Below are 71,436 nucleotides of genomic sequence, written 5' to 3' on the forward strand. Positions count from 1 at the left end.
GCTAGTGAACCACCGACATGAGAGGAGGAGGAGGGAGGGGGGGTCTGATCAGTGTCATAAAAGCAGGTCCAGAAATACAAAGGGCAGTAAAAAGAGTCCATTAGTCCAAAAATTCTAATATTGTCTTGAACAGTAAAAAAAACATAATGATGAGGGAAGGGACAAGATCATATCGAAAACAATATAGAATGGGGAAGTGAAAGCCAACGGAAGAGGAAGGCTTCACATGATGACACACTCTCTGGAGGACACCTTTCCCTGTGGAGAGACCAGACACTGAAGATTATCACGAGAAACATTTTATCAGCCATATATTATATATATATATACATATATATATGTATTTTACGGTCTGGGGTACCGACTTGATTTGATGCAAACCGGCTGAACTGGCATTTGTCACTGTGACACGTAGCATTCACGAGCAGCCTGTGCTAACATCACGGTGCTCAATGTGTCGCAGGAGAGCTGGACTAATACATGGACACAAAGCATCCAGCTGAACATCAGCCAACACGCTGTCATGCTCTTCCTCTGGGCTCCGCCTCTTTTCAAAGGCATACGATTATCAGGAACGGTCACATGATTAACATAATATAGCGTTTGTTTATGAAGGGACTAACACAGAGCCCTGGTCACGGTTCAGTAGAGGTGGGAGTCAACACCAGCATATACAGCAAGAGGAACTAATTAGAGCTCACTGTGATAAAACACCTGACAGCAAGATATCAACCACTGTTGCATGACTAACTTTCGGCAAACATGGAACTGGCCTCTCTGATATAAATGGTGTGGACAAAATAATAAAAACACCGTTCGATGAAACTCACCGTTTCTGCCTCTTCCTCCTCTTCCTCTCCATTCTCGACCTCCACCTCAGTCTTGGATACGCTCCTCGTGGCCACCTCCTGCAGGACAGTCAGACTCATGACTCAAAACACACAGCCCAGTGCAGCGCTGCAGAGCCGGGAACCACGTTCAACACGCACACCAAATCAACACTGAAGTCTTTACCTCGCCATCAGCGTTGACCAAAGTGGTGACGATGTCATTTCCTGTGCCCCAGGAGGTCTGGCTCTTCCACAGCAGGTCAGATGGTGGACTGTGGGCCACGCCAGCATCAGCAGACCACACCTGTACACACACACAGTGCAGGTTAATACATCACATGTTCAAAGACTGCAGACGCCACTCAAACACGCTGACACAGAAATAACATCAGCCGATACTAAACATCAATCAGCTGCTTTATACCACGGAGGGATCTCAACCACAGCTCCTCAGCAGCAGGTCCCTGAGACAGAGGTGTGAACAGTAACATCTACAGCATTCACTGAACCGAACCTTTAAGCCTGGATACAAATTATACATTTATTATATTATACACTGTATACAAAGTAGCGCTGGGCCATAATTTGTTTTCTTTTAACTGTTACCACTCCAGTAAAGTGAGCCTAAAAGGCCTATCCAAGGCATACCCGGAGTCAACTGAAAGCTGTTCTTGAACCATTGGGAGTACATGCATGGTCTTGGGCTCTTTTGAAAGGTAACACTCTGAAGTTTTTCCCCCAACAGAATCACTCCAAGTGCTACTGGCATTGAGTAATAGCAGTTTGAACACACTGAAGGAGAATATTTCTTTGCAAACCGATGCCTGCAGATGACTATAGCTGGGACTTATTCGCTGGAAAACACAATGGGACCACAGCATCAATTTAAGCTTATTTATGTCTAAATACAGTAATCTATAAGTTGTTTCGCCATTATTTACTTTCCTAAAGTCTCCAAAACTCTCAAAAACCACACTTTGTATTTACTGCACGGTCACAGGGACCTGACTCGCGGTTACGCAGTGACTTCCGTGTTCTGGCTCTAAATCTAACCCCTGAAGCTGCATATCGTAATTTTTGAAATTTCATTGGCTATACGAAGCGTCAGTCATCAGAACGATCGGTTGCAATTTGCTCAAGCTTTACACAAAAGCAGAGGGGCAGGCACTTTCCTGCAACGCGGACTCTCAAATGAGGTGTCAATCTAAAGGTCAGAGTGCAGCTGCCATTTTGAGACACAGACCGTCTCTGTTTACAACTGAAGTTACGACAGAAAATACATAACTAATTAGGCATATCTGCCAGCTAATTTGAAATGATGCAACAGCAGTCCATGGGTATTTATGGACGTAATAATGTTTTGGACTAAATATTTTACTGGATTGGATCGTCTGGACCTTTGGCAATGTAACAAGACCGCTTTTGTTGGAATATTATCGATGGGTGGATTTCTATGAGGCTTCATCGGTGAGTTGCCTCGATTTTGTAACTGCTCGTTTGTTGGTTGGTGGTCTGACAGAGGCGTTGATTGTACCTGCAGTTGTGATTGTATCTTGAAATGGTTTGCATCAATCGAATCACAAGAATCTTAGCGTTCCAAAGAGATGTCGCATCAGTGCCTACCTATACATATCAGTTGTGTACATGACACAGATGTACAGTTAACACTCCAAAAGACCGTGGGCGGGCCGTCGGAGTGTTAACAGGTTTTAATAGAATCGCATCGTGATGAAATCATATATCGATATACCTTGATACACAATTAAGACGTCTCAATGTACAATAACAGGCACATGCTAACTCAAATCTATCAGAAAACCTGATTACGCACTTAAGTTCATTATTGAATGAGAAAATACTCTTATATTTCATTTGTCAAGTGATTAATTCATACAAGTGTTACAGAACCATGTGGTTATTTCATATAGACACAGAGACATGCTCTGTGGTTATACATATAGTTATGGAGATATGAAGTGAAGATTTGGCCCCGATAAAGAGTAGCAACTAGTCTTCTTGATATTTCTCACCGTCACAGACTGCCCAGCTTTGAGGACGAACTTTGGGGAGAACTTGTAGACGACCTCGTCCCCATCGTCCACCTGTCTCTTCAACCTCCAGTTGCCCAGCGGCTGGTCCTACGACACACAAGAAAACGTATACAAGACCTTTTGACAGAAGGCCTTAGGCTGACTTTGTACTCTTCCTGTAATGACCAGCATTTACTGCCATCGTAGTTGAATAAATCCAACCTTCATGTCTTTCTGTCACTATGAGGCCAGTCTTACTCACCTGAGTGCTATCATTGGTCAGTGTGACTGCGTTTCCGTCCATATCAGTGGGTGATATGGTGACTGCTCCGCTAGCCGTGGCTTCTTCAGACACCAGCAGCTGCCCCTCTGGCACATCCATAGCCTCGGCCTCCACCCTCTTTCTTTTGGAGCGAGAGGAGGAGGATCCTGTTAGCCTGGAAACAGTGACTCGAGCAGACGGGCTGGGGGACAGCTTCAGTCTGTAAAAGGGACAAGCAGTCACTAGAGAATTATGGTGGAGATACACCAAATCCAGACAGGACCCCAAACGGTCCGGCTTGCTCTGGCAGGTGGTTGGGTGACAAACTTTTTGATCAACACGGCCTAGTTTGATCTAGGACCTAATTTGCATAAAGTCATGATAATGCAGTGTTTCCCCTACCATTGTATTAGGGGGGCAGCGCCCCCCCCCCCCCCTGAAGGTGGAGTTCATTTTGTTTTCTCTATAGCGCCAGATCACAGCAGAAGTGATTTAAGGGTCCCTTTCCTATAGAACAGGTCTATACCGTGTTCTGTTATTAAACAAACTAAACAGCGCGCGCATTGCACATTATGTCCCACAACATTCCATCAGTCAGAGAGTTGTAATGATTGTAATCTAAATAGCAATGACCGACAACATGGGGGAAACTCACAGTCAAACTTCTCGTCTGGAGCACCCCGTCATCTCCAACAACATTTAGCTGTTTCACATAGTGTGTGTGTGTGTGTGTGTGTTGTACCTGTGCTCCTCTCCCTCCAGCAGCTTCCTGTATGCGTTGATCTCCATATCCAGAGCGAGCTTCACGTCCAACAGCTCCTGGTATTCGCTGAGCTGAGCGTTCATCCTGTCTCTCAGTTCGCTCATCTCTTGCTCCCTTCCTTCCATGGCACGGCGGTGCTTGTCTCGCTCTGCTGACAGAATCTCCTCCAGCTCTCTGATGCGATCCTCTGAGGCCACCGCCTTACAACATACAAGCGACGATCAGCATGACCATTCATTAATAAAGCCAATTAGCAATAGAAATGCTGAAGCTGAAATGGTGAGGTTTGTGTTCCACAGCAGTACCTGTTTCTGCAGGGCGCTGAGCTGATACCCAAGGCTCTCTATTCTCATACGGGACTCCTGCAGCTCCTCCCTGGCCGAGCCCATTGCCTTGTCATTGATCTCAGAGGACACCTTGGCATTATCCAGCTGGAGTGAGAACAAGACGGACTTTGTTAGTGAGTCAAAGCTTCAGAGATAAAAGGAAAAGAGAAGGATTTGTGGCTCACCTTGGACTGGAAGGTTTGCTCCAGTTCCCCCTTATACACAGAGACTTGCTCGTCATGTTGCCTTCTCAGGTCCTGATGGGATCACACAAACATTATTGTTACCAATTCTCAAACAAAGGCTCCTCCTTAATAGTCATGTTGTAAATTCAGCAAATTGCATATTTCCACCACACTGGTTCCAGTAACATAACAGAACCATGTTGTCAGTCACAACGCTGTTTCTCTACTTCACACAGATTACTGAGCTTTGACTTGGTTTCTGTCTTCATGGAGACATAAGTGCATGTCTCTGTTGTAGTGCAGTGCTAAGCATCAAGTTGCTGGCTGTTATGGTCTTTAACTGCACTCATTCGGGCAAAACATGATGAAATGGACTTGTAGCTTTGATTTTCACTACAATATCAAAGTCCTGCTCCTCTATGGAAACAGCACAACCATGACTAGAAGTAGAGAGAACTGAAATATGTCGTTAGTGCAGTATAACACAGATAGAATGCAATGAATCCTAAAAATAGAAGGAAAAAAACGCCAGTTGCATTTCTTTGATAATCTATTTTACAAAAATTGGCAAACAGTGGAATCTATTTATAAAACATGTTTCCAAGTTGTGTGTTTAGTGGCCTGCAGTTGAAGTTTCACGGAATTTTTGTCACATGACTGTTGGTCTCAGCCGAGTCAATCATGGTTTCCTAGGTGCACTGAGGAGCGCAGAGTGTTATCTTTTTTTAGAGGATGTGGTTCATTTAAATGGTTTATGTGGGTCGAGATATTAAATGAGACATGTAGAATCAAAAGTTTGTCATTAGATATCCAAATTATAAGATTTGTTTTTGATGCTTTTTCTGGCAGAAGTGTTCGTGGTATGTTCAAGGACCGTCGGAAAGCTGAAAATCTGCCACTAATGTCAGTTTGTCGTTTTTGCAATTATTTGAAGAAAACATGATTTTCAATCCCGCCGCCTGGTTTTGGGGTTCAGAGGGTTAACGACAGACACATTGAAATGTGTGGAGGGAAACCCATGGCATTCCCTGCTTTGCCTCTGCGATGTGATTGGCTCTCGCTGTTGTCAAGCGACCAACAGTATATAAAGATTTCATATATTCATATCAACCCCATATTTGCAGTCTTCATCACTGATATTACTATACATGTACCCATATATTGCTTCTATTGCCCCGCCCTCCCACAGACATGAAAGCGGTCACTATTCATCCCAACATACCTGTAAAGCCGATGCCAGTTTAAACTCATAGTCGTGTCTGACTCCAGAGTCCACCTCCACTACCCTGTGCTCCTTTCGACGCCGAGACTCACGCACCTCCTGAACACAAGGAAGACGACCGGAGAGCAGAAACATACAGTATATAGTTAATATGTTGAACCAATACATTTGACCAGTGTTTTCTAATGTTGCATGTCATTCACTTCTACGTGAATAATAGATCAGGGAAACAATGATTTTGGGGTTATCTACATGCCATTGGCCCACACACGCTTACCTCTTCAAACATGCCCTTCCTGAACTCCAGGTCTTCACTCAGTGACTGACAGCGGTTCTCCAAGTCTACACGCATCAGTGTCTCCGCCTCCAGCTGGCGCTTGGCAACAGCATGGCTGTCCTCTGCCTATAAGAAATATTAGCAGAAGGAAACTCAACATAGATTGAACTGACTGAGCCATCATGAGCTACCCGAGATAGAAAAGCTGAGAAGAACTAAACGTCGCTGTGGATTCTGGTCCTCTGAGTAGGACATTTGAATTACTTTATATACTTAATTATGTACTACTTAATAACAGATCAACATTTATATATTTTCTATTAAGAATCTGAAACGGCAAAGTAACTAGTAAAGTTACAGAAAATGGAAATACTCAATTGAAGTACAAGTACCCTCAACATTGAACTTAAATGTACTACGTACTACATTTCACCAATATTAGAGCACAAAGTTCTTCACAGACCTAGCGTTTTAATTTAGGTATCTAAATGCAACAGATTGATGCAGTTAACTTGAAAATGTACAACATTTTCTTGCGGGGAAGTGCTCCCCTTCAGTCTCACAATGTCCTGTAGGAAACAAGTTTCAGAGAACACACACAGACTATTTAACCCTTTAAAACAGATGACCTTGCAGTACTCACCTTAGCCAGCAGGCTCTTGACATCAGCCAGCTCAGAAGTCAGAGTCGCATTCTGGCTTAGAGCTGTAGAAAGAGCTGCTTCGCTCTTGTGCAGCTGGCCCTCCAGACCACTGGCCCTGGACACCGCTGCAGCAAGATCCCCATCCTTCTTCTTAGCACTGGAACACATGGACAGAGGAGGAGAACACAGTTATGGCTTCATACTGCCCGCTGACACCAAACACTGATCTGGTCTCCAGATTCATCTGATCTCAAACAAGGTGACCTGTGTATTGTATCATATCACCTGCGTGTGGCTTCTTCCAGGTCCGCCTGAGCCTTGCCCAGGTCTATCTGGAGCCTGGCTCTCTCTCTAGCAGTTTCATCCAGAACCCGTCGAGCATCAGCTAACTCTGCCTCATACAGAGCCTTCAGGCCGGTCACCTAAAGAGAGGGACACACAGTCATTACTAGATGACTTGGCTGGGTTAAATAAAAATAAAATGACAACACACTATTCACACACATTCAGTGTATGAATGGGTGAATGACGTGTAGTGTGCAGTGCTTTGAGTGGTCAGCAGACTAGAAAGGCCTACATAAGTACAAGTCCATTTACCATCTTATACCCTACAATTCTCAATTCCTTTATTTACCTTCACATAGATGAAGTGGTGAGGCCAACTAACAGTACTGTTGGCTTCAGGGGAACAGGAGGCATTGAGACCGACACACTTATATTCCACCACCAGTTCAGGTACTTTAAAGGTTCTCTATGCCACGTTCAGAGTATTAATACAGCAGAATGACTTTAAAACGTCATGTGAAGTCTGCCTGGCGCTTTCACTTAACCATGCTATAGCAGGGCATTCTTCTACATCATGTTACGTTTGATTGTGCACGTTTGCAGTGAAGTGAAGTTGCACAAAAATAAATGAAAACTCATAACTCGCTCATATTATATATTGGCGCGCAGAACCACCCGCCTTAATCTTCCCGGTTACGTTATGTTTGAACGCAGATTGGGGAACGCGATCGCGCGTGCTTTATTAACTGTGACAAAGTAAAATTATAGCAATCGTGATATTGTTATGTCACGCAAACTTACCATGAAACAATATTTGACACAACACCGGTAAACTAACATGAATTAGTAAACACAATATCGGGTGAAATTGTTAGTTAATTCAGATGTTTAATGGGAAATTGGCAGCTATAACGAACAAGGGTTAGTTCCTATCCATTTATTCACGTGAACGTATTGTTTAACGAGCTCTAGATCCGCTGAAGCTCTGGTTCACGTTACTGGTGGCCAGGTGGTCTGCGGCTGAAAGAATAGTTGGCTCGTTTTTGTTCGACTCACCTCTCTAGTAGTCACTTCCTCTTTCTCGGACACTTTGAACATCAACCGGTCGTTCTCCAGTTCCAATGACCGAACGCGGTCGATATAAACGGCCAGCCTATCGTTCAGGTGCTGCAAATCTTGTTTTTCTTGTAGGCGAGAGATCCGGGTCGGGGAGAGGGGTGTCGAGGCCGCCGTCCGGCCAGCTTCACGGCTTGGGGTAGCTGTCGCCATGACGGTTCTTTCAACAATCCTAAGTTTGCTTCTTCACTCCGTGAGCAATAAAGATAAACGTATCTACTCCGGTCGTTAAACGGGGACGCAAAACCAGTGTATTTCCTTAATCAGCGATAGGAGGTCAATCAATGAGTCGAGTGCTCATGCAATGTCTCAGAGTATAGTAAAACCCGCTGAAACACTGATGTGATTCCAAGATGGCCGACCCCTCGATCAAGACCGCGCCAAAAGCAGAGACCGCTTCCTGTCTCGCAATGGATGATGGGAGAATGGAAAAGAGAGAAAAACCCACACATGCACACATTCTTGTTTAGCAAGAATGGAGTCCAAATATTTTACATTATTTTTTGAACATGTTATGTTTTGATTCTTTACCTATGACGGGCATATACTATAAATCTATTGCTTATTATCCTTCACGTCGAAAGGAGTCAGCTGAGGTGGTTCGGGCATCTAATTAGGATGCCTCCTGAACGCCTCCCACTGGAGGTTTTCCAGGCACGTCCAACTGGGAAGAGACCCCGGGGAAGACCCAGAACACGCTGGAGAGATTACATCTCCCAGCTGGCCTGGGAACGCCTCGGGATCCCCCAGAATGAGCTGGAACATGTTGCCGGTGAGAGGGAGGTCTGGGTCGGCCTGCTTGACCTGCTGCCACCGCGACCCGACCCCGGATAAGCGGTGGAAAATGGATGGATGGATGGATGAAAGTTGATGACCTTTCACCCAGCCAGCATCTCATAAGCATGTGTGACCCTTATTATTGCCAAATTATATATACGTAGATGTAAGACAAAGACTTTGAACTGTACATAAAACTATTAAACGCCGTTCTAACAAAAAGGCCCTGAAAACTAACAACATGCATTGCTCGTGATCACAGATATTCCCTTTTTGATTAATATTATTATTATTTTCATTTTTTACGTTTTTATTTCTTTCTATATTCTTCTACAGTTGCAGCTGCCCTCCCTGGCATGTAGATGTGCAATTTGTAAAATAAATTAAAATAAAAACATCCACACACACATATTCTTGTTAAGAATCTACAACCACATATACACCCTACATGCAATTGTACACTGTAAGGAATATTCTACATCCATGAATGAGTTGAGAATGACTACAGGTAATAATCACTTTACTTATTCAATTCATTCAGTTCAGTTAAAAAATGTGTCTATGTAGTTTAGTTAGTATGTTTGGAACACATAATAAAGACAAGAAAAATAAGAAAAAGTGTTTTTCTGTGTGTTATTTTCCAGGAGACCATTCCTCCAAAGCAAGCCAAAACAATATTGTTAGTTATGAAAGCACAAATTCTTTACAATTGGACAATGCAAAAATAAATGCACAACAGTATACTCTTGGCCTCATATTCTAGTTTGTTTATTGTTTAAACAATATTTAAAAAAACGTTTCTTAATTCAAATGGAATTATTTAAAAGAAATATCATCAGACTCCCACCATAATTTATATTTGTTCTTTTTCTACATCCACAGTCCAATCCAAAGGTTTCAAACAACCTCTTTGGTACTTGCACCAGCCTGGACCACAAATCAAACAGCAGTACCGATTCCGGCCGGCAGGGGCACTGCTCTACTGGCGCACAAGCAGAAGTGTCTTCCGGGTCAAACCTTTCATTACCCCGCCTCTCTCCTCCAGCAGTCCTTCCGGTTTGCCCGCTATCGTAGACAGCAGGTAAGATTTAAATGTTGAAAAGTATCAGCTAAAAGCCACGGCTAATCTCCGCCATCCGTCCGTTTCTACCGAACAAATTGAAACTACGGTGAACTAATGACTTCACCTAACGTCTGAGCCCAGTATTATAGCGCAACAACAAGTGAAATAGCTGTAAATGTGTTGCCCCGTCAGTGACTAACCAGCATCCATGTTTCTGTTCGTTCAGCGCACTCAAGCAGCCAACTATTCCGTATTTAACGAGACTTACAGTCGCGATACGACGCAGTATGTACGGAGACAAATTATAATACGTTTACTTTTTATGTAAATAAACACTACACGTTCTCCCGCGAATGATACTATATTGCTACCGCACTCTTAATGTTACCCAGTAATTGTGAATCATAATGCCTTACTTCAGTGGACCAATGTGAATGTTGAACAGTAGTTGTGATTTGTACAGTGAAATGCTGCTGTTGGAGCCAATTCGAGGTGTCTGTCCCAAAGCATCTAGTGGAAACCACTTGTTAGGGTCTGTCCTCATGCTTGTGTGCTTTCTCCTGTAGACATGGCTATTCGCTACCCTATGGCTGTTGGCCTTAACAAAGGTCATCCAGTCACCAAGAATGTGACTACTCCCAAACACAGCCGCCGGCGTGGGGTGAGTATCTGTCTGCTGTTGACAATAGTGACTACTGGACATCTTGTTCAGTATTTCTTTCCTACTTCATGAAGCATAGTTTTCAGATGACACCATGACGTTTCACAAGTGTTTTGCAGTTTGTTCATACAGATGTGTGAAATCCTCAGCTTTAAGGTGATAAATGTGATTAGGGTCAGAGACTGAATGTTTCACAGCTGAGCTTCAGAGACCACAGTCAGTAAAAGGATGCTAACTCATTTTTTTTTTTAATTTAACCAGGTGAGTCCCATTGAGATTAAAAATCTCTTTTTCAAGGGACACCTGGCCAAGACAGGCAGCAACATAAGAAACACATAGTTACAGACAGAAAACACAGAACAAGACAAGTTAAAAGAAACTAAAAGTTAAGAGACAGTGACGTAACCGAGTTAATTTAAAAAACATTGACGTTTTTGGGAACCTGCTTAATTAGCGGTGTGCTGCCCTTGTCCTGGTTCGGACTAACTTCTAGCCTCAAACACTGGGGGCAGCTGGCTTTTCAGGGATATTAACTTAATCCAGGATCGCCAAAATTAAGTAACCAGTTTCTGTTGAAGTGCTCTCGTGTCATTAAATGGCACTGGGAACCGGCTAATGGATCAGCTCAAGTTGTCGGGCGTCAGTTTGTTGGTTCGTGTCACCGGCCTCCATCCAAAAGGATTTTCAACGTGATTGTCGCTGGTAGTGTGAACGCAGCATGAGTCAAGGGATACTCAATCCTGCAGCTGACAGTTAACTTCTTTCATGAAATTGGTACAAAGTTCCGCATTTCAAGATCAACAACTTCTGCTACATGTCCTTTTTTAAAGCTGTAGCTCACAGGGCTGATGTGAAAGTTTGATGAGGAATGTTTTCAGTGTTACTTCCATGCTGCACATACACTACTGAAGATATAATATGTTATCAATGGAGTCTGGAGAGATCCCAGTTCAGATAAAGTGGACCATGTTGAAATGCTGTCTTTCCTCTGCAGCGTCTGACCAAACACAGCAAGTTTGTTCGGGACATGATCCGCGAAGTGTGCGGTTTCGCTCCGTATGAGAGGCGAGCCATGGAGCTGCTGAAGGTGTCGAAGGACAAGAGAGCCCTTAAGTTCATCAAGAAGAGGGTGAGTTAGCGTTCTGGTTGTAGCAGCATGTTCCCATTTCTTCTCACCTACAATCACTAATGGCCTGGTGGAAAATGGACTTTCAGTGATCAAGCTTTATATATTATAGAGCAACGGGTACACAGCTTTATACATCTAATGCAGAGTTCATTAATATTTGACACTCGTTCTGGTGTCGAGCTTTTCTCTGAGTCTTGTGTTTGAGGATTGTTGAGTCAGTCTAACGTTGCTGTTCATCCTCCACAGATCGGCACTCACATTCGTGCCAAGAGAAAGAGGGAGGAGCTGAGCAACGTGCTGGCTGCCATGAGGAAGGCCGCCGCCAAGAAGGACTAATCTGTCACTTAATAAAACGTTTGCTAAACTACAAAATCCAGACTGCTGGTCTGTTTGTCTTGCCCATGTACATGATGGTAATCTCTGCTCCACAGTGAGCCTGTTCTATGTGGATGATGTGCTTTCTTTTTGGGAAAATCATCATTAAACATTCAAAATAGCAACATGGCGCACTGCAAATCACAGTGGTGCTATTTAGTAGTTTAAGATATTATTGATACACTTGAGTGTTACAATATTATGTTTTGTGATACTGTCAATTCTCAAACAGTAGATTTTTAATAGTTTGCATGCAAAGATTGGTGACAGACAGTGGCTAAGATTAAACAAAGTAGTGCTTTGATAATACACGGTGATAAAGGCAAAGACGGATCTCACTGTTCTAATTGTGTAAGAAAAGTAGTCTTTACTCAGATTTGATGCTCATGGTGGTGTGTTCATGCCATATTTTTACAAAAATTAGCTTTAAAAAGCAACATGTCCTTGCTTACAGTATCATCTATTGAACCCTGTATAATCTGTCATATCAGATTGTTGCCCACACAGCCCTGGGGTTGATGTAATTCTAAACTAAGGGAAACAAAATGTTTTAGTTTCAGGTCATTCATTGATAAACTAAAAATAAATCCTACACACTCCATTTAAGTTTAATCACCCAACATGCTGCATTCGAAACATTTCATGTTCAGCTTCACACAAATATCATTTGAGAGGTAATGTACTCTGAACTTCTAGTATTAACGGCCGTCTGAGGGAGATTGCAGCAGATTTCATTGAAGATGAACTCTTTCCAGTGTCCGCTTGATTCATTTGTTTTTACTTCATCCTCAAGATGCAGTCAAAGTCTTAAAGAGATTTTCATCGTGATTATGAATCTGGTTTGTACGGTTCTATATTGTTGCCTATGTGTCTTAAACCAGGTGTCGAGTCCCTGTTACCTGATATGTAGCTGTGCCTATGGTGTGATGGGATCTGAATTGTAAGTCTCTGGATAAAAGCACCTGCTAAATGACTAATGTAATATGTGGACTGCACTGCCCCCTTCTGGCTGCTGGTTTTACAGCATCCATGTGTGCTACATGTTAAAGTGGCGTCCTCAGTTCACCCATCCTCAGTGAAGCTTTAAACTCGAGAGCTGGCACTAATCCACGTGTACTGGTTCTGTCAGGGTGTGGCACCTCAAGGAAAGTGTTTTGTCCGAGCTATGTTTACTGGCTGGATCCACACGAGGTATTATTACCTGTGATCGAAGCCACTCCTTATCAGCTACATACTTCTTTGGCACTGACATCTGTGGGTTTACCAAAAAACAAAATCCAGTCACATTGTGTTTCTTCACACATGGCGGCCATGTACACAATTTAAAACATGTCTGGTAGTTTGTTTGAACTGACTAAAGCAAGAATATCAATCAGGATCCATAAAGCAGACGTTGGTTAAAGCTTTACTTCATGTTAAGAGGTGAGAGGTTCGGTTCCAAAGAGATTGGAAAGTTCTCTATCAAATACATTCTTCCGTTTCTTACGTCATTGTTTTTCCAAATTAATAAAGGGTTTATAAGGTTTGCATTTAAGAAAAAAAACGGAAATTGGCGCGACCCCGACCCGATTCAAACCCGATGGAATTCTGAGAATTACAGCCGAACCTGGCGGGTTTCCTTTGGAGTCAAATGCTGCTCAGTCAATGCACTATCTGCACAATCCATCATGTACAGCCACGAAAGACATGGATCCTGTGTTACATTCACATTTAGACAAAGTGAGCAGGTTCTCCATTTCTGTCTGCAACACATTATTGAACTAGAAAAGAGCCCTCAGTAGAGTGTAGATCTCTGCCAGGTGTGTCTGCAATGACCACTGCTGTAATGTTTGAATCAATACAAACCACAACTGTCTAACCCCCCCGTCCAGACTGCGAGAGCATCACACACGTTTTTCACTCACGTCTCACACAACAGATACGGCTAACCTATTGTGACGTCTGCGCCGGCTCCGTGCAGCTAACGTGTCACGTGGAGGCTTGTCAATCATGTTGTCTGTTTAGTTCTGCTAGCTGTATTAGCCCAATGGCTATTATCTTTGTTTGCCAAACACACTGTAGGAATATGCTGCCCATCGGCTGCTAACAGCTAGCTAGCTCTCCTCCTACTGACATGACTGGAGTCAGCGTTTATCACTTAAGGCCCCTACTAATCGGGTAAGAGGAGTGAGGAGACAGCAGTCAACGAGGCTATAAACAGTCAGTCAAATATGTTGTCAATAGAATGTGTTTTCAAAACACACGGTCCTTGAGCATACAGACATAAATGAGCACAAAGAATATTAGACTGATGAGTCGAGTGGGATGCCAGATTAGTCGTGGACAGACACAGAGACACACACAGGACCAAATATATAATCTCCTGGCAGAGATAATAACATTAGTGTCCATCAACAGCACCATTGAAAACCTGCTTAAAATGAGAATGTAGTGTTGGGGCACAGCTGTAAATATTACAATTATATATCAGTCAGAGACACTTGTGTCAAAGAATTGTCCATTTGTATCACATGTCTCGACAGTTAGACTCAACAGAAAGGGATCGGCTGTTTGATGAAGCGCTCAAAGAATCCACACAACAACATACAGGAATATTAAAGGAATAGTCAGAGGAGTTGCTGTTTGTTTGATCTTTTTGTGTTGGCATCAGTCACTCTTAGTTTCTTCTCACTTGGTAAACACTTCAGAGCTCTGTGACTGCTGTAGGAACATCTAGACCTGAGCATCACTATGTGAGTTCTTGAATGTGTTTGGAGGATGCAGGTGAGATGGAGCAGCACGGATAATAGATGCTGCTCTCTGTCTCTCTTTGAAAAGAGGAACGGTGGTTGTGATCTGTTGAGCTTACTGTACGTTGCCTACTTAGTTTAGCATTGAGCCCTGGCTGCATTGCAACATGCCTATTGTTGCGTTAGAGTTGGAGAAGCTGTGCCTAAAGCCAGCCACTGCCTACATGCCTCACATGTGGCGTCGCGTTCTCAAGAAATTGTCGTTTACAATTTAAGGACAACGCCCAGTGATCCAACACAGTCGATACTTTCCCACATGTGACGTCAAGCTGACTGAATAGCATCAGCCTGTGGCACAGTGGAGCAGAGACAGTTAAAGTAACAGATGTCCTGACAGGTTGGTGATGACAGATGTTGGTACACAACATTGACCTCTATGGAAGCCCTGAGAGGCAAGTGAGAAAAAACAAACAATGTTTTCTCTACTGTGTTTTGGATAATCTTTCTAAGTTCTTATGACGTAATCACGGACGGTGCGTAGAAAAATTAGTCGCCACACTTGGTCGTGCACCTCTAAATTTTTGTAACTTGGCGTGCACGATCACGTGACTGTCACAAATAGTTCACTGATAAAAGCACTATTTACATGTCTCTAGAGATTACACAAAGAAGACCTGTTCGTTTTTAAATACTTTAGAAACAGGAGGTCTTCAAAATCTTCATTTGAATAAATATTGTGCAGCCAAATCAAATAGTTTGGATATTCAACCTTTGTTTCTTTATAATACATTTAATAACAACCTCAGATTAAAAAAAAAGGATTTCTGTAACTACTTTCTGCTCCAATTCACATTTCTTTCAGTGATGATTTAAAAAGTGTGTTCAAAGCTCCCCACTATTCTGTGAACAGTGTGGACTTTGTTTGAGCGGCTGACCTGAGCTCTCAGGTTGCAGTGCCACAGGTTCCATTACTCAAGGGTCATGTTTCAGTCAGGTGAAAGGAGGAGGAGGAGGAATGTGGAGGGAACTGCCTGGTAATAGAGGAAGGCCACGATGACCTGACAAACCAGAGGGAAACACACAGAGGATTGTAGGTGTTTCCTATGAGAAACTGTCTCTCAACATTAGATTGCAGGGAGCGTCACTCTGCCTGCTGGAGTAGTTTCTCAGTAAACATTGCTAGACATGTCTAAACTGCTTCCTCGCTCTGTTTTGCCTTTGTTTGTGTGATTACTCATGCTTTCCAGTAGGCAGCAGACAGACCGGTTTTCACCACTGAATAGAATTACTCCACCCATAAGGCCACACCAATCATGTCACAGCGCAGAGGAAAACACAGCAGTGCGTTTGTTGGTTCTTGGTAACAGCGAGCTGCACACCTGAACATGTTTTTTTTTTTATTTTTCCCAACAATACATTTCATCATCATGCATTTATTTTGGGATATTTGGGCACACATTGGGGAAGATATTCACCACCTTCACTTTAATCTCATGTGCTGAATCTTAGAAACAATTATATCATGTTACATTTGTAATTGGTTCTTCATTCTCATGTTAGTAACTGTTCCGCTGTTCCACTAACACGTTCCGCTGTTCCGCGTTACGCTGTTCCGCGTTACGCTGTTACACGTTACGCTGTTACACGTTACGCTGTTCCGCGTTACGCTGTTCCGCGTTACGCTGTTACACGTTACGCTGTTACACGTTACGCTGTTACACGTTACGCTGTTACACGTTACGCTGTTACGTTACGCTGTTACGTTACGCTGTTTATAAACGGTTTATACGATGTAAACTATGCTTTTACTTGTTTAAGCAGTTACTAGTGCTTTATAGATCAGTTAAGTTAGCTTTCTGATGTTTCTCTTCCACATTAATTGCAGTTAATGAGTCTTTCCAAGGTTGGAAACAAAGCTCCATATTAGCCAAAACTATTTGTAAGACAACACAAGGGGAACAGTACATTTATGATCCAAGGTGTCCATTGTAAACATCCATCCGTTTCCTGAGCACCTCCCTGCTTCACCTCCCTACTTCACCTCTGACCTGCTGTACTTACTCTAGTTGTACACGTTTTTTGTCGTCTTAAATGTCAACTTTTGGCCCTTACATGGTCACTTTGTGTTATTTATGCTTGTAATTCCACTCATGTTAAGCACTTTGTGACTAATGTCTGTGAAAAGCGCTTTATAAATACATTTTACTTACTTACTTACTTACTCACACAGATTTCTTGTACAATAAAGGATTATTGGTGACTTTTTTCGGTGAACACATTTTAAGTTTGATCTTTTATCTTTATTCCAGTTCTCTTTTCCAGTTGATTGCATTACTTAAAATGTCTGATGTTGTTCTGTGGCTTACATCTCGGAGGATGACTCACAACCGTTTCTTTGTCTTTCATCTTTTCAACAGTTTTCAACGTTTGGCTTCTTTTTGGTGGCTCTGTCTTTGTGGATTTGCGAAAGTAAAAGTTTGGGAAGTGAAACAGAATTTCTTTGGAAATCTCAAAACAGATTTCCTCTGAATTAAGAAAGAGAACCACAGAGATACCAACCACTTTCAGAATCTCTTTACATGTGCCAGATTGCCAATGGCACCAAAACTCCCAAGAAAGACACTGAGTGACATCGATAACATTTTCATTTCCTGGCTATGACTCACTGACACACCTGCATTCAACAGGAGAAACAACGCCGCGCCCTACTGTCTGTTTATGCCGACTGGTGAGGTAAAACTAAACCTTCAATTCCAAACATTACTTCTTTAAATCATTTATCTTGTTGCTAAAACCCAAGGTCAAAGAAAGTCCTCTACACTGTATATTTCACCTTGTATTTAAACAAGCCTTTTGTTCGTAGACTGTCCTGGTGTGAAAATCAGAAAATAGGTTCCTCTTTAAAAACAGCCCACTTAAAATAACATGGACATCAACCACAGACAACAACTACAGAAACATTTACAAATCTGGTTAACTTCACTACCGGGATAGTTGGCATGGCAACCGATCAAACGACAGATATCTTGGACGTCAGTTTCTGCTGGTGATATGCATCGTCCATCCATCCATCCATTTTCCACCGCTTATCCGGGGTCGGGTCGCGGTGGCAGCAGGTCAAGCAGGCCGACCCAGCATATGCATCGTGTCTTTTCAAAATAAAACTCAGATGTAGGTTTACTTCGTTTTTTGGTTGACTTGGTTGTATGTGTTGACTACAAACAAATCCATCAGAGAGGGATATTCACAGAACATGAGGTCTCCATCAGTAGCTGACTGACTCATTGCTACTGAAGTCCATCAACGGGCCCCAGGGCACAGACATGCAAAAGGCCCAACACAGGAGCAACACAGAGACTTTATAGTTTATAGTCTCTATTTGTTGTTGTTTCGTGTCTTTTTGTAGTCAGTGACCTATTTGTAGTTGCTTTTTGTCTCTTTGAAGTCTCTTTGTAGTCATTTGGTGCCTCTGTGTAGTTGCTTTGTGTGTCTTTGATTGTTTTGCTCGTTTTCTTAGTTGTTATGAGTCTCTTTGCAGCTGTTTAGCATCTCTTGTAGTCATGTTGTGTGTCTTTGTGGCTGTTCTTCCCCTCTTCATAGTCAGTGTGAGTCTTTCTGTTGCAGTTTTGTCCTTTTTGTAGTCTTTTTGTAGTCCTTTTGTGTTATTTTGTGGTCATTTTGACTCTTCCTGGTTGGTAGTTTCTGTGCCTGGTAGGCCGTTCGGTAATCCATCCATGCTGAAGTCTCTTCTATTTTTCTTTTCTTTGTAATAAGTTAACACTGAGTAGTGGAAGTAGTTCTCCCCCCCTCCCACACACACTTTCTCCTGAAGGGTGTGTCTGTGTGTGCATGTGTGTGTGAGGTGGAGCACTCCTCCTCTTTCATAAGCCTCCCCCTCGTCTCCATCAGGTCACATTCTGTCTGGGACTCTAACCAGCGCCACTGAGACTCTAGCGATCCTCCTGTTACGGACCCGGACCAGCCATGAATCGGTTTTCTTCTGTGTTTGTCCTGATACTACTGACGGTGAGTGGAGCGAGTTACCGGTCCGTCTTTTAACGGCTGTGTCTTCTGTTTGGAAACTGTCTTTTGTTGAACTCTTAATGTAGACTAACTGAGTGAAATGTATCACAGTCATAGTGTTCACAGTCATCTACCTGTACGCAGAATCCGTTTCCGGAAACAAGTAGTTCCAGTCAGATTACCTTTCCAGAAGGTATTCTAAAAGAGCACATGATGTTTAGGTGCACTCCCTCACACCCCCGGCTAATTATCATGTATTATGTTGATCCGAACAAATACCTGGCTGCCATGGCAACGCACAGGTGTGTTCAGGCGGTGTCATAGCCTGACTTGTGAGAGCGTGTTTACATGAGTTGGTATATTTAATTTAAAAAAGGCAGACATCATTTTCCATACTTTGATTCCTCATTGAGATGTGCATCCAGCACCCCTCTGCTTGTTTACACCTGCTTTGTATTGAATCATGATTTTATCATAACTATGAAGGCCAGTGGGATTAGAATGGATTGTTAAAATGTGTTTTAAAACATTGTTATTATTTATGATCTCTTGTAACGTCACAAACCTTTCATGAGGGTTCCTTCTTCCTAAAAAGCAAATGAGTAAGCGATGCCAACTCCTTTCCTTTCATGCTGGGAGCATCAGTAAAAAAGATCCATGAACACAAGTTTATGGAAAAAAACTTTCCAGACTATTCATGACGAAGTATTATGTTTCATTTTTCTATTTCTGACCATACTGCGCTTTGATGCTGCCTGTTGATTCAAATCAAGTCCTAATTCAGATTTGTGCTCTTCATGGTGTGAGTATTGGAAGTACATATTCAGAACAACACAACATAATTTATTCATGAAGAATTATTAGAATATAATAACCCCGTACCAAGTAGTACCGACACTTCTCCGGTCAAATAGCGTCTGCAATTGATCCTTTTTGTGCCCAGATCTAGAAAAAAATGACTATTTGTATGGTTCTGCTCTCAGCCAATCATCACGAGCGTTCTTAGATTTAATATGACTTGTGATTGGCCAACTACCACAGCAGCTACAACCCATACAGTCTGTGGTGTGGCGGAGTCGAGTGTGGCGCAGTTGTATTTTTTTATAGTCGGCAGTACAGCGTGCCGAGTACGGCTGTACTGCACGCAACTGAATGCTTCCAGTCACACGATGGGTATCAAATGAAGTTGAATGAAAGTTGTAGAATGAAATACTCTATTGGTATGGGTACCGCTTTAAGGGGACTGGTATTGGTGCAGGCATCGTAATATTTGAAATGTTACCCAGCGCTAATAATCATCCAGGTGAGAGAGAGGCTAGCGTCCCGACATGCCCATACATTGGCTGAACAGGTGAGGCTCAGTTAAACCTGCTGGGTGTGTCGGCCTCTTAGTACCTGACCAGACAGGTGGAAGTTCTTTCAGTACTCTATTCAAGTGGCTCTTAACCTTTCTCACGTCAAGGACTCTGCGGTTTCTCTTCAGTGACCTCCATCTGAACAGATTTGGCTTGTTAGATATGATTAAGACCAGAATTGGAAAGTTGTCAACCACATCTTGAGGAGATAACGGTGGAGGAAGTCCCTCAAGGACCCCTGGTTGAGAACCACTGCTCTATGCTTACAGAGTTCAACTTGACCAAAATTCAAACACGTTGCGTGTCTTCACTACAGAGTTATAAGCCTGCTGTAAGGTGCAGTCACGCCAGAATTCACATCCCATGCATTTTGCTGAAGGGGCCAAGCTACTAATCTAATAGATGTCTCCAGTCTGAGGGAGCATGCTGCCTTCTCCGTAAATACAAGAAGCCAAGCATTCGTTTTTAAATGATTTCAAATGAAGTTGAATTTGTGGAATGAAGCCAAAATGAATCAGGCTGGGCAGATCCCAACAAACCACACGTGGGACAAAGAGTATATCTGTGTGGGACAATGTGGGACACTTAACCACTGCTGAGAGCTATAGTCTAAATATCTAAGAAGTCCTGTTCTGCCTCCTTAACCACCTCTATCTCTGTCCTCAGGCTCCAGGTTATAGGCCTTTAGAATGTGAAGGGCTTCACCAATGTACTTCATTTGAAACCAACTATCCCAACTCCCACGCTCAGTAAATACAGTCAGCTAAAAAAAAGCAGCTAACGTTCTTACACAGTCCTGATGGTCTCTTTCTGAGGCCCACATGTACTGTGTCGCTTCACGTCACTGTTGTAGTTGCCTTTTGTGCGCAGTCTGTCAGTTTGTGACTGTCCCCTTAAAAAAAAGCTTCTTAATGCCAAGGCTCTGTCACCAATAATGAAGCCCTTGTGAAGGCTGGGCATTGACTCAGAGAAGTGGAGGGCCAGGTTCATTCTCTTGCTGCATGGCAACAACGAGGACTGATGACAAAAGACGGCTCAACTCGTTGACTGGCCAAGCCGACTCTGGCGGCACACACACACACACACACACACACACACACACACACACACACGTCGTTGTTACACTCGTACTATTTCACCAAGCAGCAACAGGCAGCGGTGAGTACGCCCTGAACAACAAGTCAGGCCCAGCCTCTCTCTTCAAACCGGCAGGTCGAATTTCAGCCAGACTGAAGCCTGCAAGAGCAGCAGGAGGTGAATGCATCTCTGCCTTCTTTATTCACATGAACAGTGTGCTGAAGGTCTTCTCAGGACCGTCTGGGCGTTTTCAGACTGCTGACACCTCGCTGACTACCCGACGTTTATTTTGTTCTTGTTAGAGCGCGGCAATTTAGTTTTCATTCTTTTGAGCATATGGAGTTTGATGACTTGTTGCTCCACCAGCTTCAGACTGGGTAGGGCCCTTAGTCAACCAGAATAACTGGAAACACCTGTGTGAGCTCATGACATTTTATTCAAACTAAAGATAAAGGAGAGACAAACAGGTCAAACTATCAGATCAATAATCTATTGAAAATTGAAATTAGGCTTTTGAAGTTTCAGAGGATTTCAATCTGAACAAGATACTTAAAGATGATGGGAAGGCAAGAAAGGGGAGATTTATGTTAGAATTTCTTTTTTCGCAGTAACCATTACAGCTCCAAATGTGAGGAAGAAACATTCTGCTCCACTTGCTAAAACTTTAGCATAATCCTTAACAGGTTGTTATGCTTTTTCCTGCAAATACATTGGACTTTTTATATTTAATGAGCCCTCAGTAAGTTGAAAAGATGTTGCCTTCCTCGTTATTTCTTTATTAAAATTTTCGTAGGAGCATAAAAGTCTGTTCTCAAAATCAAATCATATTGTCATCAGCAGAACATATAAAAGATATTAACAAATGGATTCAAAATCACTGAGATGCAACACAGCCTGGCCTTTTGTTATTCAAGTCCCAGTGAAACGTATGGCGGACGTCTGTAGCTTCTGTGCTGAGACGTATTTCACGGTGAAAATCAGTCCGATAGCCTGGACATGAGTCAGCATTTTTGCCCTCGTCTCGAAGTCACTGTTTTTTTATTTCTTGTGTTTTTGGTTGGATGCCTGAAGTTCTTTGGTTAACACAAGATCCTGATTCAATGTTTTGTTTTAGGATATGAAATACATCAGTAAATACCCCTTTGGTGAATTTAGAAGCTATTATGTGTCTTCAAAACGGTTGTTGCCAACAAGTGTCTAAACGTCCTCACGCCGAGTCGTCAGCCTTCAGCTGCTGGAGCAGATAAACCACTGGTATCCAAACACACACCTCTTGATATTGCTCTGTTAGCTATGATCCATGAATTGGGTATCATATGACCAGTGTTGCTAGATAGTCTCATTTGATTGGATGATTTTTTTAGAAACGCCTCTAAGTGCAGGATGAGTCATCAAACATTTGAAACCGTTTTACAGAAGAGAGAAAAGACGGATGTAAAAATACTTCCAATCTGATTTTTGGACAGATTTTTGGCATATAACAAGAGAAATATGAACAATTGACAGGATTGAAACTGTGAAAATGTGTTTTTCATTTTAAAATGTGATATTTCTCCCTCTAACTCATATTGCTACGCAACTATTTTAGTTCATGTCAGTGGTTCTCAACTGGTCTGGCTGCGGGACCCACCATCACCCCTTAATGACAAGCCGCGACCCAAATCAAGGAACATTTTCAACTTCTCAAATGTATTTAATGAAAAGATGGAGCAGTTTGAACCTGAGCTGAACGTGTCCTCTGCAGTCGTAGTGTAGGAGCTCTCTTGTGCAAAGACATTCCTGTAAGCCCCGTCCCACACATGTTTCACGTAAACGAGTAAAACTGCTTTGTTTGTGATGTCTGTAGATTCGTTCATTTGTAATGCAAAATGACCACTTGCCTAAATTCGAGCTGTGGTCTGTTGTTTGATGTCATCCGACATGTCTTCAATTCAATACTTATAGTGTCATTTGACAGAGTTAGTTTTCAGTTCATCCTCTGCTGATATTAGCATTACAAGGCATCAACGCCTAATATTGTTAAGGAGTGTGAATAAACGGCACTCCGCTGTATTCAAAAATCACCTTCAAAATAAAAGCACAGGATTTTTTTTTCAGGCAAAGGCCCGCGACCCACTGATAACAGGTCCCACCAGTTGAGAATCACTGAGTTAAAACTGTAAAGGTTCCACAAACTATTGTTCGCTCTGTAACAATTGTAACAACACTATTATCACGATGTGAAGCAGGACACTGGAACGTTTTCTTTAGGTTTATCACCTGATAAACATGTTTGGACCCAAGATGAATCTGTTTTCTACATCGATTGTGTTGCAGGCTGTTATCGCGGTGATTGCTAGCTCTAAAGACAATCTGGTAAGAAAAAGAAGAGAATGGATTCTCCCTCCAAAGCCGCTGAAGGAAAATGAAGACTACACTAAACTGGACTTCATTGCTAAGGTGAGTCACTGATTAATTTGACCCATTAACTTAAGAGCGGACTATCTTATCACAGACAAGACAAGCATGTATCTGTCTTTAAAGGTTTCTCCAGTGCAGTGAAATGATCAGGTCTTGTTCTCCTGTTTGTTTAGATTCGGTCAGATGTTGGATCTTTGGATGAGATTGAATACTCCCTAGAAGGCATCGGTGCGAATCAGAAGCCTTTCAATGTGTTCGTAGTCGACCCTAACACTGGATTCATTCGTGTGACCCAAAAGCTCGACAGGGAGATGATCGACACGTACATTGTGAGTGATTCTGTTGCATTCTATTGTACTTTGTGACTTTGACGTTACTTTTTCCCACATTAGATTAGATTCCTACTACACATTAATGTCAATGTCTATTTATGTACGTGCTAAGAGAGATGGTGGAGAAAGCGTTATTTAAGGAACATTTCTGTTTCAGCTGTCAGGTGTTGCTAAGTACAGAGATGGCAGACACGCAGAGCAAAAAATTGACATACGGATCAAGGTTGTGGATGTCAACGACAACAAGCCAGTGTTTGGAGAAATGAAGCCCGGGAGTGTGAGTGAGCGCAGTGCTGTCGGTGAGTGCTTCTGCTTTCATGTACAAACTCCATCCGGTTATGTGATGGCAAAGTCAAATCCCACAGATGCTGGGAGTGCATCTTTATGTAGCTCGATACCAAGCCTTCTAATTATTCCCAGAGGGAAGTCCTGATCAACACACCAAACAAGAAAATGTTTTTTATAGAATCATAAAAATGAATTGCTTGTAAAGATTCATACAGTGTGTAAACAGCTTTATAAACGGATTGAACTGGTATTACAAAGGTATGTGGCAGTTTGCAGCTCTGGTAAACAATTTGACATCACTTGGGTTTTCAAGATTAATGAGCTCGGTTTGGCTCCTTCTGACATGGTACATTAGCCAGGGTGGGATCTAATGCTTTCAGTTTGCTGTCATCAGAGCACACCAGACTGAAGATAGTAGAACGAACCTACATTAAGTTTAACGACTGTTTCATTTGATGCTGTTTTACAGGGACTTCAGTGATGAAAATAACTGCAACCGATGCTGACGAACCAGGGAACCAGAACTCTCAAATCGCCTATACCATCATAGAACAGATCCCAGCTCATGACATGTTCTCCGTGTCCAAAGATGGGACTGTCAAGGTCAAAAACTCTGGCCTGGACAGAGAGGTACAGCATAAATTGCATCCACAGAGCCAGTGCCAATTCCAGAGAACTAAATTCTGCTCCACCATGATCAATGTCAGCTAATCCAATCATCAATCACATTTGGTCAAGAAGGTGTCGACAAGTTGGGAAGGTGGAGTCCATCTCCTTTGCCAATTTACTTCATTCCATTCTCAGCCTCAAAACTTTTTATTATTATAATTATTATTGCTAATTCTACCAAAACAACACGGTGAGCGATACATACAGCGGCTCTATTCCAAGCTCCCTCGGGTAAATTTGGTCATTAGAGGGTGTATGCATAGGTTCTGTGCAGACTAGTCCATGAGGTACTACTTACTAAGTGGTAACGTAGCGATCTAATGTGCATGTGGGGAATCCGTCCTCCAAGTGGACGGTGTAAACAGAACGGCAACGTGTCGGTGGTGTGCGCAGCCGTCTCGTACGCAGCCTCGGTTATACTTTCTGCAAGGACGCTCGCACGGAAATGCGCTGACGTGGTATAGACAGACAGACAGACAGACAAGACAGACACTATATTCATCCCGCAAGGGGAAATTAGTTTGTTACAGCAGCAAAAAAATATACCTAAGCAATTAAAGTAACAGAGTAAAAAATTAAAATATAAAGTATAAACATGCACAGTATATACAATGAAAATAACAGCGGACAAATATTAAAAATAAAGAAAATGCACAGTATATACAATGAAATAGTATATAACAGAACCACCACAACACAAAAGCCTTGTCTGATGGTGTGACATCATTTTGGCCGTGCGGCCACTTTCGCAGATGCATCAAGCATAAATGGAGCTTAAGGATAGCCCAGCCACCCTACGAAGGAAACTCATTTCACTTATGTTTGTGATCTCATTCTTTGGTCACTACCCAAAGCTCGTGACCACAGGTGAGCGTTAGAACGTAAGTGAACTTGTAAATTGAAAGCTTTGCTTTCCAGTGGTCTGGTACAACGTCTCGTGAACAAGACCCCGAGATATTGAACTCCTTCGCTTGGGGCAAGGAGTTCAACAACATTTAATTCAGTGATAATATCAATGGAAACCTCTGCAAAAAAGCACCATACCCGTCTGCACAGCTGTGGAAGTGTGCTTTCCTGTTTCCTGAGTTTACGGCGAGCCGATGGTCATCAACAGGTGCACTGTTCACTGCTCCTTTGTGTGTTTAGGACATCAGACAGTCCACGATTGGTAGTTATTTCATATTTTGATAACAGGCAACGAAACGCACCAAGCAAGAACAAACATCTCAGACATACCAGAGACACCCATCGCCGCCGTGCAGCTCAGAAGGGAACCGTTCTAGTTCACCTCTCATATACTTTGCTTCAGCTCAAGTTCATTTTGAAGTGTCTTTAAAGACACAATTGTCTTTGATGTCTTGTCGCCTGTAAGGTGCATGTTTTATATAGTACCTAACAGTACTTGATAGCACGATCATTTGTCATGCTATTGGATTATTCGGGGAATTTGACTGAAACATACAGCAAAGTCCTGAGTCCCTGCTCTAACTCTTCTAATTCTAGCCTGCTTTCTGATTTCAGACAACAGATCACTACACTCTGAAGGTAAAAGGTCAAGACTTAAATGGCGGCCCAGGGGGAAACAGTGCAATCAGCACGTTTACCATTAATGTCCAAGATGTGAACGACAACCTTCCCACTCTGGAAAAACAGAAGGTAGTGTTCTGTCTCTCACTCTTCTATATCAACATGTTATAACGTGCACTATTGGTGCAAGAGGAAATGGTTTCCATGAGGGGTTTCAGAGTTGAATGGTTTCAATGTTTAGAAAATATGGAAATCAGATCACACATTAAAGTCAAAGAAATGCTAATCAACAAAAATGTCCTGTTACTTCCTGCAGTATGAGGGCAGCATTGAGGAGAACACACAGAATAATGAGGTGATGAGGTTCAAAGCAGAAGACCTGGACCTGAAGGGCACAGAGAACTGGAGAGCTGTGTTTGACATTGTCAAAGGCAACGAGGCGGGGTACTTCAGCATTACAACAGACCCAGTGACCAACGAGGGCATCCTGATGCTCGACAAGGTACTGCCTTTTAATTTACAAGAATCGTATGTGTTAGTATCACCGTCTTTTGTGGGATTAATGTGGTAGCCCCGCCCCTAAAGCATACCCTGCTTTATGGTCTGTGTGACTCTAAATGGACCATAATGTACTAAATGAACATCATGCTGTATTGAAGAAGACTTGAAACTAGAGATTGAGACCATAAACTCATGTTTACAATGTTTACTGAGGTAATAAATCAAGAGAGAAGTAGAGTCATTTTCTCATAGACTTCTATACAACCAGAGGAGTCGCCCCCTGGTGGACACTAGAGAGAATGCAACATCTCTGCATTGGCTTCACCTACCAGAAGCAGATGTTGCTGGTTTTAAGACCAACACATATGGAGAGACACACAAACAAGTATCTTTTGGACTTTCATATAAACCTATCATCATATTGATCAGTATTTACTGATTTACATACAATGTTGGCACAAAAACACGATACAAAAATATCTCTTCAATACACAGACCCATTATTGCTGCAACTGTTTTGCGGAAATGCATTTAATAAGCTAATTAAAAAATAAACAATGGATTTTGTTTGATGTGAAGACCCAGCTCATCCATGGCACATGATCTTAACATTATGGATAGATGTAAAACATGTCTGCAATTCAGTCCTTATCTAACTCAATTTTCTGAGCTTGTATTGACAAATAAGCACAAACAGCAAAGCTGTCAACAATAACTCTGTGCTTGCTTTCTCACAGGCTGTGGATTATGAGGATGTGAAGGACCTTGACCTAGGAATAGCTGTGAGGAACGAGGCTTCGTTTTATGATGGATCAAGTGGATCTGGGGGAGGAGGTGGATCTGGGGGAGGAGGTGGATCTGGGGGAGGAGGTGGATCTGGGGTAGGAGGTGGATCTGGGGGAGGAGGTGGATCTGGGGGAGGAGGTGGATCTGGGGGAGGAGGTGGATCTGGGGGATCATCATCGGGGACCAATATTAAAACCTATCCAGTCAAAATCAAAGTAAAGAACCAGCCCGAAGGGCCAAGTTTCGATCCCAAAGTGAAAGCCATTCCCATCTCAGAGGGAGGCAGCTCCTTCAACATGAATGATGTTATTGCCACCTACACGGCAATAGATGGAGACACTGGGAAAACGGCAGAGAATGTCAGGTCAGTGCACACACAAACATACACACAAAGCCTCTGCAGTTAACACTACAACGTCCGCTAATATCTGACACAGACTTTTTCTGATGTAGGTATGCCAAGGGCTCGGACCCTGACAACTGGCTAACCATCGACCCAAAGACAGCTGAGATCAAACTGAACAAGATGCCTGATAGAGAATCTCCATACCTGGTCAATGGGACATACATAGCTAAAGTGCTCTGCATCACAGACGGTAGGCTACACTCTACACCACCATGTTTCTGCTCCAGCTCTAATACTGGTTTTCTTAATGAAAAGTAGCTAGTTAAGGATCAGACCTCAAGCGTTTTGCTAATCTTACAGCCTTGCCAACAGTAGAGCTAAGTTTGCTCTGAGGATGGCTTTCAGCAGCATAGTGGCAAAGTTCATGACAATAATATTATGAAATTTGTGCAGTTTTGACATTTTCATTCAAGAGTTTCCCCAGCTGCATGGAAGAAAGATCAGACATTGTCTGAAGAATGGAATTAGAAACAAAGGAAATGCTGAATGATCTGTTTTTATTTGTTGTTTTTTTACCAACACAGACATGCCTGCTAAAACAGCCACTGGCACAGTCGCCATCCAGGTGGAGGATTTTAATGACAACTGCCCCACCCTGACCAGCAACATCAAGACCATCTGTACCCCGGCTGATGCAGTCATTGTGATTGCTAGAGATGAGGATTCTTCCCCGAATGGGCCTCCGTTTGACTTTGCCATCATCCCAGAGGAAACTCAGGGCAAATGGCAGGTGGAGCATTTAAATGGTGAGGAGGAGATCGCCATCTATTGAAAAGTAATGTAAAGAGATATACAAACATACAAATAGATATAAAGTTAGAAATGTCTCTGTGAAATGAAGCCAACATGGAAGTATCAAAAACTGCACTTCCTCAAATGGCCACTTACTGTAAGTCTGGCTCCAAAGCGGGTCAATCCCCATAGACCCCCATGTTAAAATACATGTTTAGCCTGATACAAAAAAAGGTTTTGGTCTCTGCAACTAATATCCCCATTCCTGACAACTGTACTGGGGGAGGGTTCATTTTTAAATATATGTACAGATATGTATATGTAATATGTACAGAGTATTATTTATAATTTAGCGACTAAGGTGCCTGGTATGCATCTTAGACCAGTGGTCTACCAAAATATCTAGAAACTTGTTTTTAAAATACAGTTGAGACTTGAGTCTTTAATCCAGCATACTGTAAACCTTGGAGTAAAGCACGTTGACTTATTACACTTTGCATGTTTGTCCTGTTTCTTGCAGAAACTGGAGCTATCCTGAGGGCCCTGGGGCCCATATGGCCTGGCTCCTATGAGGTGACCTTTATGGTGAAGGACCAGCAGGGAAAGGCCTGTCCAGAGCCACAGAAGGCGTCGGTCCAAGTTTGTACCTGTGAGGACGGGGTGGTGTGTGGAAAACGAGGCGCCGACGGTCAGCCCAGCAGGGGAGCGGAGTTAGGACCCGCAGGCATCGGACTGCTTTTCCTGGGCCTGCTGCTGCTACTACGTAAGTGTGATGTGATGCTCATTCTGGTGAAGGGTTGTGTGATCAAACACCGTCGCTGTGCTCAGGACAATCCCAAGACAGCTGAAGTTGAGATGAAAATGGAGTTCAGGCCAAAGATATGTGTTGGAGTATCCACATATATGTATGAGACGTTTTTGTAAAGGCCCTTGAGTAGAGAATGAGTCATCAAACATTTGAAACCATTCTACACAAGAAAAAAACCAGGGGTTTTAATGTTAAAATACTCAGATAAATATTGTTTTTTTACATAAAAAACAATCAATTAACACAAGCACACAGGATTAAAACTGTGAAAATATATTTTTCATTTTACTGGGTCTTTAAAATGGAAATTTGTCTCTGCTTCTGACCCATCCCTGTATATAGGGAGCAGTGGGCTGCCAATGACAGGCACCCGGGGAGCCTGGGGTTCAGTGTATTGCTCAGGGACACTTCGACACATGACATGTCCCAGTCGAGGATCGAACTATTGACCTTCTGGTTACCAGACAACCCTCTTAACCTATTTAAACAATATAACAATATTTAACAATATAATATAACTATAAATGTCTTCCTGTAAAAAACAATATGACGCGTTCTTACATAAACTGGTAGCAACCAATTTCAACCAACAATGTCATGACATCCATCAATCAATCAATCTGCAACTTTTAGCTAAGGGGAGGTGTGTGGAGCCACAATCCTCTGTAGCTCCATATCACAAGCCAGCCCACTTTTTAGCAGTCCAATCAAATGCGAAGGATTTGATTTTTATCCCTCAGAAACTAAAGAAGCTCTACCTTCCATTTAAGTGAGAGCTCTTTACTTCTAGATGTGATTGTGGGTCTGTCCAGCAGGTGGCAGTAGCCAAATATGACAACACACTCTCAAGATGCCAGACAAGTTAAGAAAAAAGTTGAATTACAACATGAGACTAACACCAGAATGGTTATAGAACCACCCGATGTTGGTAAAGAACTAACTGGTTTCCTGTCATGAGAGACAACACCATATTGTGTCAGGTTAACTGAAACTGTACTTTCTGTTTTGGAGGAGCCCAGAGCACTGCAGTCCCTGCTGCTCTTTAAGAGTCCTTAAATTACTCTAAAACCTTGTTGTTGTTGTTTTTACAGTCGGCCTTCTGTTGCTGCTCTTCTGCAACTGTGGGGGTGGGTCAGGGAGCTTCGCTGAGATACCTTTCGGTGCCAAATCACACCTCATTAACTACCACACTGAGGGCCAGGGGGAGAACACGGTAGGTTTACCTTTTACACACACCACCTTCACTGTTGAGGACAGGAATATTGGCATACATACTGGCCGCTTGCTATTGAGATGATGTCTGCTTGAAAGCTGCATAAAGTGATTTTTGATTCAAGTCAGCAAAATAACTGCTGACCCTGTTCTAACATTTTAATCATTGGTCTTTCATAGGCGGTGCCACTCCTGAACATGCCAACACAAATAGATGGTGGAAATAAGGCCAACATGGATAGGGGCATAGATACGGGCATGGATACGGCCATTAGTAGCTCAGTGATAGGTTGGGGCACCCAGAAACCCGTAAACTCCGTGAATGTGGTGAACGGAGCCAACCAATATGATGTCTATGGAAGAAGTGGCTACACAGAACGAACATTGGATATGAACCAGTTCTCTGAGAGTGGGGGCAGAGATTCCAGAGTAGGTGGAGGAATGTATGACGGCATGGCTCTGCCAGACCACTTCCTGGGACAGTACTACTCTCAGGTGAGCAATCATTTCCATATATCTACTCTTACTTTCTGTAGTCCATAGTAGTAACAAATAACTGCAAATGTCTTTGCCATAACAAAAAAACGTCACACTGTGACTACTCGCCCTGTCCGTTAAAGCAAAGGCTAAGTTTGGCCTGTACCTTTAAGAACCTATTCCTAAGAGGGTATTTGATTTTGAGTGATGCTGCATTCACAGTTTCACAAAAAAGGGCTGCTCAATCAACACAAAATGTGATGATTTCCTTTTTCTGTTTCAACAGAAGGTGGCCAGTGGAAACGAGAACCTTGGAGTGAAGGACGGTCTTCTGGTCTATGACTACGAGGGCCAGGGCTCCTCTGCTGGCTCAGTGGGCTGCTGCAGCCTCCTGGAGTCTGACAATGACCTGCACTTCCTCGATGACCTCGGGACCAAGTTCAAGACCCTGGCTGAAGTGTGCGGAGGCAAGAAGATCCCAACCGAAGTCAAACAAGTGTTCACTCTTCCGCCCAGTGCTTCCATCAACACTCAGACCTCAGTATCAAGTTTGATGTCCACCCAACAGCAGGCCCTTCCACCAAAGCAGCCCACCGTCACCCAGACTGTGGTCAGTGATTCATCTGAGCATTCTCAGGTGATCAAGGAAAGCACGGCCACAGTGAAAGAAGGGATGACCACAGTGAGGAATGGGGGTACTATGGTGAATCAAGGCCAGATGCTGCTGCTGCAGCCGCAGCAGCAGCAGCCCATCTACTACACCACCAGCCCTATGATGCAGCCGACACACTTCGTAGTCCAGCCACAGGTTCAGAACACCGTCCTGCTGGCAGAAGCACCAGCCACCAACCTGCAGGGCATGGTACTGGTTAACGGCACCCAGACTGGACCTGCCCAAGGCATGGTTGTTCAGGGGCAGACTGTGATGTCCAGCGGACAAGCCCAGGGCTCCCACATGGTGCTGGTGGACAGGAGTGGAATTCAGGGGGGCGGTGCCAACCTGATCCACACTGGGAACCTCTCTGGCTCCCAGACCATGATCATGGTGGAGGGCAAAGTCCCTGCAGGGTCAATGAGCTACGTGCAGGGGGGTACTCTGCAGCCAGGAGGGCTTTCGGGATCCCAGAGGGTCCTGGTGGTCGGAGGGTCAACAAGCAGTGGAGGGCCTCTGGTCCAGGAGGCAGGAGGTCTGTCCCAGAAGAGTGGCGTCTCTGGCTCTCAAAGATTCCTCTCCAGCAAGGGAAGCACATCCGCTGGGTCTCAGAGCACCGTGGTGGGCTCCTCTACCACCACAGTAAATTCATCCCCCACCTACCGCAAGGTGGTGGTGAAGAAGACCAGAGAAAGACACTGAATGAGAGACTGTCAGGACCTTTCCATGCTGATGAGTGTTCCATTGGCTTGGTGCTGGTGGTGATGGGATGCTTGTGGGACACAACTAATGCAAGACAGCTAATGGAGAGAGGGCAGGTTCCCCATATACCCTCCCTTAAATTTGACAGCACAATTCTCAAAAAAAGTTTGTCAATCCCAAATGAGCACACACTGCAGCACAGCTATCTTCAGACACCCCCACTCCCACCCGTTAAAAAAAAAAAAAAAGCATTACATTCTCTTACTTTGTTATTCTTCTTTACCGGCAGCTCCATAGCTCACTCTGTCGGTCCGTAAAAATTTCCCCACCAGATTTGGTCCTTGGAGGCTGAAATCTGTCATGGAGGTCAAGTGTGTGGGCATGGAGGTGCGTTTGTGTTAATGCCAATCGGCAAACAAAAGGTGTCAGTGAGAGTGGTCTGTAGCAAAAAGGCACGTATCTTCTGAACAGATTCACGTTCCATGGCCAAACTCAAGAATTGTTTGTCCTATACGGCTGTGGGATGCATCAATGATCTCAGAAGAGCTACTCTTTCATCGGTGTGGGTAGGCCCTGCCCCCCTGTACATAAGCCACGCCCTCTTCCATAACTCACAAACCATTTCTGTAAGACGCTTGTTTTGGATGTGTGGGTGCATGCACGTATTGCGGATTCACTTTTTTGTCACTTCTGCCTTGTGTTCCTGCACCTCTCTCTGCAGTGACACAGAATCAGGTTTCCTCAGGTTTCGTGTAATGTCTCTTGCTCAATTATCTCTTGTATCATATGCTGTTATGTTGTTTTTTCAAGTTTTTAATAAAACCATCTTGTCCTTCATATTCATCCTTTAAAAACAAAAATGTTTCCCAGGTAGAAATGAGTTCCTTATCTTCAGGCACTGCTCAAAATATGCATATCTCAGTGAGAGAAAGGTACTGCTAAGGTGCCTAAAAAATACGGTACTATTGGCAGTGTAACTAGGTGCAGTAGCAGTGTTAGGGGTACTGACAGAAAGCGTGATGGAGGACGAGACACGCAGGCACAAGTCTGGTAAAGGGATGCCTGGTATCCTCCATTTGTTGAATAAGGTTTATGGATTAGACAATGGATTTTGAACATCATAAATACACATACTTGTCATAAACATTTGTAAATGTTAATTGTAGATCATGAAACATTGTCACATTGAGACTAATTTATTTTCATAGTTGCTGAGGTCATGAGAGGTTTGAGACTTCCAAATAAAGTCTTGATGAACCGTGATGACACAAGAAGCAATGACTTCAAGAAAACAAACAATGAAAATATACAAAACCATTTATTACTTAACAAAATGCAAAAGTGTACAAAGATCTGTTGTTAAGTAGTTACATGAAAGAGTGAATAAAGAGACATCTGATGGGTGATTTCAACAGAGGGTTTGAAAGATTAAATCTAGAGAGAACCAGCTGTGGTCTCTGACAGTCAAACACCACTATCACTTGGTGTCTTCTGGTGGACGTCTCAAACCACAGCTGTGAACAAACCAAGTGAAGGTCTGAGGTCCTGGTCCTGCTGGAAGCTGATGGTGCTCCTCTTCCTGGGGAGTCTAGTTGTTCTGGGAGGCCTGCTGCATGATGAGTGAACACAGACTCAACATCTGCAGGTACTCGTCTGCACCGTCTGTCAGACACTTACCCACCACCTGAACCAGAGAGGAAACACAAGCACAAACTGAGGATGTATGCATAGAGAGAGTATATACTGTAGATGGAGAGTCTATCTGAATCAGCTATACATGACATAACGGAGTATTGTGGATCTAAAAATAACAAATGTATGACTTGTATGCATTCCGGTGTATGAACCATAGACTGTATATAAGAAGTGGACGTAGTTATCATGACACTCATTGGTTTGTGGACGGATGTTTCGAAGCCTCGAGTTTGGTGATTTGGCCGTCGCCATCTTGGAATACAGCCGTCACAATCTTGGCTTTTTGGCAACCAATGAACAGAAGTGACAATATTTGGAATGCGGAGGAGTTACATAGAGACTTTTCAACTTTTCAATGAATTTGAATATTATTGAAAAGTTAATTTATTTCAGTAATTCAATTCAAAAAGTGAAACTCATTATATATTCATTACACACGGAGATATATTTCAAGCGTTTGTTTCTTTTAATTTTGATGATTATGGCTTACAGCTAATGAAAACCCATGTGGTGGTTGGGCTCAGCTGCAGAGGGAACAGAGTGGGGGAGTGGTTCAGGGAACGGTGCTGGGAAGAGGCTTAATTAGCCTCAGCTGGAGTCAATCGTTGATTGTGTCTCGCTGCTATAAGAGCCGGAGACACAGGCCGGGAGAGCTGTGGAGAAGACTACGGACAATCCACAGAGCATCCGCGGTGGGTGCACTCGGAGGCGCTGCAGGAGAATGCACGGCCGTGGACAGACTGAACTGTGGAAGAATAAAGACATTGAGAAACTGTATCCGAGTGTGCTGGTGTCATTGTGCTAACAAACCCCACGGTGGTAACGGAAGCATGTTACAACCCAAAATTCAGTATGTCACAAAAATAGAATATTACATAAGACATAAGATATGTTGGCCTACTGAAAAGTATGTCCATGTACAGTATGCACTCAATACTTGATCGGGGCTCCTTTTGCATGAATTACTGCATCAGTGCGGCGTGGCACGGCACGGAGGCCATTCAGCCTGTGGCACTGCTGAGGTGCCCCATAGACTGACTCCCTCTGGGGTTTAGGCCCATCGACTGACTCCCTCTGGGGTTTAGATCAAGCCAGTTTGCTGGCCAATCAAGCACAGTGATACCGTGGTCATTAAACCAGATATTGGTACTTTTGGCAGTGTGTGCAGGTGCCAAGTCCTGCTGGAAAATGAAAGCAGCATCTCCATAAAGCTTGTCAGCAGAGGGAAGCATGAAGTGCTCTAAAAGTTCCTGGTAGAAAGCTGCGCTGACTTTGGACTTGATAAAACACAGTGGACCAACACCAGCAGATGACATGGCTCACCAAATCATCACTGACTGTTAGTGGTGTAACGGATCGCGGATCACCCCTCACGGTTCGGATCACTCCTCACGGTTCGGATCACTCCTCACGGTTCGGATCACTCGTGAACCGCGGATCAATTGAGTATTTTTTTTCTTTTTTTTTTACAGTTTAATCATCATAGTGTGTAATAAAGTTTTACTCCTGCTGTTCTTTTCAAGTAACAAGTCCCTGAATATCAATGCAGAGTGTCAGTGAACAGATATAAAGCAGTAGTGTGTTCACGTGAATGGAGCAGGTTAAAAGCATTTAACGGCGAAAGTCATGGCGGGCGGAGGAGCTTGAGAAGCCCCCAGCGTCATTTAAGTCGCAAGTTTGGGAGCATTTTGTCTTCCCTGTAACTTATAATGACGGATGAGGGTGGTGGACGAAACCGTTATGGTATATAGGCGTTATTTAAAGAGAAAGACATACGATAACAGCAATACATCGGCATGTCCACACATATGAAGAGCCACCATCCCGTCTGTCAGTGACGGGGGACACTCTGTTGTGGAAAACAAAGGATTTCAAAATCTGGTTAAAATGCTTGAGCCACACTACGAAATCCACTCACGCACCCACTTCAGTATGAAGCTTGTTCCAGACCTCTATGAGAAGGAAAAGACTGTAGAGACTGCTTTCACCACGGCGGAGTGATTCATAGTCCGGTGCTGCAGACACGCCCCCTCTGTGAGAGTCACACAGACACACACCTGGGGAAGGTGCTAACAGAAGCAGCAGAGTGGAAGCTAGACAGGCCCAATAGTAATATCACTACAGAAAGGTTTACCCTCTCCCCAGGCAATGGGAGATATTCTCATCTTTTTGAAAATAATGTCACAGTAATGGTAAACATTGTGTTTGAATGACATAACCTGACAGGAAGTAAACATAGACCCAAGTTGTTGCCGAGCAGTTCAGTTCAGTTGAAACGGTGGAAGCTAGCTCACTGGCTGTTTCTTTCTTTCAATATTGATCAAAGGACGAGGATATCAACATACCTCATGTTGCACTTAAACTTAACAGAATTGAATATTCTTGAATGTTTTATTTATTTATTTCATTTTGTTTCAAATTGGACATCTTCAATATTTTTTGTTTCCATGTAAGACTATAGCTCAAAGTTCTTGAAGTTCTTTAATTAATAAATGGAAAGAAAAGTTTTATTTGTCTCCTCCCCTTTTCTTTGTTGATCTGAAAAATGATCCGAACCATGACTCAAGAACCGTGATCCGAACCGGACCGTGAGGTTTGTGATCCGTTGCACCCCTACTGATTGTGGAAACTTCACACTGGACCTCAAGCAACTTGGATTGTGTTCCTCTCCACTCTGCCTCCAGACTCTGGGACCCTGATTTCCAAATGAAATGTAAAATTTACTTTCATCTGAAAAGAGGACTTTGACCACTGAGCAACAGTCCTTTTTCTCCTTAGCCCAGGTAAGATGCTTCTGACGTTGTCCCTGGTTCAGGAGTGGCTTGACACAAGGAATGCGATAGTTGTAGCCCGAGTCCTGGATACGTCTGCGTGGAGTCAGTGCTCTTGAAGCACTGACTCCAGTCGCAGTCCACTCCTTGTGAATCTCACCCAAATTCTTGAATGGGCTTTGCTTCACAATCCTCACAAGGCTGCGGTTATCCCTGTTGCTTGTACACCTTTTTCTACCACACTTTTTCCTTCCACTCAACTTTCCATTAATATGCTTGGATACAGCACTCTGTGAACAGCCAGCTTCTTTAGCAATGACCTTTTGTGGCTTCCCCTCCTTGTGGAGGATGTCAATGATGTCTTCTAGACAACTGTCCAGTCAGCAGTCTTCCCCATGATTGTGCAGCCTCCTGAACCAGACTGAGACCATTTAAAGGCTGAGGAAACCTTTTGCAGGTGTTTTGAGTTCATTAGCTGATTAGTGTGACACCATGAGTCTATAATATTCAACTTATTCACAATATTCTGATTCTCTGAGATACTGAATTCTGGGTTTTCATTTGCTGTGAGCCATAATCATCAAAATTAAAAGAAATAAACGCTTGAAATATATCACCCTGTGTGTAATGAATCTATATAATATGAGTTTCACTTTTTGAATTGAATTACTGAAATAAATTAACTTTTCGATTCCAATTCATTGAGATGCACCTGTACGTCTCTGGTAGAGACCTGTCAATCACAGTAGCCCCGCCCTAAAGCATACTCTGCTCTATGGTCTGTTTGACTCTAAATGGACCATCATTTACTCAATGAACATCATGATTTATCAGTGAGGTAATAATAAAATCAAGGGAGAAGTAGAGTCGTTTTCTCATAGACTTCCATACAATCAGACTTCTTTTTGTAACCAGAGGAGTCGCCCCCTAGTGGTCAGTAGAGACAATGCAGGTTTTAAGACTCTTCCACATCGGCTTCACTTGGCAGAGGCACTGAGGTTGCCACCTGGTATGAATGCTAGTATGGGCAGGTGGCACCTTGCATGGTAGCCCCTGCCATCAGAGTACGAATGGGGGAATGACATGTAGTGTGAAAAGACTAGAAAAGCACTATACCATGTACAATCATGTTAGCTAAACTCTAGATGCTGCTCATCAGGCTTGCCGTGGTAGTCTGTGTTACAGATGTTACACTCTTATACCTATAATTTAAGCTCATCAACTCAATGCTTTTGATCAGGTAGTATTTGAATTAAGAAAACGATTATTATGCGTCAGTTATGTATCTAATCAACCTTTAGGTAAACATAAGTATCAGATTGGATTAGATACTCAATATTAAAGTCAATACCATGCTCCTACTTGCTAAGTGATGCAATGATTTCCCTGCCCTCCTTTACATCAGTTACAACATTAGTGTAGAAAGAGTCAAGAGCAGTCAAGAGTCAAAGAGCAGCTGCACCTCAAGCAGCGCTGCTTCACATCACTTACTGCCATCTTCTCGGTGATGGCTGACTTCTGCTTGTCGCTCAGCTCCTGCTCTATGATAGACTCGTGGAGCTGACTCAGGATCTGTGTGGCTGCATAGCCTTCATCCACCATGTTCTGACGGGGAGACGTTCAACATTTCAATATTTTAGAGTCTTTGTCCTGAACGAGTGAGAAGAACATAAAACCGTGTCACACTAAACAGAGTGGCGCGCATTTGTCAGAACACCTACCCTGACGGCAACCTCTAGTTTCTCAAATGTGCCTGTGAAGCAGATCTGGAGCAGGTTGTCAATCATCTTGGGAGGGACGACCTGCAGTGAAAGAGAACATGACAACAAGGTGACACGACTGCTAAATAAAAATAAAAACCAGTCTCCTATCTGACAGGAAGAAGGACGTCTCACCCCGGCTATGTCAACGACCGCTCTCTCTGTGATCTCCTTGTCCACGTTGAGGCGCGCAGCACTCTGGAGGAAGGTTATGGCTTTCCGCAGGTCTCCATCAGACACCCTCACCAAGGCTGCTATGCTCTGGATGAGGAGAGACAGTTGAACATCGACTTCACCAGCTGAACAGAGAAGGCAGTCGCTGTTCTCTGCCACACCTGGAGCCCAAAGAGAACCTTCAGGCTGCAGTTACAGGCATGAAGTGCGTGCTGTCAAGCGGCCGGTGTAGACCGCAGCATTGGTTAACAGAAGAAGTGGATGTGTTCCATGAGACATGTGTCCAAATGTTGAGAAACGTAGCTGAAATGCATGCTGCATAGAAAAGCAATTCACAAACATTGCTTAGCTGACGAACAGTTCAAACCAACAGAACTAGGCAGGATGAACAGGAGGGACAGAATCTTTTTATTGTTTTCCATCTTAATTATCCAAGTTTGTCCTACTTCCGTCTCTTAAGGGGACATGCTGCCAGTATACGGTGGCTTTGGAAGATATTGAGACTCATTCTCTTTACCAGTCAACAAAATGTCCCTGTGTATATCAGGTACTCGCCCCGCGTTACCTAAAATGTTGCTTTACTCTCAGGCCTCCACAGTGAACATATACAGTACGTACACATATTTTTCCCAAAACGAGGTCCTACGGGGGACAGTGGCGTGACTTCGCCTCTCTAAATGACACTTAGATTATACTACATGAGCTGGGTGAGTTTGTAAACAGACGTTTTCATATATTTTCGCTGTTGTTATAAATGTGGCCCCCATTTACTTCAATTCATCAAGACCTTTCTCCGTCTTTAGATTCACCCTAGAGGCATGAGAGAAAACTAAGTACTGCCCAAGAATTCAAGGAAACAGAGTGAGTAACTGACGCACAAATGGTCATTTTGGCGGTGAAGTAATCTTTTAAGTGAATTTGTGGCAGTCACCAATCTTATTCTTGTACTTTCAAGGATTCAAGGATCAGTTATTGTCATTGTGCAACACGGGTGCTAAACGAAATGCAGTTAACGTTTGAGATGAGGATTTTTGTAAATGGGGCTCAATGAATCGTTTACCTCTTTGGTGTACTTGAGGTTCTCCTTCTCACAGATCTCCAGCAGGCGCTCTTCTTGGATCTGATTGGCCAGAGGTTTGAAGCGAAACTTGGAACATCTGGAGGTCAGCGGCTCAATAATCCTGGAGAACACAGACACAGTGCAGCGGTGAGGACCGGTCACACACAGAGTGTGTCTGCGTGTTCACGATGGGTCAGCCCACCTGCTGATGTAGTTGCAGATGAGGCAGAAGCGTGTGGTGCGGGACTCCTTCTCCATGGTTCGCCTGAGAGCAGCCTGAGCCGGTGCCGTCATGGAGTCCGCCTCGTCCAGGATGATGATCTTAAAAGGAGGACATGGCTTCCCACTGCGAATGCGGCAAAACACAGTGACGGGAGGTTTCAGCAGTACTTAGACATTTAGTGAGAGACATACATCTGAAACGATGAAGGTACATTCAGATGGTTGTTACAGAGCAACTCTCTGGAAAACTGCCCTGCATTTGAGCTATCAACACTGACTCACTCTGGGCGAGTCCCGGCCACGGTGAGCTGAGCAAAGTTCTTCACTTTCTGCCTGACAACCTGGATGCCTCGCTCGTCGGAGGCGTTGAGCTCCAGCACTCTCTGTCTGTACAAGTGTGGACTGGAGGAGAGACAGTAGAGGACGACGGAATTCATACACGAGAAAGCAGGCGAATGATCAATCTAACACTAAAGCCTTCTGGTGATTCCAAGAGCTGGAATGCCTGCTCGCTCACCCGTAAAGTTCTCTGGCAGCAGCCAGGATGGTGGAGGTCTTTCCTGTTCCAGGAGGGCCGTAGAAGAGCAGGTTGGGAAGCTGCGATTGAAACAAAACACTAATGAGACGATGTCTTCACGGCTTTGTAGAACTACAGAAAGACTGCAGGATTTAGATAGTTTACGTGAGCACTGGTTTCTGTTCTTTTCTTCACTAAATGCCTTTTCTTTTCAGTGGCAACCAATTTTTAACATGATAAATAGATAAGGAATAGGTAAAAGGACTGTACTTGTATTTCTCTTTTCTAGTCTTCCAACCACTCAAAGTGCTTTAACACTACATGTTACCATTGATGCACTGATGGGAGGAGCTAACATGCAAGGTGTCCCCTGCCCATCAGGACTCTAACATTCATACACCACAGGAACAGCCTGCAGGAAACATTTGGGGTTAAGTGTCTTGCCCAAAGATACATGGACATGGACTAGTGGAGCCGGGATCAAACTCCCGATCCTCTGATTGAAGGACCACCCTGCTCTACCACTGAGCCTGGGACAGCAAACACAACAATGTAGCAAACATGCTCCACAAAATAAATACATTTTCAATATTTGTGTTGCATTAGTGACATTTAAACACTGCTGTTAAAGTCAATTCAATTCAATTTATTTTGTATAGCCCAAAATCACAAATCACAAAGTTGCCTCAGAGGGCTTTACAGTCTGTACACATGTGACATCCTCTGTCCAGGACCCTCACATCAGAACAGGAAGAACTCCACAAATAAACCCTTTAACAGGGAGAAAAGAGGAAGAGACCTTAGGGAGAGCAACAGAGGAGGATCCTCTATCAGCATGGACAGAAGTGTGATAGATGTCATGTGTACAGAATGAACAACATAACAGAGTTACAACACATTCAATGCATATGACAGAAATGATTCATACAATGAGAGCAGTAAGCATAATAATGTTTTTTCAGTTTTGGCAACCAAAAGCCGATGCCTCGTTGCCAGCCTGGCAACCACTTTTAAAAGTTAGTCTGATACTTACATCTGCTCCTTCCAGAGACTTCTTCAGAACTGCTACCACCTCCTCCTGGAAGGCCACCTCAGCAACACACTTTGGCCTGCTGGATTCATAAAAACACAGCCTGTTATTTATCGAGCACGTTATGTGCTGGGGATTCATCCTCAGCCCGCATTATATACACTCAGTGGTTGCTGTATTAGGTAGACCTGTATACAACAGCCCTGCCATTACTTGTATCTTTAATGTTCACTTTTTGGTCACATTGTTGAACATGTGTAAATTACATTTTCTGTTTAAAACGGAGGTCATAGTGAGGGGTGGTGTTGTACTGGACTACATTATATGACATGTGTTGCTATTTGTTCGTGTTTCTATTTCAAACTACTAAATATAACACAGAGCAGAACAACACCCCACTAACTATGATGCTAAAACATAATTTCACTCCACAGACTGTGATGTTAACAGCTACACAGACTGTGATGTTAACAGTTTTACAGGATAAAAAAAATACTGTGCACACTCTGCTTTTTGGCAAGGTGCCATCTCTTGTTATGAAGCTAAAGACAAAATGGGGGCGACTCAGTAGTGTGCAGCATTCAGTCTGTCCCGAACTGCCATGTAGCTAACACTAGCTAGCCAGCAAGGTGAGGAGTCTCACCGCCTGAGGAATGAAGCTGCTCCTTGCTCTGCTGGCATCTGATTCTTCAGTGCAGAGTGCTTTTTTGACCCTGTTGTGGTTCACACTTACTATTTTTCTACCCATGGAATAGGCTTGGCTTTCTTCTCTGTACTGGGCCCTGCTGCTGCCTTGTCTTTCTGGGGTCTGGTAGACTGAACAGCTGCTCCTTTCAGAAAGGCCTGCATGACTCCTCCTGCAGCAGAATCACACAGGGACAAACAGACAGAGTGTCAGCACAGATACCTAAGTGATTACACTAACCAACATAGGCGGCTGAGTATACAGTCAGAATACCACCTAACATTTACAACTTTGTGATGAACACAACACCACTGAGCACTGCATTGCATACAATGTGGAAGTGAAACGTGGTTTGCTCAAGTGCCGAAAAATAAAATAAAAACGTCTGATGTCACCAAATAATTCCATGAGTTATTAGCTTCCTACAATACGATCTCAATATTAACGTCAGTTTGACATGTTTGATTGGAAGAGTGACAATCAACACGTTTCATTTTACAATGGATGATCAGCTCGTAATTCAGATAACACCGTTAGAGGTTGGAAGCGAACAGTAGAGTTAACGGAGCTCAGTAATCTCAGTCAGCTGTGAATACAATCAGTGTAATGACTCCATATAGAGAACGAATGGAATAGTGACATGTTCTTACGTTACCGTTGTCGTTTAGCATTAAAATGACAATTATTGACATAACTATCTTATTTGCAATGGAATACATTGCAGTTAGCATTACACATAATGGTAACGCTAACTAAAATGACTTAGCTAGCCGATAGCTGGCCTGTTTACTGTTAGCCAATAGTTCGCTGTTGGTTCCGCAGATAGACACAAAGCACTTACTTTATATCTCTACAGTCAGAGTTTATATGTAGCAAGGCCGAACAGGGATATTGCTTCTGATGACTGTCTCAGCTTCACGAACAGTCCGCTTGTTGACATGTGTAAGAAGCGGCGCTCTTCCCGCTCTGACAGAGAAAGTAACTTCCGCCGACGACATTTCGTGGCATCCAATCAGATGCCGCGGATGCAGTAGTTGGTCCTCCCTTTCCACACTCACGTCTCCTCCCATTCCTTTCTTCTCTTTTTTCTCTCTCCTCTCTTGTTCCCTACTCTGATCTCCTCTCCCTATCAGCTATTTCATCACCCTACCCCTATCCCCTGTTAATATATTCACAACTATTTATGAAATAAATTTATAATAATAATGTCCCCTTGTGGGATTAATAGAGTAACTATCTATCTATCTATCTATCTATCTATCTATCTATCTATCTATATCTGAATTTACAAAAAAGCAAAGGTACTTTGTCAACAATGTTCCCCATTTGAGCACAATACTGCTTTAACTGGCTGAATCACCATACTGGATACAGCACACATCACCCAGCTTTATGTTCTGCTTGTGTTGTGTGAAAGCCTTCAGCAGGGCCTGTAATTGGCTGGCTAAGTGGCAGGTTGAGGCTGAGTGCAGATGTCTCTGGCTAATGGTTGTCTCAGGAAATCCCCACAATCCCAGTAGACATGGGCTCACGGAGAGATGCCTAATGTTTCTGCCTGGCATTGTTGGCTCTCATCAAAATGTGGAGCGGGATCAGCAGAGCAGCCTGGTAGCAGAGAATGAACCCAGGCAGCCAAAGCATGAATGAGGAATGATGGTGGAGGCTATTGATTTGCTTTGTTTGAGCTCTGGTGAGAGAGCTCATGATGGTGAAACACTTAGAAAGGATGCTGTCCTTTCAACCTTTAAACAATGTTGTTAAAAAAATATATATATATATTATGTGTGATTTCCCCTACCATAAATCTAATGAAACTAATACTTCAGTTAATGGATTCAATGTTCCACCTGCTCCAATCCATGTACTTCCAGTCACCAGGATTTCCCCCAAGAACCTATTAACCCCCACCCAATCCATCCACCCTCCCCCGGCCTCTGTGTCTCTCCCTCCTCCGCCCTGCAGGCAGGTACAGTCTGATTCGTCTTCCGTCTTTGTGACTCAGCTTCTCCACGAGAGCAAACAGAGCATCATCAAGGCAGCAGCAGCAGCATCAGCATCAGCAGTGCTTTCCAACCCGGAAACCTGGGGAGTGTCCCTGTAAGTGGAGTTGAATCAAGGTTTCCCACCCTTCCACAGGAGCAGCCTGTCATTTTTCTGGGTTTGGCATGTCTCAAATGTTTTTTGGAGTAATTTTCCCTTTCTTTTTGCTGTGAGGATTATTGTGTTTGAGGCTTTTTCCTTCTGGATATTGCAGCATCATGAAGAGGACTCTGCATGGTTGATGTTTTGTTGTAGATAATTACTGAGTTGCTCTTCTTTTACAAATCTACCTACAAACTGGCTCTCTTTTTCAATATCTTCGGGCTTTTTTCCCCAATAACTGCCCAGTTTGCTGGCGGAGAAACAAATTGTCTCTTTTATTCACTGACTCATGTTTTTTATTGTCTGCTTGATAAAGAACTTGCCACTTTGTTCACTAAACAGAGACTGACCGCTTATGTTATTTACTGACTGGCTGAGCTACTTGCTGTTGTATTCCCTGACTCTCTGTCTTGGTTATCACCTGTGCCTGTTTGCCAAGCGAGATTATTTTATATGCAAGTTTGCTATTTTGCTGACGGGCTGGGAGTGGCATCATCATCATCACCCTCTGGCTTTGTGATTGTTTGGATTTTAGAAGAAGGGTCATGAAGGAGAGGAGAGGCTCCATGTAAGGAAATCTCAAAGAAGAACGGACTAGAAACAAGAAGCGGCAGACAGAAAAGAGGAGGACATAACAACTCTCACAGGAGAAAACTGGATTAGGGAGCAAAAGGACGGAAGATTGTTGGGGAAAGGAAGGGTGACGGGAGGAGGCGTGGCAGCGGAGAGAGAGGCAAGATAGAGCGGCGAGATAGAGCAGGGTGGAGGCGACCCACACCCTGAGATGCTGTGCTGGCTGAGAGAAGACGAGATGTCGGTCCAGGAGCTGCTACAGAGGGTACAGTGTGTCATCATTCATGTCGGTAAGTTGTCACATTTCTCCACTATTCTTTTCCTCCTCATCTTCCTCCTCGTATTTCACAGATGATTAGATCTGAGACGAGCTTTTGTTTCCGCTGGGGGGAAATGAACGCGGGAGCCCGTTGAAGTGTACAATGCGCTTCAAGGTTGTATCTTGTTTTTCTGGTAATTCATGAATTGGTTGAAAATGTGAAGAGAAACAGAGCAGATGAGAGCGAGGCAGGGAATCTCCGTCCTCTCATCAGGACCACTGAGTGAAGGGGATGCAGAGGGATGCTCTGCACATGGTATGTCAGCAGGATAAAACAGGAGAGCCGTTAAGTGTGATCAATGTTGATCTTTCTGTGGTTATAACATGTTCCACTGTGTTTAGTCTATCAGGGGATTCTCCATTATGCCTCATACATTCACTGTAAATTAGATTAGTATGTGTTAACATTTATGCTCGTGCATAACTAGAAATCCTGCTCAATAATTAATAGATTTACAATCTTACATTACACTTTTCTATCCTATATACTTGTCTCTTCTTTTTTCCTTCTCCTTCCATCTCTCCTTTGCTCTTTTTTCTTTTCCTCGTCTCTTCTCTCCATTGCTCATGTTCCATTTCCCTTCTCTCCATCCCCTCTGCATCTCCACCATTCCTCCCATCAGTCCCCTCTGTCTGCCACGCTGTCATCTCCCTTTCCTCCTCCGTCCTTTTTTCTCCTCCACTTCCTCGTCCTCTCTCTCTCTGCATCCGGGTCATTTTCTCCTGGCCGGTTGGGAAGTAGGTTAATGTGCCACGCTGGAGACTGTCGCACAGCATCCTCCATCACTGCACTTCCTGCATTGCACAGCTAGGGGAGCGAGGGGAAGGGGGATGGAGGAGGGCTCGTGCAGATCGTAACTATGGAAACTAAGCTAGCTTCTGTGGAGCAAGGGGCTCTGCATTGATTTGTTGGGAGCCTGGCTCACACGGGATGCTGCTGCGGAAAGGTGTTGGTTAAACTGGATATTTGCTTCTTGCTGTGGATGTGTGTATTTCTCACTTATATTACACTTTCACCAAACACCTTGACTCCTTCAGCAGAGAAAGATCATTTTGAATCAGCCCCAGTGCAGTTAAATGATCTCTTTTGTTTTGTTTATTGGCAGCCAGAGGATTTTCATAGGACAATTACAAATGCTTTAGCTCGTATTTCTAGAATTATACATCACAAGCCGGTCCTCCTTCAATCAATTGGTGGTACGATCGGCTCCTATCCGCATGTGTAAGTGTCCTTGAGCTGCTCACTGGGCGCTTTACAGCAGCTCGCTGCTCCTAAGTGTGTAGGATGAGTTAAACACCGTATGTGACTCTTGAAATTAAGTACTTACAGAAAAGAAAGAAACAAGAGAGCAAAAAGCAACAACAACAAAACAAACAAAAACCCATCCAGGTTCAAATTCATTTCCATTAGATTCATCATCAAGACATATCTGTTCCCTGGGATCTTCTCCTTTACCTTGCTTTAACACTTTGATCAATTGGATCACTAAGTAATAAACAAGTAAATACATAAATAAAATGAACTCTTTGGAAACTATCATTTCAGATAATGTTCTGTGGGTTTGAACAATGTTTGCAACGGGAGCTCTTTATCCATAATTGTGATGGTACACTAGACCAGAATCCTTTTTGTGCCAACCATACGTAAAAGCTTCGCACAATGACTGTCAGAAGCGTCACATTAGAAAGTGCTTGAATGTGTCGATGAACAACATTTACAGTTTAGATTGGAAGACTCGTTGAACAGAAAAGGCTGGATTTGAACAGTCAAACCTATGTCTGATGATCAGGAACCTGGATACTTAAGGAAAGTTGAGTGTCTCTCTACATATTTACCCGTTTCTATTTTTCTGTCCTTCCCATCAAGACAGTATTGTTTATTCACCAGCAGGGAGCTCACTGCAGGGAGATCCTGTTTGAACCTCACAGCTGTTCCCAGGACAACGTAGCCTACAGGGATCCTGATCATGGGAGTCTTCCTCCCCTTATTCACTTTAGAACCTTCTCTCTAATGTCTTTAGTCCCTTTGAAGACAGCCTGTCGTCTGATTGGCATGTTGTCCCATCATTAGTGGAACACAGAGCAGGAGGAGCTACAGGCTGAAACGATGGGACATCACTGATATAACTAGACCTGATAGCGCTCCTGGCAGTGTGTGAAATCACTGGAGATTGATCATGGGACGCTCTCTTTATAGTGTATGGCTGACACATCCTGCACTGTTAGAACCTGCAATTAGCTCAGTTCTTGACAGTCAGCCAATTTAAAAGGAAACTTGGCCGGCTAATTTGTTGAGAAACAAGTTGCAGCGTGCAGTTGTTGTTTTTCCATTTCTATTACAGATAATAAAAGAGAGATATAATGTGTTAATTAGTCAGCTTTAGAGGTGCTTCAAGGCACATTTTGTTTCCCCCACCTGCTCTAGCACTTATATGCTAGGCAGCAATATATTAATATAATATAACATAATATAATATAATATCATTTTATGCTGTTTGCTGCAGCAGAATGCGAGATTAGCCGTGGACAACACAGTGGTGTAAACTCACTCTCTCTCTCTCACACACACACGCGCACACACACGCACACGCACACATGCACACGCACACGCACACACATTACACACGTCACATGATCCTCCTAGTGGGGATAATAAAGCACCAGAACACTTGTAAAATGAAATATAGTGTAAGAATACAAAATAAACTAAATAGTAGCAACATCCAACTACACACAATGACTGCCCATCTCATATCCTTTACTGTACATTAGTAGTGTACTTTCTAGTGTACACTGTTAGAGGAGCTTCTATTGTTGCCTATTCTATCTTGTTATTCATCATATGGTGTGTCTTGACCATCTCTAGACACGTGTACATCCAGGACTATGATTCCCCTGATGTTTAGCCACAGAAGTTCAGGTGATAGACAGGCTGATAAGTGATGCTCATTGAACCTACTGCTGTCTTGAAGAAGGACTCGGACTGAAAGCTTGCTTATTAAACCGATTTTTGCACAGATTTGAGCTTTCAGATACTTTCTTTCACTCAGCTTGGCAGTCTTTAGCTACAACACCTCAGCTGAATCTGAGACCAGGTGAGCTGTGTTTTTTGGGAAAGGGATGTGTGGGACTTGCTTGTTGTGTGCTCAAGTCAGTAGTGTTAGAATATGTATCGTAGTGGCTATCCAGTGGCTTCATGACATATGCTGTTAAACACAGCACTAAACCAGCAGCCTCACATCATTCTTTCCACATATTTTCCAGCCATCATTATGTTTAGCGACTCTGTCAGACGAAGGGGTTCTTGAGATCGAAGCATCATTTTCACACATCTGCACTCACTGATGGATCAGATAATCAGGAATATCACAACTCTCTCTGTACTGACATACATAATGATGAGATCAGCTGGGCTGTACCCAGTGTGCTTCTGTAGAAGAGCAGGAGAGTTGTTTGCTGCTCTGAATCCCGTCTATAACATTTAAGCATAATCTGAGGTGTTGTTGAACACCACACGTTTTTGTGAATTTGTCACATGTGGAATATGTTTCATGCATGACACATGTGAAATCTTTGTATTCACATGTGATGTCTTACATTTATAGGCTATTATAAATTATTATTTTTGTTTTGTGAAATAACTAAAAATCACATGTGCATACATCATGCTAATGTATCACATACCTGATACAGTGTAGGGCAATCTCACATGCAGTGGTTTTCCTGCGTGTGATAAACATGTGAAACACATGTATTTTCCTGTGTAATGGCAGACATCATATAGAAATATGATGTATTTAAACATGTCTTTAAACGGGATGGCTTTCTGCTGATTTGTACTTTTTTAGAAATGAATTTCCAGGTTTTGCAGTAAAACCTCTATAGGAACTCATCTTCCCTGCTTTATGTGTACTACAGGAAATCTGTTATTGCTCTAGTGTTATTATGATGACATCAACTCCCCCTCCTCTGCACATCCACACCCAGACACAAAAGCCCCCTCTGTCCGCTATTGGTGGTCGATGACATCACAGCAGCAGGATGTGTCCCCTCATGCATAATTCATGAATGTACAGCGCTTTAAGGATGCCTGATGTAAAATGGCCCCTCCCGTCCCACTGCAGCGTGCTGTCAGGATGATTAGTGCTGAGGCCTGCAGAGAAGAGCCTGCTGCTCAGACAGACAGTCGTATTCTTGTTATTTAAAGCTCCCTTGAACTGCCCCCCCCCCCCCCCTCACAGTGCTGCTCAGTCTGTGAGCTGCTCCTATACTGGTGGTTTATCAAAGGAGGGTGTGTTACAGGGGCCTCACCAGTGACCTTCTGACTGTCCAGGGCAAAAGGTCAGGCTGGAGGGAGAGATGATGCCGAATGTTGCGATGTTTTGTTGCCCAGGGCAACTGAGAGGGTGGGAGGACAATATGTCTTTGAGTGTGAAGGGACATTCCTGTCCTTACTGAAAGTATAAACCGATATCATTTTTACCCATAATGCTGGATTCTTTTAGACCGCCTCGAGGTAGAATGACTCTGTCACATAGAAGATGCTGATTCTTCCTGTTCTGTCATTAACACTTTACTTGAGTGTTTGAACAATACAACTACAGCTCTGTGTGGTAGAATGATGATAAACTAACCATGTAAGCTTGCTATATGAGCGTAGAAGGGTTATGTCAACAGGGTTCTAATTGTTTTTGATTTGTCATAATTCCCTTCTATAATGATAATGACATTGTGCTCACCAGATGAATTGCTGAAATCTGAGGGACATCACTAAAAGCAATGACACTATCAAACAATAATTCCATAAACTCTGAAAACATTTTAAAAACTTCATTTAAAAGTTTGTCCTTTAATTTGACATGGTGTAAATTTAAGACAGCTAATTTCAAATGTGTTTGTTTACGAATGTAGTCAATTTTCTGGAAGGGCCACATGTCTTTCCTCTTTAATTGAACTCTTTTGAATTAGAAGGCAAATCCATTATTATTCACCTAAACGTTGGGTGGAGCAGATATTAACAACAGCAGACAAGTTTTCTCTCTTTGTAGGTGACAGGAGCGAATGAGTCGTCCTCAACATTTCTTATGTTATGGTGTCAGAATGATGAGGACAGCTGGAGAACAATTACATACGAAATCGGATGTGGGCTCAACATGATGATTCTTTTTCTTTAGCAGCTGTCATGTTTTTCACAAATGATGTACAGATTTGAGAATTAAAATGAAATCAAATATATTTTCTCAAAAGGCTTGAAAAATATTGCATATTGCTGGTGTAAACGTCTAGCTCCGCCCCTTTTTAAGGTGGTATTGAGGTCACGATTTCGGTTCATGCACAAAAAATGACAAAATAATGGAGTATCTTCTTCCTCTTGTTTCTTTAAATGAACTATGTTTTTAAATTAAGTTCCCTTCAAATTTGGGTTTAATTAATTAATAAATGGATGGATTACAATATGTAAAGTGGTTCGAAGGGATTATTTCCATGGTTTAAATTGTTTTAAGACTTTTGAACATTTACCAAATAGCATGAAAGTTGACCAAATTTATGCAATTTGGTCAATTTCTAGCGATTTTAAGTGATACATTCCAAAATCAGTAGAGTAAATGAATGTCATTTTAAGGAAAAATAGTGTCAGAAAGTAAGATGAGTTTGAGGAATTTGAAGAGCACCTGTTGTCTCCTTGTATTACAGTATAACTGGACGAAACCTGTTGAGAACTTCAGTAATTTCAGCAAATGACTGAAGTAGAATCTCGAAGGAACAACTTGATATTTTGAGACTTTTCTTTGCGCATTTCATCTAAATAGTTCAATACTTTGCTTAGTGATTAAGTCGAGGTACCTTGGGTTACATGGGAGAACATACAAAAAATGTATGTGAGAAAGAGAGAGGGGAATAAAGGAAGGGATGATAACCATGTCTGGCTAATGGCTACAACATGTTGGCTTCAAAGGCTTCTGGTGCTGCACACGTGTTTCACAAATGTTGGAAGCTGTTGTTGACGGAGCAGCAGTGTCTGTAGTTGTCTGGGTGGTGGGTTTCGTACTGTCGGATCAGACGATAGAGCATCGTGGTAATTACAGGTAAAATGAGTGAGCTGGTTTGAAAGAAAAAAAACGTTGGTGATATTGTAGATGACCGATGCATTGAGTCATAGAGTAAATCATATTTAGGGACTGACAGAAACCTCCATATGATGTTTTCTCCTTGGAGTCTGTCTCCTAAAAATAATGTTCCCATCTAACAAAACTGCATTGTGAATTATGATTCCAGGGAGACCATGCAGGGTGGTGGATGGATCAAAACCCTTGGTTGACACAGTGCATCATCATGGAGGAAATAACATAGGGAGGTTTTCTCACCATCGACAACACAACGACTGTAACCTCAGGTGCTCTGCTCTGATAGCTGCCGGGGGGTTGCTTGGTGGTATTACCCCCCCACCATGACGGCAGAGCTGTATTCTCTCTGCTTCCTCTTCCTGCCTCTGGTAAGGGGGTGGCGGTGGAGAAGGGTGGGTCACCATATCCTTTGGAAAGCGTTTGTCTTTGGTACTGTCAGCTGGACTGAAGCCAGCTGACCAGCGCTGCTTACAACAATGCAGCTGAACAACAGAACTGATCCACTGGGCCACCAGAGAACTGGGATTTCACAGTCTGGCCTAATTTTCTCACTGCACAGATTTTGTAAGCGGGTCAATCCTGACCAGATCAAGTGGGCTGAGGCCAAGTGAGCCGACTTGGTGTTGACTGACTGCAGACCAGGCTGGCTAGAGGAAGCCGGGCCAAATAGAAACCGTTCTGGTTTCAATACACTGGTTGTGTGCAAAGGTGGACGTGTTCACGCAAACACAGGGCATGTGTGAGTCACCGTGCTGATGCTTGCAGATGTGGGCAGAAAAGTGTGCATCCTCAAGTCCACAATGCCATCCACAACGACACACATGAGTGCCAGCATGAAGCATCTTTTTGTTTTCACCACCTGTCAACCATTTCATTATGTTCTCTCTCAAGAACCACATTGTAAGAAGCATCTCTTAGTAACACAATCACCATGTCTGTCCCTTGAAAGCACAGTAGTTTACCCTACAAATGATGGGATTATTCTTAATGGGAACTCGTGAAGTGTTAAATCCTTTGAAATTCACCACAAGGCATGAAACCAATTTCTTAATTCATACATTCTTTGTTTTTCAGAATATGAAAAAAATCACAGCATAACCATCGATTGTTTCCTTCAAATAAGCTGTTGATCCTCTTAGAGGAATTCAATAGTACAGCTCTTAGGGTAGAAATTCCTGCTTTACTTTATGTTTGCTGTAGGAAACGAGAACCAGACGTAATTCGCTGAAAACAATCCTCAACAAATGGACTATGTCCTCCTGTTTGAGTCACATTTGTTCAAATCAGTTTTAGGAAATTACCATGAAGAATTCTCAATTTGATATGATACCTCTATATGACCTACATCAGTAAAGAACATCATCATCAGAAGACTGTTTGTATAGTTATTGTTAATGCTCATCATTGGTGCAACTGAGTCAGATTCTGGCGAAAACAGTCAAAATCATGCAGGTTCTCAGTCTAGAAGTGCCTCCTGCAGCGTCAGATTGCTGCAGTAAAATCAGAGGTTTTCTGAAGGGAATCTTGAGCCAAAACAAACAACCACTTTTATCCACAGCAATGCCAAAATCACCACAAAATGAAAGCTTTATAGCCGGTGTTTAGTAGGATTTGATGGGCCTTTAATTGTATACAGTGAACCTTAAAATAGATTACGTAATAAACAAATGTACCGTCATTGTGCATGAAAACACAGATAGTGGCCAAAAATGTAAAGATTCGAAGTCCTGGGTGTTAGACAACAACAGATGCTTTTCCCCATCCATTTCAGACACGCCGTGTTGTCGGTGTTGCTCTAGGCCAGCCCATAAGCATCAGAGATATCATAAAAGCAGCTTGTTCAAAATAATATCTGAACAGAGAGCAGAAAACAACAGCTGTTCCTCTCAGCTGTGGGACTGGTGGGAGCAATGTGCTCATCGATGATTCAAGTGCTGAAGGTAACATGAAACGTCACAGACTGCTGGCAGACATGGGTCATTACTCGCTCATGTGTGCTCATGGTGTGGATCCTCACAGGACGCTGACTTCAAATGTTTGGTTCATCATTTCAAGTCTGTGGTGTTTTACTGTTTCCACCTGGAGGTCCCCAAGGCCTGCGCTGACATAGCTCCACATGTCGGCTGATATCAGCTGATCAGTAGATGACATGCAGATGGAAACGCTCCCAAGATTTACAAAGGATCTGATCATTCATCAGACACACAGAGCAACGATGGCGGATTACGGCCATTGTAGGTAAAACATGACGAGGGAGGGTGGGTGATGGTCAGAGAAAGAAACTTTGACATTCTCTGAAATTAGAGGTAAATTTGCAAGAAAAAACAAAAACACATTCTCACATGAATGAATTAAATAATGCAGCTTGGTCAGTGCTCCTAAACTTCAAACTATGACGCTCTATGTACCCCTCTAGTGTCAGTGACGGTGTGTCAAAATAAACCTCCATCTTCACAGGAAGTTAGGTTTAGGCAAAGAACATGGTTGAGTGTTTTATGACTTCATAATCTAAGAGAACATCTGAGTTTCTTTCTCAGAATATCCCCCTCCTCCCCAGGCGGCTCTAAAATTCACGTTTTGCAGGAACTTAATTACATATTTGTGTAAAAAATCTTCCAAAACTTTTCAGGAAATTGATGAAAACAGGAGAGTGCCGTCCCATATATAATTTTCATGTCTTTTTTGGCGCTTTGAGCACCTCAAACTGAGTGCCATCTTGTCCCAATATATTAGAGAGAAGGCAGACATCTCTTAGCAACTCACACCAAAACTATTCTAGACTGACAAATCGCACTACAGGTAAGAGGAAAGATATGCATTTTCACTTCTTGGGTGAAGTGTCCCTCTAACATCCAGGACTTCACATTATAGACTATCCCTGTAACAAGTTGGCCTCTATTTAGCACACAGGGTCTGGCCATATATGACCTGGTCTTGCTTCTCTTCACGTCTTTTCCCTTCCAACGTATATTATGTAGCTACAGTAAATGTATTGTGTGCTCAGCACTGCCAAATGCTTCTAGTGCATACAGCAGCACTCTGGCTGAAGCTGTTCAGTACACACTGTTTCCACTACATGACTAGTGCTGACAAAGTATAAAAGGACACATGGAGAAAAAAGGAAAGAGGGTCGTCTCCAAGAAACTGGAGAAGAAGTTAATAAAGGAATGAATAAAAATAACCGAGAAGTGGAGGAGACGAAGGGCACATGGACAAAAAAGGTGGCGTAACAGCATGTGGAGATTCTCTACTAAGAGCATGTTATAAAATTAAAAAGCCATAAAGAATCTTTCTGGGGGTGGGGCACGGAAAGGTGGGAGTAAACAGGGAAGGATGCAGAGGGGGAGGGAAGTCCCTGCTGCCTGATGGGAACTATTGTTGAGGATATTTGTGTAAACGGTGGTAAGAAATGAGCCGCTCAGCGGATCACAAGGCTGCAGGAGAGGTTCAAACCCGCTCTGACCAAAACATTCACATTCCTCTCTCTCTCTCTCTCTCTCTCTCTCTCTCTCTCTAAAGAGGAAGGCTTGTCCTGCAGTGCTCAGAGAGACCACACAGCCATGAGGACTGGACTGTAGTGTCCCCTGTGTGTGTGTGTGTGTGTGTGTGTGTGTGTGTGTGTGTTATGTTGCTGTGGCCCTCAGACTGGACGCTGGTGTAGCGGCGCGGCCCCTCCTGCCTGAGTGGATTGTTTCAGAGCAACGACGGCAGCATGGGATCAGTGATGTGTAAGTGATGGACATGTTGACTGTTTGTGAGTGTGTGTGGTTGACTCTGTAACTAGTGGAATTGTCTCTGAAGGGTCAGCACCTAGAACAAGTCGGGACATGATGGAGTACTTGATTGCTTGGTACCACTCTCGAGTGTCCAGGTAGGACTGATTAATCTGGGGTAGTTGTTGATAGTTTTAGTCTACCGGTGGACTTTATTGTGGGGGTCAGTTGTAGGGTTTCTGTTCCATCTCTCAGTAGTGATAACTCACTCGACATCAAAGTCAATCATTGCTTTGTTTTCATTGATTTTCTCAGAGTTACACCGCAGTGGAAGAAGTACTTTTACTTAAGCGAGCCTGCCACACATAATGACTCTGTTATGAGTAAAAGTCACAGGTTTAATACTTTACTTTCTTACACTTTTACTATAATAATTACTACTACTACATTTTATTATTGAATTATGATGCATGTGTACATTGCTTTACAAGGTTACACGGTGTGTTTATTGTCATTTTATAATACAGGGATGCAGAAGAAAATGCAAGCTGTAGTCTTATTATGCTGCTCTGGAGTTGCTGCAGAGTGGAGGATGATTCGTGTTGCAGCTTGTTTTTCACTATAGGCTGTACCCTGCTGGGTTAGCTTGTGAATTTCCCCCAAGGGATCAATTCAGCCATATCCATAATCATACATTATTTTTTGATTACATTTTAAGTAACTAATAACTCAAATGATCAAATAGATGTAGTGGCATAAATAGTGCAATAATTCCCTCTGAGATGTAGTTGAGTTGAAGTATAAAGAAGCATAAAATGCTACCTAAAATTTGTACTTACATACAGTACATGAGTAAATGTACTTAGTTACTTTTCACCACTGGAGTTGCACTATTTAGTTTGGTATTATAAGTATTATAACAAATTAAGCATTATAGCTGCACAAAAAGGAAAATACGATGCCAGAGACTTGATAGACTTGATTACCTAAAGAAAATATCCCAAACTATTTAAATATGAAATATCATGTCATGCATTTTAGGCTGCACTGACTGAGTGTCTATATATACTGTATATTAGGTGCTTAATAATTTCACTATGCCTTGCACTGTGTATGATTGTGTATGTGATTTGATTTGATGACCAGAAATAGCACAGGGTATGGGGCACTGACAAATGGAAGTAGTAGTTGAATGAATGAAGAAGATTTTGGTGACAGGTGACTGGTTATTGTAATCACATGAGATGCTGACACACATCTAGCCACCTGTAAAATAGGAGTTTTGAAATGAGATGAAATGTAAGTGCCTCAAGTCTCCGTCGGCTGCATTACTGTAATCCCGTTGCTCTGGGGCTAAAAATAACACCTGGGCACTGGGATGGAGTCATCAGTGTGTAGTGGCTCTCTCACAGCAGGTAGTGGTTGTTTGTGGGAGTCACTCAGGCAGGCATATGTCCTGTAAGAGGCTTTACTTTCTAACACAGAGATTATGACGCAGAGACAGACAGGGAGAGGAGCAGGGAGGCTGGAGGCACCTTGCTGGCTCTGTGGAGGGACACATGCAGGGACAGCTGCTGTAGCATTGCTACACTGTGTCTGTGTGTGTGTGTGTGTGTAACAGAGAGCAGAGGCATTGAGGAAACATGGATTATTCCGCTGTCTCTGCTGCAGGGCCAGTGACAGCGGATGGGTAGATGTATAGCAGATAGGAACACACACCCAAGTGAGGTCAGGCTGAGTAATGACTGGAGATGGACGCTCCAGGCAGGCTGCGATGCCAGACCCCCCTGTCTCTCTGTCCACGCTGTGGTAAATATGGACCGGCCTTTTCCACCGTACGGATCTCCGCCGCGGAGATGGAGTCTTTCCACCACTTCCTGGGGGTGTGTCAGGACACTGAGTCAAGTACGTCTACCCATCCCTCCATCCTTCACTCCATGCTGTCCTCAGCATGTCCATTTGTGTCTTTTAGTGTCTTCGGCCTGGTTTTGTTTGAGCGGTGCAGGTGCATCACTAATGTCTTTGCACAGCTGTGAAATTATTGACAGCAGCTAGAAACTATGAACCCACCTGGTTTGAATAAGAGCAGTGTCACTGTTGAGTTATCAATCAAAGGAAAGCGCTGACATGGTTGATAGGTTGCCAGAGTTACATCCTTTCTCCGAGCAGCTGTCTTACTTTAGGGCCCCTGCGTCTGATTATATAATGAGCTGACATGGTTCAAACATTTATGATGCAAATGACTTAAATGATCGTAAACTAACACCCAGGTAACTTCTGTTTTGCCTCGTCTCATTACAGAACAGGAGACGACCTTAACACACTTATAAATAGGACACAGAGAATTGACTGGGACTTGAAGTCTTACGATTTGACCTGTTCAGTAAATGCTGTAAAGATTTAAATACATTAGATTGTAACAGACAGCCTGTGATCGCCACCTTGAGTATTTGTTATTGAGGCCTATGCATTGAAGGAACCCGGTCTCATGTTACTGTGACACTACAGCATACTAGCAGCTCTGTTCAGAATGTACGTGGTGCTCTGACATAACAGCTAATGTCAGCATGCAAACATGCTCACAATGGCAATGTGATGATGTTTAGTCTCCCATGTTCACCAACTTGGTTCAGCGTGTTATCATGCTAACTTTGCGGGAAAGTACAGCTGATGCGGATGGGAATTGATTGATTGGTCATAAACCAAAGTATTGCTAAATGAACATACTGACCTGATGAAATCTGTGATCGTAGACCTTTTGTTTAAGCTGGCATTTGATTTGAGTTGTCATGGACACCATCCAGGTGGCTGTAGAGCATCTTTGATGTCACTATTGGATTACTCTGTTGAAATTAGAAATAAAAAAAACTGGAATTAGCTCCTCGCCATTCTATGCCTCCACCTACCAGTCATGTTGCAGTTTACATCAATGTCTGTCCAAAATGTCATCACTTCATCATTTTATCCTATTTGACATTTGGGTGAAATGTCATAAATACCGTATAAATTGTCGAGTCATTTTGTGAGGTCACAGTGACCTTTGACCACCAAATTCTCATCAGGTCAATCTTGAGTCCAGGTGGACCTCCAGGTGTTCCTGAGATATCCCATTCATGAGACAGAAGTATGGACGTACGTCCAGCTGCATGGCACCAAATAACATTTCAGTAGACTTGACACAGTGATCAGACATTTCACTGTCTTGGCTCAGTCATGATAAAGGAACCTGTCATTTTGCTGCCAGTGAAGGTTGATGAATGTATTTGCTTTTGACATAACCTAAATGTTTTTCTCATTTTGCTTTTACCTGAGTAAAATGTCTTTAAAGTAACAGTACTTTTATTTGACTATATCACTCTTATAGTACCCACGTCTGGATTATTACACCAACCGCTAGTCTTGTTCTCCTGGGGGTTCCTAGCTTTGTGGGGTACAGCAAGGTGTTGCTCCTTCATTATAGCAGATGCCAGGTGGGTAAGAAGGAGACCTGTGGAGTTCCTGACCCACAGTTTTTCAGAATCAGACAGAAAGGAAAAGAGGCAGTCTTCTAGGCTTTTTAATACGTCATTGTTCTTCAGGCCTTAGTCAGCAGCAGCTGCAGGCCAAATGATATTCAAGACGTTAGATGAATGTTTTCCAGACATAGCGTGTTTAAAGGAGGTTAAAGGTTTAAAGGTTATAAATTAGTTTTTGTAAAGGCCCAGTTCCCAGTACTGTAGGTCTTCCCTTCCACCCACAGTTTGTTTTTGTAGTAAAAAAGGTAGTCACAGGCAATCTCTTCACTTCAGGGGGAACGCTCAAAATACCTTCACAGTGGGCAGAGAGAGGACGTCAACAGAAACAAAATGACATGTTTAAGATCACCCTGGTCGACAGTACATGGAACTAAATTATTTCATGTTGGACAGACAGACTAAACCTCCCTGCTCTCCTGTAACATTCAAAGACTCAGGATAGGCTGGACACAACGTTTGTTAGCTGATCATTTTCTAATGAAAGATGATGTCGAGCCTCAGATCAAAGCCCTGTCATACAAACACATGTTCCAACAAATATGACACGCAGTCATCAAAACAAATTAAAGTAATTACGCCACAACCAGCCAAGATTTAGTCAGATCGACTTATTCAGGAAGGTCCAGTGAGATCAAGAATGCATAAGATAGCTCGAAACAAAGTTGGAATTCTCAGAAATACAAGTATTGTGTGTATAAACGAAGCCTAATACATCGTAGTACATCTTTTAAAGTGTATAATACTGTGATGCCTTGTTAGGGAGACATTTTCACATCCTGTCAGAAAGTTGCTGGCTGTCAGATAGTTTAAAACTACATTTTTATGATAGTGTCACATAACTGTTGTTTGGAATTTATAAAAATCCACAAGAAACCCATTAGTGCCACTTTCATACAAGAAACATGCATATGAAGCATGTCTACTGAATGCATGTTCATGTGAGCAGTTGATATGTTCCACAGCAGACTCTCACTGTGCTGCTTTGAGAGGGATACATACAGTAATCTGCTGCAGGTATCTGGTGCCCAGTTATTCTGTTGTTGTTTCCCCTTCAGACATAACTCTATAACCATAACGTATGTACCGTAACACTGCAATGTATCCTCATACAACGGCTCCTATGATATCTTATCAGAAAGGTGTTTTGTTATTGTTCACGCATTTTCCCTTTAGTAGGCAACAAAACAACTTTGACCATGGTTCAGGCTAAGACATCCACAGAAGTAGCGTTACTCAAGTACGTGACAAATAAGACACGGGACACAAACATGGGTCTCCAGTATTTATAGACCAACCTTCCCCTAACCGCCTCCCAACATGGAATTTGTCAATCTTTATACTACGTCAGCTGTCCTGGATTACATACCAAGTGATTATGCAGGTTAGATACAAATTATTGGATGTTTTTGTTGTCTGCGTTCTCATCACTAGTGTGCTGATTAATGAGGAATCCCTAGAACCCTGCTGTGTCTGTTCTATTTCAGTCTCTCAGACCATCAGACCAAACATGCTTACATTTATGGTGACAACAACAAAGGCAACACACATGTACACACCAGCGCACACATTCTCACACCACAGACGGGTAATGACATCCATGTGCGTTTGTAGTGAGACAACCCGTGTGTGTGTGTGTGTGTGTGAGAGAGTGAGCCCTGTTATCAGCGGACCCTGTCACAAGACATCCTCTGATTGTCTTCATGCGCTGACGCCTTGTTCCTGAGGACCAATAGGAAACCCCCCCGTCCCCTCGACCTTGAGGAGCAACCACCCAAAAATAACACCGGCTCTTCACAATGTATGAATGTGTGTGTGTGTGTGTGTGTGTGTGTGTGTGTGTGTGAAGAGCCTCTATTTTCTGCTTTTGCAATTTCCTCATAGAAATCATCACATATTTGAGAAACTGCTTGTGTTCAAGACAGCAGAGAGACTATAAAAAGAGATGAGTTATATTTACATCTTCAATGTACATCCTCGACTGTGGCTAAGTGGATAGCAGGGCTGTCTTTCAATCAGAGGGTCGGCGGTTCAATCTCCGGCTCTGCTAGTCGCATGTCGATGTGTCCTTGAGCAAGACACTTAACCCCAAAATTGCTCCCGTAGCTGTGCCTACGGTGTAGAAATGTGATAGACTCTGAATTGTAAGTCACTTTGGATAAAAGCGTCTGCTAAATGAGTGTAATGTAAATGTCTTTTAATGGTGCCGTTGGCATTGACCCAGAGGCAGAATTCTATCACATGAATAAAAGCTTTATCAGCCTTTAACCTCAGTGAGACCCAGAGAAGGTGAAACTGCCATACGAACTGTAGAGTTTGTAGAATATAACATGTTTTTCCTTAAGGATACCCTTTAAGGGATTCTGAGCAACAGCCTTAAGTAAGTCCCATAGCTAAGGGGAAATTAAGCCTTAAGTGTCATACTTGTTGTCTTGTATGAAAGTAGGACACACTGTGATATAAATACAAACTCTACACTTCATTTACAGAAAAAAAAGAAATGTGCAATGTATTTGTGTGCATGCATGTAAACATCATGAGATGTTCAGGTCCTGCAGGCTCAGGGGTCACAGGTTGACTGCAGCAGCAGCAGACTGCAGGTCTGCTGAGAGGAAAGAGAGGGGCCTTCTATAACCCTCAGCCTGTATAAAACCATTCTCAGAGAGAGAAGGGCTCTTTGTGAACACAGCTTCTTAATGCGAGCACATTTTGAAGTTCTTTCTTTCACACACACACACACACACACACACACACACACACACACACACACACACACACACACACACACACCATGGGTCACTCTCAATGTGTGAGGAGAATGCAGGAGGTGAAAAGGTTAGTATAAAGGAAAGTAATGTATGAGTCCAGAGAGAAGCAGCAGTGCAGCTGCACAGATGTCCAAACGTTTGTTAACAATGAGCAGAGAAAGATCTTGAGCCCTGTGGTTTACTCCTGGTCATCACATAGAGACTCGATCTGTTATGTAAGCTCTAACATACACTCTATTGTGAGTGTGTGGGAAGCTTGCTGCTAAGTGGTAGGTAGACTGAGCTAAGACACCACAGTCAGTACCCGACTGGCACACACACATACAGTATATATACAACACACACACTCACACAAAGTAATATCCTGTTCATGTCCTGCACACCTAAGATGTGTTATTGAGATGGTGCATGTAAACACTGGACCTAGCTTAAACCGTGTCTACAGCGTCACCCACTCATTACCAGCTGAGACAGCGACGCTGGTGTTGTTTTCACCTTGTGAGTCTGTGTGTGAGTCATCATGGTAAAATGTGGAAGACATCCTGGAGACACCTACTGTAGAGGAAGAACCACAGAAGAAGTTTGGAGTACTTTGCCATGTGTCTCTCTGTCTGCCTGTGGAAAGATTTTTTTCATCGCAACATGGTCTCTAGTACTTGTTTGGGGGTAACAACTTTATAGAAAAGCCAATTCCCCAAAATGTTATGCAGCCAATAGCCCCTTCTCCAATTCCTACCTCCGTACATTTGGCGCCCTTGCTCGGACCACACCGTCTTCAAACATGGCCTTCATTTCAACTACACACACCTGTAAAGTTCTGTGACTGCATATTGCACAGTTGTGAAGCTACTTCGGTGACAAAATCTGTTCTCAGATTCACAAAGTGGAAACAATACCAGCCACTTGCTGTGTCAGCTGGTAATCAGTGTTTCGCACGACGTCACCTGACTTCTTCCTTTGGTCTCATTCATAATTAATAAGGTCAATAGAGAGCTTTGTTCATGTAAACATCGTGGTTTTTGGGGCACTTGCTGAAACAATTGATTCTGTAATCTTTCCACACACAGGGCCCTTCTTTCTCTTTTGAAGTGTTCCTCAATCACTTTAAAGGTTGATGGGAAATACTATGGAATGAAATGCTGATGTTTACATTTCATTAAGGGAGGGATTGATGAAGTAGTCAACTTTCTTTCTGGGAGCTCCGGCTGCACCTGTTGCATATAATCCTGTACATTTCTGGCTAAACCAATGCCTGAATGCTAGACTATTGTAATTTAGTTAGTGTTTTAGTGGCCTAAACATGTGTACCTTGGTCTCCGATGTCAAAGTCCTACTCTCTGTTCATCCCAACGTCCACTCTAATCGCCTACCTACGATTTAATTGGAAAAAGAAAATGTTGCCAGTAAACAGTTCAGACAGGAGTTACGTTTCCTTCTAAATGAATTTGCAAAAGCAAAGCAGCAGAACATGAACGGAATACAGGGATGAGGACAAACACAAACTAATGACCTGTGGGAAAAGTATAATGCTTTTTCATTTAAGGATCTGATGTCCCGAGTGTGTGATGGAAGAATGTGATCTTGTTGTTTGGCCACAAGTCGAGCTTTGTCCCTTGCTGTGTACAATGGGAGAGAATAATGAACACACATGCCTGGGAATACAGTAGTGTTTATGCTCTTATAGGAAGTCGTTCCCAAAACAAATCTGACAGCTCCGTAGCCATTGTACTCAAAACAATGTGTGTGTTTGTGTGCATGTGCAGTTTTCTGTGTGCCTGCTGTATGTGTGTGTGTCAGTATCTACTAGTCCATGTGTTTCCATGTTTGTGTCCTGCAGGTCTTTATGTGTTCTGGCATGGTTTTGTGTGTGTGTGTGTGTGTGTGTGTGTGTGTGTGTGTGTGTGTGTGTGTGTGTGTGTGTGTGTGCACACGTGTGTGTGTGTTTACGTATTCTTCTAGCACTTTGTAATGATCATTCAAATGCAATGAGAACAGAACAATGGAAAGTGTTTCCTTCAGTAATTTTGTAAACAATATGATACACACCTCATTATCTCCGCCAGGAGATTATGTATTTGGTCGTGTGTGCATCTCCATGTCTGTCCACGGCTAATCTGGTTTACTGCTGGACTGATCAGCATGATATGTGCTCATTTATGACTGTATGCTCATGGACCTCTCATGACCAACTGGTTCTAAACTAATGCTGCAGTGAGGCTGGGTGAAATGGACAAAATCCAATCTCCCTATATTTTTTACCAAATACCTTGACATCGATATTGACAGGATATTGTAGGGCTGACCATTGATGCTTTTACAAAATATTTATACAATGAGGTTACTGATAAATAATCCTCTGTAATGTGGATATGATGACTAAGTTGGTAAAGACAAGTACCAGAACAGCTAGTTCAGAATTACTTCACTGTAATGCAGCCTTTAAAACCAGGAAAAGAGTTTCATATCACAATATCAATATAGTATTGATATATTGCCCAGCGCTAGTTGCAGCTATATCAATCTTTTTTTCTGAATATAGTGAGGATGGATAAAAATTGTTCTATAGACAAACGTTCAAATTGCTAACATGATATGGCATGCAATAATAACTGTAACCTATTTTACAACAACAGTTAGAGTACTACCGTATTGTATAAATACGCTGGTTTTAAATGAACACATCCCTCTGGCCTGTCAAACCCAGTGTAACGGTGACGTAATAATCCTGTAACGTTACTGACGATGAACCTGTAACCCGCCTGGAGCCGACCAGAATAATCAACGTGCTCTTTCTCTCAGTGTGTCGTTAGCCAGCAGATGGTGGCAGCGGAACGCGAATGATTCAGCCACCCGATCATTTTCATATTCATGGTAAAAGCAACCGCTCTATGCAAACAAGTGTGGCAAGAATAATCATTAATCTAGTTAGGTGTGGTCACCACAGTGATGTTGCTGCAGCGTACAGTCCTCTGTTGCGTGCAGAAGGTTATATATATATATATATTTATAAATCATCGTCCCAAATCTTGAGTCCAGTCGAGTCTCAAGTCCTTTGAGGAAAAGTCTCAAGTCAAGTCTCCAATCTCTGAGCTCCATTGTTACACATTTTCTGTTGAGCAAGTTTTGTTTTGTGTAAATAGTCAAAACAATATTGGCACGTAGTAGTGACCTCTATAGGCCATAGAGTATTATTAGACTACAACTACCACGGCGCTCCAGCCAATTAATAGAATCAAGTGTAGCTTATTTGAGGCTGAAGACGCCGACGAGAGAAAGTTCTCAACCGTTTCACATAAACGTCTACGTGATTTAAGTTTGCCTATCAATGTGCTTGACTTAGCCTCTTTGGTTTGATTTGGTTATGTAAAGGCCTCTTTTCTGTCAAACAAGTCACCACAACCGTGAGTAAAGCAAGCCAAATAACTTAGGAAATGTCTCTATCTACAAGGCAAGCAGGAGGAGGAGTCTCCACCCTCACTGGCAGATGCTGGTTCAGAGCCATTTGGACTTTGATGTTAGCTTAGAGACTCCAAAAAATGCACTTCAGTCCATCATCTGGGCCATAAAGGTCACTTCCACATGCTGCTCATATTTGGCAGTCCAACATGGACCTCATAAAACCCTACAGAAACAACAGCACATAGATACTCATGACTGGATCAACGCATACAGGTATGAGCTCACACACACACACACACACACACACACACACACACACACACACACACAAACAAGCTCTCTCTCTCCATCTCTTTCTTTTTCACACACACCACAGAGTCTGTCTGCCCTCCCTCTCTGACTTCTGATTTGCTGCTCACGGCGACGTTGTTTCTCTACAGCTGGAGCTGGAAAAAGTGACCACAGTAACACACACACGCAGTTCAGGGCTCTGCTCCGGCTGTGTGTGTGTGAGTGAAACCTGAGAAAAGAGAGAGAAAGCCTGAGATTTGTTGGTCTGGACGTCCGGGACGGTCTTGGTTGATGAAGAGGATGGTGATGGTGATGAGGGTGACGAAGCAGCTGCAGGGTTGCTGCTGGATGTTGTATTGTCCTCGCTGGTTTCGGATACCATGAGACTACCGTCACTTCATGGGATTACTGCATTTACATTTACGCCTGTGTGTGTGTGTGTGTGTCGGAGCCAGGAGGGCGTTGAGATGAAGAGTGTCAAGCATGTTATGGGTAATGTTCACACACACACACACACACACACACACACACACACACACACACACACACACACACTATAAAAGCTGCATTTACATGTAGTGTCTCACTTTGTTTGGTCTGACTTCACACTTAATCATTTAGTGTCTCTTCCTGTCCCACTCAGTGATCTGTAGTGTACATTTACATGTACTGTGGAATATATATATATATATATATATATATATATATATATATATATATATATATATTCACACTCAGTCGTGCTCTCAGGGGCTGTGATTGGACACCACATACATGCATCTCTCTGTCATCTTTTCCATTAGGTGATTTAGTTTATAAAGAAAGTACTTTCACTTTTAAATGGCCGATGATGGGACCTTAGTTTGACATGAGGCAGAATCTGAGTAATCTCACTCACAAGACTACACACCTCCATATGAACCATATGGACTATAAGTACACTGCTTTAAGCAGGCAAATACTTTGTCAACATCACTCATCTGACGGTTCGGTGCTTGTAGATGCACATGTATCCTCAGTCTGTGCCTCACACTCATCCATTCACAACTATAGAGCCAAAACAATGGAGACAAATGTAAAGCATGCCATCAGCTCAGGCTACCCCTTCATGAAGACACACACTTCCTTCCAAACTACCGCAAAGCTTACAACAAGTGTGTGTGTGTGTGGGGGGGGGACGGGCAAACTAACCCCACAGCAATCATTCATGAATCCCATCATGGGTTTAGGGCCCTGTTTTCTGCACCTTTTTATTTTTGCATGAGATGGATTTAGGAGAAAGCTAGTGGTGTACTAGTAGCTTAGTGTCGTGGCAGGTCGTGAAATACTCACAAAATGCATCTTTTGGTTTTGTGTATGGACACGAATTGTCAGGCGTTTTTTGTGTCGCTCAAGAGGAAAATAATGCAGATGGAAAGTCAATTAGGAACCCGTTTTTGTGGCGGACACAAATTAAACACATCCATGCAACTATGCAACGGTCAGACCAAGTGAGTCTCAAATATGGTCAAAGACCACTTATGGTGGGCAGCTGGGGAGGTGGACTGGTCCAACAAACACAAGCCTTTTAACCACGATAGTGTTCGACACTGCTGTGTACTGCTGTGGTTTTTCTGCCCAAACCAAAAGTGTGTTTTGTTTCCCAGAGCAACGTATTTATTTTAAGCCCCACCATGGTTAATAACCTAACTAAGTGGTTGTTTTATCTTAACCTAACTGCACGTAACTGCTGTCACTTTGTGGCATATTGTCCTACCTCAAAATAAATCAGTCTTAATATTTACGCTACCAACATGCTTAATTAGACTGGTCTAACCTGAAGATCTAAGACTAGTCTTAAACTAAGTTCATGCAGCTGGCCTCACAACTGTACAGAGAATCAGCTGTGTGTGTTGGGGCTTTATAAGATACAGCTGCAGTAGAACTGCTTTCAGTGGTTCTGCTTTTACATGTTGACATTCTCTATGTGCTGTGTTGTGACTGACAGACATGGATGTATTAACAGAGCATAGACCACCATTATATCTGTAAAACTACGTTCAAGGCACCTTGAACTGCAAACAAGGTCAATTATTACCATTATTGCTATTATTATAATCCATAAGGTCTTATATTTGTAAAACTTTCCCAAAGCTATAGAAAAGCTGCTTTAAGCTGCATGACGCCTTCCCAGTGGCTTACACAATCTCATTCAAGTGACTGTCCGCCATCTTTGAGTCCAGTACCCAGTTCTTGTAATCATATAGCAGTTATATGCTTCTTATGTATATATTTAACTTTCATCCATCCATCCATTTTCCACCGCTTATCCGGGGTCGGGTCGCGGTGGCAGCAGGCCAAGCAGGCTGACCCAGACCTCCCTCTCACCGGCAACATGTTCCAGCTCATTCTGGGGGATCCCGAGGCGTTCCCAGGCCAGCTGGGAGATGTAATCCCTCCAGCGTGTTCTGGGTCTTCCCCGGGGTCTCTTCCCAGTTGGACGTGCCTGGAAAACCTCCAGTGGGAGGCGTCCAGGAGGCATCCTAATTAGATGCCCGAACCACCTCAGCTGACTCCTTTTGACGCGAAGGAGTAGCGGCTTGACTCCAAGCTCCCTCCTGATGACCGAGCTCCTTACCCTATCTCTAAGGCTGAGCCTGGCGACCCTACGGAGGAAGCTCATTTCGGCCGCGACCTTGTCCGCGACAAGGTCGCGGCCTTGTCCTTTCGGTCACGACCCAGAGTTCGTGACCATAGGTGAGGGTAGGAACCTAGACCGAGTGGTAAATTGAGAGCTTTGCCTTCCGGCTCAGCTCCCTCTTCACCAAGACGGTCCGGTGCAGCGCCTGCTTTACTGCTGCAGCAGCACTGATCCGTCTGTCGATCTCCCGCTCCATCTTACCCTCACTCGTGAACAAGACCCCGAGATACTTGAACTCCTTCCCTTGAGGTAGGCACTCCGTCCCCACCTGGAGGGAGCAATCCACCGGTTTCCGGCAGAGCACCATGGCCTCAGATTTGGAGGTGCTAACTCTCATCCCCGCCGCTTCACACTCGGCTGCAAACCGCCCCAGTGAATGCTGGAGGTCACGATCCGAGGAGGCTAACAGAACCACATCATCTGCAAATAGCAGAGAGGCGATCCCGAGACCCCCGAACCTGACGTTCTCCACCCCCCAGCTGCGCCTAGATATCCTGTCCATGAAAGTCACGAACAGGACCGGAGACAAAGGGCAGCCCTGGCGGAGGCCAACACCCACCGGGAACGTGTCTGATTTATTGCCGAGAATGCGGACACAGCTCCTACTGCTGTCGTACAGAGACCGGATCGCCCGTTGTAACGGGTCTGGCACCCCATACTCCCGCAGCACCCCCCACAAGAACCCCCGAGGGACCCGGTCGAAAGCCTTCTCCAAGTCCACAAAGCACATGTAGACTGGTTGGGCAAACTCCCAGAACCCCTCCAGTAGTCTTGCGAGGGTAAAGAGCTGGTCCACTGTTCCACGGCCGGGACGGAATCCGCATTGCTCCTCTTGAATCTGAGGTTCGACAAACGGTCGGAGCCTCCTTTCCAGCACCCTGGCATAAGCCTTCCCCGGGAGGCTGAATAGTGTGATACCCCGGTACTTCGAGCACACTCTCCGGTCCCCCTTTTTAAAAATGGGAACCACAACCCCGGTCTGCCAGTCCATGGGCACTGATCCCGACCCCCATGCGACATTGAAGAGGCGTGTCAGCCAGGACAGCCCAACTATGTCCAGCGCTTTCAGCATCTCAGGGCGGATCTCATCCACCCCCGGCGCCTTGCCACCAAGGAGCTTTTTGACTACCTCAGCGGCCTCTGCCAGGGATATGGATTTAGCTTTTCATGAGACTATAATTGTGGTTGGACTGAACAGGAGTAACTTCCTGCCATACAAACAAAGACACAGTTACAGTTAACTAGCTTGCAGCTAATTGCAGTGAATCTACAGAAACCTTGTCACGGTACTTCCTCATTGCTAACCTCTAAACTTAATCTCCCAAATCCAGTATCCCACTAGTGCCAGTGTTCACTGCCTCTGTAACGCAAGCTGACATCTCCTGAGTGTGTCTGTCAAGCCTTGTAGTGGTCATACACCATGTCTGTCCACACCCCTCCTGTCTACTTTGATCCAACAATACAAGAACTCCTCCCTGCACGGCCCTGCTGCTCCATACGTCAGAGAACGTTTTGTTCTCTGTACGCTGCCTTTAGAGTTTCAGGCTGCAGAGGAACCGAAATGATCATAAAACCAGAGTAGGGTAGGTCTAAAGAATGCCTTGGGTACACGCACATACACACGCACACACGCACGCACGCACACACACACACACACACACACACACACACACACACACAGACACGCACGCACGCTCACACACACACACACTCACACACCCACACCCACACGCGCACACAGACAGGATAGGACTAAAGAATATTTTCTAAATTTTTAAAATTAAATAAAACAAGCCATATGATGAAAAGGAGAACAGAACAATAATGTATGTACAGTGTGCACAAAACACTGTGTGCGTAACTGATTTTCCTGTTTGATTTGATGTTTATCTGTCACCCAGCAAACCTTGAGCATTTTTCCACACCCTCTCCTAGACTGTATGATTCATATTCATTCATACCGCCGCTGCTTTTAATCCCGATTATACTCTACTTGGATTCTTCGGAGGAGAGAGGATAACACTCACTCTTTGAGCATGTGTTTGCCTTCACTGTCTGTCTGGAGTTCATGGACATTTGACTGTGTATCTGGCTTCATCTGACCAGTGTGTCTCTCCTTACAGATGAGATCATGCAGCAGGAGATCAGGCCCCTGCTGGCTGTGGACATCATAGAGCAGCTCCATCGCCAGTTTGCCTTGCTCTCAGGTATGTAGAGTAACAAGACCCCACTGGAGGTTATGTATTTAAAGTGAAACCTCCGAAATACTGAAAGAATTCTATCCGAGAGAGGCGTATTGCAACGACGGCAGTGGTGGTGAAGACAACAACTCCCATGATCCCACATTAATTCACGACGCCACCAAACCAGTGTTTTGTTGTTGTTTTGATTGGGAGGCCACTGGCCGCAGAAAATGAGATATTGTGCTTAAAACATTTTCTAAATGACTTTGGGTGATAATCTGCCGCAAGTGTTTGTTTCTTCATTTGCTGTTATTGGAAGCATATGGTGTCCTTTGCTTGATGGATGTAAAATGTGGTGAACAAAGTCTTCTTGAACCAAAAAACAAAAGCACATTTGAATGAATGAGGCTATAAAACAATATCGTTTTTTTTCTCTTCTTTTTGATCTGCTGACAATGAAAACAACGAGATGTAAAAGGAGTACTACAGCAGTTTAGCATTGAACTTCTGTTAACTTGGGGAAATCAAGAGACAGATTCAAAATGGTCAAAATCCATACAGCAGTGTTTCACAGATCCTGATGTTTAGTCCTGTGTGGGTGTAGCTCAAAAAACACTGGCTCCTACTTCTCAACCAATAGCATTTCAGCACAACCACCCTTCCTTGTGAATGCCCTTGCCTTTTAAACTCCTTAAACATCTCTTACTTGTAATATAGGCTTTCTGTTAACAGGTGTAGTTTCCAAGCCCAAGGAAAGATAACCCTGATGACTTCATCACTATTCTCTTCACGGCGACAGGACAAAGCTCTGCCTGGTGTCCTGCAAATTACATCCACATTCAGCAAAACTGAATCGTCTACTACGTTTTGAGGGAAACATGTTTTTGTCCCAGATTATGTTTGTTTTTTATGTATCACAAACAAGTTTTTTGTGAGAGTCTGAGGAAGTCAAGAAGTTAGGAGGAGGTCAGAGTGGGAGGATGGATGGGTCTAACAAACACAGGAGACCGCTGTTTGTGTCCCGTGTGAAACAGAACAACTGTACTTGTAGTAACGTGACATAAGTGCCTTACAAGTTATTCATTCATAACAATTTCTTCAAGTTTCACCTAAGTGAGCCTAGAGGGCTTTAATGGAGCAGGGCGTGTGATTGTTTGTGAGGGCATGGAATTTTAGTAGCACGGCAAACGCTGAATA

At 43.3% G+C, this 71,436-nt stretch overlaps 4 protein-coding genes across 4 annotated transcripts in view; 2 read left to right on the forward strand and 2 right to left on the reverse strand.

The window, feature by feature from the left end:
• The window catches only part of lmnb2 (lamin B2), a 10,040-nt gene extending 1,717 nt beyond the window's left edge, over positions 1-8,323 (reverse strand). Inside the window, exons 1-13 of the mRNA XM_031877439.1 lie at positions 7,880-8,323; positions 6,824-6,960; positions 6,539-6,695; positions 5,896-6,021; positions 5,619-5,717; positions 4,397-4,468; positions 4,191-4,316; positions 3,865-4,085; positions 3,123-3,342; positions 2,861-2,968; positions 1,015-1,134; positions 831-908; positions 1-258 (exon numbers count right to left, since the gene is read on the reverse strand). The exon at positions 1-258 is cut by the window's left edge and continues 1,717 nt beyond it. Coding sequence (XP_031733299.1) covers positions 223-258; positions 831-908; positions 1,015-1,134; positions 2,861-2,968; positions 3,123-3,342; positions 3,865-4,085; positions 4,191-4,316; positions 4,397-4,468; positions 5,619-5,717; positions 5,896-6,021; positions 6,539-6,695; positions 6,824-6,960; positions 7,880-8,092 — 1,713 coding nt within the window. The 5' untranslated portion in view covers positions 8,093-8,323 and the 3' untranslated portion in view covers positions 1-222. The remainder of the gene's footprint in view (positions 259-830; positions 909-1,014; positions 1,135-2,860; positions 2,969-3,122; positions 3,343-3,864; positions 4,086-4,190; positions 4,317-4,396; positions 4,469-5,618; positions 5,718-5,895; positions 6,022-6,538; positions 6,696-6,823; positions 6,961-7,879) is intronic.
• Positions 8,324-9,730: 1,407 nt separating this feature from the next.
• On the forward strand, positions 9,731-11,941 carry rpl36 (ribosomal protein L36). The gene is made up of 4 exons (XM_031877434.1): positions 9,731-9,797; positions 10,346-10,440; positions 11,435-11,569; positions 11,816-11,941. The coding sequence occupies exons 2-4, from the start codon at positions 10,348-10,350 to the stop codon at positions 11,903-11,905; spliced, it is 318 nt and encodes a 105-aa protein (XP_031733294.1). The 5' UTR covers positions 9,731-9,797; positions 10,346-10,347; the 3' UTR covers positions 11,906-11,941.
• A 6,633-nt stretch (positions 11,942-18,574) lies between these two features.
• dsg2.1 (desmoglein 2, tandem duplicate 1) lies at positions 18,575-33,459 on the forward strand. The gene is made up of 14 exons (XM_031877435.1): positions 18,575-18,699; positions 23,445-23,567; positions 23,702-23,857; positions 24,018-24,159; positions 24,618-24,778; positions 26,339-26,473; positions 26,661-26,846; positions 27,583-27,995; positions 28,085-28,227; positions 28,562-28,783; positions 29,290-29,532; positions 30,669-30,790; positions 30,970-31,284; positions 31,553-33,459. Exons 1-14 carry the CDS (start codon positions 18,658-18,660, stop codon positions 32,618-32,620), a joined length of 3,471 nt encoding a protein of 1,156 aa, XP_031733295.1. The 5' UTR covers positions 18,575-18,657; the 3' UTR covers positions 32,621-33,459.
• A 460-nt stretch (positions 33,460-33,919) lies between these two features.
• Positions 33,920-43,491, reverse strand: rfc4 (replication factor C (activator 1) 4). Its single transcript, XM_031877437.1, has 11 exons — positions 43,376-43,491; positions 42,583-42,706; positions 41,853-41,931; positions 40,820-40,899; positions 40,585-40,704; positions 40,283-40,426; positions 40,081-40,201; positions 38,982-39,107; positions 38,808-38,888; positions 38,578-38,691; positions 33,920-34,304 (listed from the first exon to the last, which is right to left on the reverse strand). Exons 2-11 carry the CDS (start codon positions 42,696-42,698, stop codon positions 34,209-34,211), a joined length of 1,077 nt encoding a protein of 358 aa, XP_031733297.1. The 5' UTR covers positions 42,699-42,706; positions 43,376-43,491; the 3' UTR covers positions 33,920-34,208.
• Between the last annotated feature and the right edge of the window lie 27,945 nt (positions 43,492-71,436).

The sequence above is a fragment of the Anarrhichthys ocellatus genome, unplaced genomic scaffold, assembly GCF_004355925.1.
Source record: "Anarrhichthys ocellatus isolate YVR2014 unplaced genomic scaffold, GSC_Weel_1.0 scaffold136, whole genome shotgun sequence".
NCBI classification, from domain to species: domain Eukaryota; kingdom Metazoa; phylum Chordata; class Actinopteri; order Perciformes; family Anarhichadidae; genus Anarrhichthys; species Anarrhichthys ocellatus.

What these genes read in the sequence shown, in the direction of transcription:
- rpl36 (XM_031877434.1), top strand. Translation starts at nt 10,348, where the DNA reads ATGGCTATTCGCTACCCTATGGCTGTTGGCCTTAACAAAGGTCATCCA. An exon ending in AACACAGCCGCCGGCGTGGG is followed by an intron (nt 10,441 to 11,434) that starts GTGAGTATCTGT and finishes TTTCCTCTGCAG; the next exon opens with CGTCTGACCAAACACAGCAA. An exon ending in TTAAGTTCATCAAGAAGAGG is followed by an intron (nt 11,570 to 11,815) that starts GTGAGTTAGCGT and finishes CATCCTCCACAG; the next exon opens with ATCGGCACTCACATTCGTGC.
- dsg2.1 (XM_031877435.1), top strand. Translation starts at nt 18,658, where the DNA reads ATGAATCGGTTTTCTTCTGTGTTTGTCCTGATACTACTGACG. An exon ending in CCACTCTGGAAAAACAGAAG is followed by an intron (nt 26,474 to 26,660) that starts GTAGTGTTCTGT and finishes TACTTCCTGCAG; the next exon opens with TATGAGGGCAGCATTGAGGA. An exon ending in AAAACGGCAGAGAATGTCAG is followed by an intron (nt 27,996 to 28,084) that starts GTCAGTGCACAC and finishes TTTCTGATGTAG; the next exon opens with GTATGCCAAGGGCTCGGACC.
- rfc4 (XM_031877437.1), bottom strand. Translation starts at nt 42,698, where the DNA reads ATGCAGGCCTTTCTGAAAGGAGCAGCTGTTCAGTCTACCAGACCCCAG. An exon ending in ATTCCATGGGTAGAAAAATA is followed by an intron (nt 41,932 to 42,582) that starts GTAAGTGTGAAC and finishes TTATGAATCCAG; the next exon opens with CAGGCCAAAGTGTGTTGCTG. An exon ending in CGGTCGTTGACATAGCCGGG is followed by an intron (nt 38,889 to 38,981) that starts GTGAGACGTCCT and finishes CTTTCACTGCAG; the next exon opens with GTCGTCCCTCCCAAGATGAT.